This window comes from Drosophila pseudoobscura, chromosome X, assembly GCF_009870125.1.
Source record: "Drosophila pseudoobscura strain MV-25-SWS-2005 chromosome X, UCI_Dpse_MV25, whole genome shotgun sequence".
NCBI classification, from domain to species: Eukaryota; Metazoa; Arthropoda; class Insecta; order Diptera; family Drosophilidae; genus Drosophila; species Drosophila pseudoobscura.
In genome coordinates, this window is record NC_046683.1 from 4,628,144 (window position 1) to 4,699,585 (window position 71,442).

Sequence of the window (71,442 nt, forward strand, 5' to 3'; positions counted from 1 at the left end):
GGGTTTAAACAAAACAGTAGCTAGGACATTCAGCACTGAGCATTTCATTTTATACGGCAGACGAATCACTTTCCTACAAGACTTTCTAAGTTGCTGGCTAATGTTCAGGGTAGTTTAACTTATTCTTTAATGCGTAAAACGGCGGTTTATTTTGAAAATAACAATCTTACCTTTGGTCGAAAATACCAGTTTTCGGATTAAATTCTAAAAATTATCGTAGTGGTCTAAAAATGTATACACCTTCCTCTAATATAGTCTCTACCGTATCTGATCTTTCTTCTATCCCGTCTAATTATTATTAATTAATAATTATTTATACCACAACATACGAAGACACCAATAATATTATGTAATAAATAAGAAATATACAAACTTCTCTATAACAAACTTCCATGCAACGAAGTTTGCCATATAAAGAGTTTATTTCCAAAACACTGTAATTCTATTTTCTGCAAAAACGAATAATTTATATATTACGAATTAGGAAGTTCGACTGTTTATATTAAAAATAGATTACCTGTGTATGGGAGGGAATTAAATATATTTCGGTGCATTTATTTCAAAATCCAACTGCAGCATGATCGATAACGATAAGATGTATATCGATAAGCTATATGCATTTTCTAATACTAATTCATAGAACAGCTGTTGCCCGGAAGAAAAAGCGAGATAGCAACACTGTTGGCCACATTTCATTTGCATAGACCAGCAACATGTGCCGCGCAGCAATGCAACAATGAAGAGCAACATTCCGCATACCCTTGAATGTTGAAGTATTTTTTTTGTCGCAGGCTCAAACATATGTAGAAAACGAATAAAACGTTATCTTGGACACAATCAGATTAAAGAGAGTCCTTAAAATGTGCCATTCACTTAGAAAATTTCGTCATCAATGGGCTAAAATTATGTGCTCAGTGCTCAGTTTAGGTAAAAGATTTCATGGTGTTTTTTTATAAGTAAAAATGTGGGATAGAATGGATCTAGCAGAATAATGATTAGTATTATTATAGTATATTATATTATATAGTATAACATTGCGCGGCTGAACTCGGCCCCCTTTTTGACTAAAGGGGGCTATTTTGAAAATGAGACGGTATATTTCTGAGGGTCAGATGGTCACACTGCTGCTCTCTCCTGCAACAAACAAATGAGTCGCAATTTATAATGGGCTATTAGGGTATGGGTTTTCTTACGCTGAATGTTGCTGGCAACATTCAATTTCTATGGGCCAGAGTCGTGTGCCGAGAAATCGAGCAGCACTGTGTGGGCTGGGGCGAGAGATCTAGATAGCTAGTGGTATTCCATATCAAAAACGAGGAATTCGTAAAATATAACTTTCAGTCGTCAGTATATTTCCAGTATATTTTAAAAAAAGAAGCTATATTTTGATATATTTCCGTGGATCGGACGGTGTATTTTAGCGATAAGTCCGCGGTCACACTGCCTGGTGCGCGACTTGAAGCCGACTGTGTGTGTGTGTGTGGTCGAGGTAGAGAGAAAAGTGGAAAAGCAGAGAAGCAAGGAAGCAAAGAATAGAGAATAGGCAGCGCGGAGATCGAGGAAGAAAAAGCCCAGTTTGAATCGGTGCGAAAACAGTTGCACGAAGTGGCAAGCCCCAAACCAAAAGTACGAAGAAACAATTTGCAGCATTGCCGTGGACGTGCGTGTGACTGGCAGCAACAGTAAATTCAAACGCAACCTCGTCGGCCCTCACATAACAGCCCCACACACTGCCTTTAGCCGCGTCGCTTCGCATTGCGCATTACGCTACGGCAGCGGTTACGTCGTGCGTGCTGTGCCTCTCATCTTTCTGTTCGACGGTGCGTGTGTGTGTGCGTAAGGTGTGGTGTATATAGAAAATCGATTGCAATTGAACCAACGCCGCAGTCGCCGTAGCAGCAGCCGCGTGTGCCGTTACGATTTTTTCCATTACCAACATTTCTGCGCCGTTCTGCGGTTTTTTTTTTTGTTAAATCAATCCACCGCCCGCCGTTTTCTGCAACATATCAAATAATTGTTTTAAATATTTTTTGCCTGTGCCACCCGCTTTTCGGTGATTGCGTGTGGGTGGGTGTGTGTGTGTGCGTGCGTGTCGTGCGTTGAAAGGAGATAGAGAAGAAGCAAGAGCGTTATCGCTCCATCTCTCTCTCCTAGTTCCGTTCCGGATCGAAAATGGATAAGCGAACAACAAAAACCACAACGAACACGGCCCCGGCCGATGCCCAGAATGAGGCAACAGCAGCGGCAACACAGCCAAATGCTGGGTGTGGCAGCACCACCAACACCACCACCACCACCAACAACAAAAACAACAACAGTGGCACCACCACAACTAACGGCACCAGCAGCAACAACTGTAACGGGAATAGGAGCCACAGCAACGGCGTCGCCTTGCAGCGTTTATCATCATCGACTACAACAACAACAACAAGTGTAAATGGCAACGCCACAAGCAACGGCAACGGAAGTGGAAGTGGCAGTGGCTCCTCCAACGCTGGCATGCTGATTAACCTCAATATCAGCACCACCACCGGCGGCAACTTTGCCGTCAGCGTGGAGCCGCACATCAACGTGGAGAGCCTCAAGAAGATCATCGCCAAAAAGCTGAAGGTGGCAAAGGATCGCATATGTCTGCTGCACCGTGAAAAGTGAGTATTGATCCGCCATTAATGAAACCAAACCTACGTTCAACATTTTCCAGCTTACTCCTAAACTGCTTTAACCCTTCTCATCCACTTTTTCCCACAAAACTGTTAGTTTTGCTTTCTCCCCTGCTCTGTCCCCCCCCGCATAGGCTATTTTGTTTGCCTCTGTTATAGTAACTGCCTTTGATTATCGTTTATTTGTGGGCTCTCTCTTTCGCTCCACGCTCTGGCCAAACCAGCCCCTGTCCATTTCGTTCTTTGTTTAGTTTTTCTCTCGTTCTCTCTCGTTATGGGTATGATTATTATTATTGATATAACCTCCAAAAAATCCACTAAAAAAAGAAACAAAAGAAAAACGTTTGAAGGGCCAAGTGCTATAACAGGGGCTTGGTGGGGGATTGTGCAGTGCAGTGCAAATTGATCTACCCACAAAGAGAGACGACATACACACACACACACATATATATACATGGGCAAAGCGATTTCATAATCAATTTGTTGCTTAGTCAAAACAACGCAAAAGAAAGAGACGGCGAGAAAGAGAGAGAAAAATCACAAAAAAAAGGGGGGAAAATGTCCGGCACATAATACGAAACCGGCAAAAAACAACAAAAAAAAAATTAATCAAACAAAAACAGAAAATGCAAAGCGAGTCGGTCGGTATGTGTGTGTGTGTCTGTGTGAAGAGAGAGAGAGAAAGAGCGAACGAATGAGTAGGAGCTGTAGCAGTGCCGCCAACTAGTTGCATGGAGGGGCCCGCAGCGGCAGCAGAAGAAGAACTGTTAATATGCCCGCTGTTAAGTGAAGCTGTTACTGTTGCGTTTCTCCCACTCATTCTGTCTGTACCCTCAAGAATTGTACATTCCTAATCAGCATAAACGGTGGAGTTTTCTCCTTTTCTATTGTTACTTCCCCAGCAACAATTACTTGCACAGTTGAATGGCTTGGCGGCCGGCCGCCCTTCCTCTCGCTCTACCTATTCCGCTTAACTGTTACTGTCTGTTCAGCCTGCTGTTATTGCCTATCCTCTGTTGGTGAGCTGTTAAAAGGCTCTGCTGATTATTTCCCTTTCCCTTGCTGTTCGTGTGGGTGTGTGTGTGTGTGTGTGTGCGTATGAGTATGAGTCCTCGCGCATTACAGTGGCTTCTCTTTCAGTCGCTTCGCAACAATAATGCATGCGGGTTTCTGTCCGTCTCCTCCGTCACACGAGACAGACGACTGTACTCAGACATTGTGCATCCGTCTCCCTCCCGCCCCTTTCTCCCTTCATTTGTGTTTTCTGCAAATAGATTTCTAATTGAGAGAGACAGAGAGAGAGCGAGAGATGTGTATCTTACTGCTCCCTCCATCTGCCCATTATCTTACCTTTGTCTGCCGCTTCTGCAAAAAAAAAGAAGAAAAAACTCAAAACTTGACTGATAAGAATTTGTGCCCACATCTGTCTTCTTCTCTACTGTGGTGTTTATCGGCTTCTTCTTGGTGCCTTCTTCTGCTGTCGGACTGATTCTTGAAATCCTTTTTTTGATTTGGTTTTCTGCTGCCTTTCTTTCTTCTTTCTCTGTCTGTCTGTCTGTCTGTTGGTGCATCTGTTTTATGCCACTTTACAGCAAAAAAAAAAAAAACAAAAAAAAAACAAGCAAAAGCAAAATGGGCAATGGCGTCACGGTTGCTTCTCCTTCTTCTCTCTCTTCATCTTCTTCCACTTGAAGTTCTCTTCGTTTTTCATGTTTTAATGCTGCCTGGCAGCGTCGGCTTGGGCAGCGCTGCTAACCGGCGCGGTGGTCACATGTGTATGTGTATGTATGTGTGTGTGCGTGGTGTGTTTTCTATACAGCCTATGCGAGTGTGTGTGTGTGGAGAAGATTTTTTTGTGCCTTTGTTCTTGGTTTCTCCCGTCCTCTTCATCGGCTTAATTTTGCCTCTGCTTCATAACGATGATGCTGTGGACGGACCCGACCGACAGGCTGCGCTTATCGGACACAGAGGCAAACGGACTTGGGCTTCTCTTTGTTTGAATGTCACACACACACACACATGCATCGTTAACCCGTAGATGAGAGGCAGCCATAGAGATGCCACCCCCGCATGGCCTAGGACTGATAACAACAGCAACCACCACCACCACCATCACCACCACTACCACCACCAGAGCGAAAGTAGCAAAGAAACAAGGCTTTCGGTGAAAGCTTATTCACACCACCAATGCCACTGCCACTGCCACCGCCACTGCCAGCAGCAGGCCGGAAAACCCTCATTTAACCACCAGCTAGAAGACGCGCAGCAACTTGGGGAAAGAACTAGCCAACAAATGAAGACAATGTGGCACTGCCACACATGAATGGGAATGAATGGGAATTTCTCTGTGAGAGGCATTTATTATAAAGTCACCACCGAACCCAAACACCACCAAACCCAAAGCAAAGCCCAACCCAACACGAAACTGAAACTGAAACAGAGACCAAAAACCAAAAACCGAAAACGAAAAACCAAACCCAAAATGAAAACCCAGCCTAAACCAACCCAGACATTCCTCATGAATATATTGCCCATGTGGGAAGCGAAGCAGGAAGACGGAGAGAGAGAGAGCAGAAAAGGAGAAAAGTAACAGAGAACAGAATGATAAAAGAAGAAATGATCTATACCATCAACAGCAACCCTTTAACACGTGCGCTGAAAGCAGACACCCAAAAAGAGATAAACAAAAAAAAACCTACAATATGGTATTCAATATTCTGCACCAAATCGATACCATTTAGTATATATCGTATAAAATACTAAATCCAGCATCTACCAGAAGGTAGTCTCTTTATTTATTTATGTTTTGTGGGTACATACATATACTGCACTGCACATTGCATAAAGTAGGAAATACCATATTAGAACAACAAAATTCTTATAGATTAGATTTGCTTGCTATCAGCCTCGCCCTCCCCCCCATCACTACTTCCACTTCTACCGAGTACTTTGTAGCACGGCGCACTCTCAAGGTGTGTGCTTGGCTGTTCCAGCTATGACATAAGCCAAAGGCGCCCCACATGTCACCTTAGGGTTCTTCAGATAGAGATATGTGTACGTTTTATTGTGTGTGGAACAAAGCAGCACAAAGCAGTGTCTACAGTCTACAGCGTCGTTCTGTTTTGGCTTGTGCCGCTGCTTTTATAATCAACAACAGTTTTAATTTTAGTCCGAGTGATTTTCTTCTGTTCACAGGCAATGACTAGAATCATTTGAAAGTTTCTTTGCATTTTGCAGGGTATCAAACGGGTATCCATCCACGCCATTGAAACGCCGCTTGACGGAGGAAGGGGTGGGATGAAGGCAGGCGATCAGCATTTTGGGGTCGGGTAGGGTCCCTCCTCCTCTTCCTCTTTCACTTCTGCCACTGCCCTCTGCGACGTCATCAGTTAGCGGCGCGTGTATTTATTTTTCTTCTCTTTCTCCCTCTCCCTCTCTCTCTCTCTCTCTGTGCGTGTGTGTGGTGAGTTTTGTCGAGTACTAGGCTTTTGTTGTTGTAGAAGCGTGGAATCTTCGCCTCGCCCTATTCAGAGGGCTTCCCCTCTAAAAATTTGCAGAATCCCACAGGTTCCCCCTGCCATTCCTTCCCGAACCGATCCCCAGTGCCCTCCCTCCCTCCCCCACCAAAAAATAGTTGCTGCGTAGTTTTTTTTTTTTGTTAGCTCGTTTTTTTTGCGTTGTTTGTCGTTGATTAGGCAGCAGCCGAGAAGCCGAGCGGCAGCGAGCAGTCACGACTAGTGCGAGATGTTGTTTGGGAAGCGTGCCCGAGACGAGACGAGACGATGCTTTGTTCTGCTGCTGCTGCTGTCTCCCTCTATCAATCTCTAGCCGGGCAGAGAGACGAAGAGAGAGAGAAGAGAGGTTGAGTGAAGATCAGGTTACACAAGACTTAAGCGGCTGCCTGGGCTCTCTCTCTCTCCCTCTCTGATTGCCTGTCCTTTTGGGCAAGAGAGAGAGAGAGCGAGGGGCATACCCTGCACTACATTTCTCGTTTCTCTCACCCTCCTCTCTCCCTTTTCCTCTTTGTATACGAAAACTCGTTTACTTTCTGGGAAAGTAACACCCAGAGTCTGTCTGTCCGTCGGAGCGCGGTGGTGGGCGGGGGGAGAGTCACTGAAGCCATCACCTGCTGCCCTTATCCCCCCCTACCCCTTCCCACCACACTCACTCGCTCTCTGCTGGCCAATTCCCAAGCCCCACAAGTGTGCCTCGGCACCCCGTCTCCTGTCTTCCGTCTCCATTCCACGCTTCTAAAGGGTCGTCCATCATTTGTTTATGGCTGCCCTCCAGGCTTTGGCTTTGTACGGCGCTAGATGGCGCCACGCCCAAAATGGTGATGGGGCTCTGCTCGATCGATGGCACTGCTTGATACCCTGTAAGCAGTGTAGACTGCTTGATCTGCTGCATGCGCTGCCCTCCTTTACATATGTGTGTATCTTTTTTCATCCATTGAATTATTAGAATACAAAATTCCACTTGGGATAGGATACAGGGATAGATGCTTGCCCCCCCCGCAACCATCGCATGTTGCAACAAAGTTGCCAGCAGTCGCTATACATTAAAAATAGAAAGCAGCAAGAGAGAGAGAGAGAGACAGAGGGGCAGAATATGGTTTGAACGGTGAATGGGAATGAAATTGGGAATGGGAATGGGGATGGTGGTAGTGGGAAGTGGGAGTGGGAGTGGGCGGCGCAGAGTGGGTAGTTTCTCTGCTTTCGGTGGGAACTGGGGGCTTTTTAAGGTGTTCCGGGGCCTATACATACATATCTCTGCGGCTATATCTGTGTGTGTGTGTGTTTGTGTGTGTGTATCTGAAAGATACAAAAATAAACAATGTCCAAATCGAAGCTAACGGCACGTTTGCATGTTTTTTTGCACAGGCACAGAATGTGTATCTTGTATTTGCCAGATACATACATCTTTAATTGTGCCAAATTGCATGCAACAGCCGCAGCCGCAGCAGCAGCCGCCTGAAAGGAAGCAGTGGCAGCCACAGATACGATGTACATTCTGCATCCTATTTATGGAACAGAGAGAAAGACACCTTCTTGTTGGTGGTAATGGCCGCTTCCTCGCTGGTGGTGCATTGACATCCATCCACCCTCCATGCCCCATGCCACAAACCAGGCACAAACCACCAAAAGTCGTCTACCGGGAAATGAACGCATCACAAATTGGTTTTCTTTATGCAAATTCATATCAAAATGTTGCTCATAAACTGTAAACCAACCACCCACCACCCACCAGCCACCAGCAGCCTTTGGGCGAAGGTCTTTTTCTTCTTCTTCAGAAAAGGATTGATAGACGATGCCTGCAGATCGTGGGCCAGCTTATGATATTCACACTTCATTGAAAATCGTAGAAATCGTGGCCGTTTCGCCCCCCTCCTCCCCCCCTATCCACATAAATATAGATCGATTCTTTGATTCTGGTTTTTTTCATTCATATTTACGGCTATATTTTCATTCCGTGGCACAGAGAGGGGAGGGGAGGGGAGGGTGGGAATAAAACAAGTTGGGGAATGCGCTCTTTGACTGGGGATAACCGACTTTGAGATGCTCTCATGGCAACAGTAGTAGATACATTTATATCTCTATATACATTTATAGCCTAGTCTTTCCTTTGTTTATTTTGCATTCCCATGCAAGAGAAGGAGAAGGGTATTCCAGGCGTCGCTGTCGCCGTCAGCGTCAGCATCATCGGGTATTTACTTTCAATGAAAACAAAAAAGAACAACAACAACAACAAAAAGCAACTACTTACGGCATCAATAACGTCATTAGAGGGAGAGAGAGAGAGGGAGTCACTCCACTGCTTCTCTGCTATGCCCCTCGCATGCAGCCTCGCATGTGTGCTCTCTTCTCTGCTGCTGTTCTGCTGCTCTCTCTCTCCGTCTCTCTGTCTCTCTCTACACATCTTGATCTGTTGCGGCCGGCCGGCAATTGTTGTTTGTGCAGTGTAGTGTGTCGCCGCCTGTGTCCCCCCCGCCTCCCTCTGTTGCTCTTGTGTGCGCAGCGCAGTGCAGTGTCCAGGGTATATGAATGTAAGGTGAGTCTTTTTCTGGTAATTGTAACGGTAAGAGAGCGGTAACGCAGTGCCGTAATAATGCCGCCCACCTTTAGAGTTTATATACCTTGGCTGTTCTAAAACACAAATCCCTCTCTCTCTCTCTCTTTCTCTCTATATTTGCATTTTCAATGTTTGCCCTTTCGCAAAATGCCTTCCGGTGGCCGCTGCCGCTGCTGCTGCTTCATCGTCGTCGTCGACGACCGCTAACTGGCAGCGCAGCAGCAGCGCAGCAGCAGCGCAGCAGCAGCATAGCAACCTTCTGAATCAATAGTTTTTTTTTCCGTTGTATTTCTATTTTTTCAAATTAGAATCATTTGTGGGCGGGTGGGGCTGCTGCTGCTGCTGCTGCCGCCGCTGTGGGCGTTTTGCCTTTTCTGCATTCTCTTCTTCTTTGAGTTTTGTTTTTGCTATTTTTAGTTGATTTTTTGCTCGCTTTTTGCTGTGATTTTTTGTTTGTATTGTTTGCGCAGACCCCCCTCCCCTCCGCTGCCGCCCTTTCGTTGATTTCTTTGTTTGATTTTGTCTTTGTTATGGATGCTGTTGGCTGTCGCTGCCGCTGCCGCTGTCGCTGTCTCTGCCTCTGGCTCTGGCTCTGCCTCAGTCGTTGTTCCTCTCTTTGCTTGAGCCTCCTCTGTCTGCATGCAAATGCCTTGCCACCGTTGCATGTTACCTTTTCCACCGACGCCTTTCGAACATCCCCCAAAAACATTCCATCGGTGGGGATAAATAGTAATAAAAAAAAAAGCGACGGTGGAAAAAGGGTATTGAGGTGGAGAGGCACAGCTTTGTTGCACAGCTTCCCTCAGCTGTTTCCATCGATTTTCCCAGCAGATCTCTCTCTCTCTCTTTCACACTCTCTCCCTTTTTCTTTAACCCTTTTGCTGCAGCGTGTGCTTTTTATGACCCCCTCCCCTCTGGCCTATACAAAGGCTTTAACAAAATGCTCTTGGGGTTTGAGGTTAGGTGGAAAAAAGCGACAACCAGAGAGAGAGAGAGAGAGCGAGGCGAAAGAGAGCGGCCAAGAGAGAGAGAGGCACCCGAGGAGCATATGGTCAATGGCAGTTCCTGGTTCTAGTCCCCGGGTTGGTTGGACATCATCCCCCCCACCCCCCGTCCCGCTCCAATCACTCCACCCCCCCGTTTATCTTCCCCTAAACATTTTCAATAGCTTTTTGGGCCGGAAATGAATGAAAGTCATCCGGTTCCAGCGTTGGGCCTTGGATGGGCGGACGAATGGCCTGCGGTTGCTGCAGCCCAACCCCCCTTCAGGGATGAGGCTGAGGGCGAGATGTCAGGGAAAAGCTTCCTCTTCCAAGTGAAAGCTGAATAGAATTGCTGCTGCTGCTGACACCCACCCGTTCTGGGTGGATGGTGCATGCATCAAGCAGGCTTCCTTTTATGGGTGTTCCCGGCAATCAGAGCCTGGGATTAGTTGACTTTAAAGTAGCCTCTGCCCCAGGGGGTGGCAAGCCATCGGGGGGATACATATACATAGGGATCAAAATGTTTTAGTATCTGCCATAAAAAGACCAAAGTATCTACACCACAATTACGATGTGGCCAAAGAGAGAGCGAAAGAAATGATGGTTGAAAAGGAAGTGAAATGAAAATGAAAAGAAATCTGCAAATTGTAGTCAAATGAAGGGGAATTTCCCCTAAGCGAAAGGACACATTCCTTAAGAACGACACGATTGCGGGACATCCCACAGGATCTAGTACTATTATCCTTGACTGCACTTGGGGGATCCCCCCCCACCCCTCTATACGAGTGTGTATGTGGAAAAGTATCATTTGCCCAGCTATCTTTAAGTCCGAAGCATCTACTGTTGTTTCGGCTATCACGTTTCGGTGTATCTGTGTATCTGTGTGTATCTTTGTATGTATCCCACAACAAATACGAGAAACACTTCCTCATATCTTTGGCAAATATTTCGTCAATGGTCGGCGAAAATTCTTCAGTTTCAAGATTTTGCTGTCGCGTCTGGTATTGTTGTTTAATCAACAATTTCTTGTAGCACGCGTTGACTTTTCTTTCCTCCGGCTATCTGCTTGCCTGTCCTCATCCTCCTCCTCCTCCTCCTCCACTCGATGAAAGATAACTCGAAATTGAAATTAAAATAGTCAACAATCTATAAACAATAGACAAACAAAGAAACAAAGAAATAACGAAATTCAAAACCAGATCTATTAAATTTGTCCCCTCTCTCAGATTTCCATGGGTATGGAGGAGGCGAGAAGGGGAGGGGGGATCCGGTTCGATTAATTAGAAAATGTTAAAGGTTTGCTGGCGTTCTTCTTCAGCTCTCTTTCATGAAAGGACTCGAAAATAAACCGAAAAAAGGGTCTCCTGGCTTCTTCCTTATTTAAGGTTCAATCAGAGTTTTCTCCGTGTGTGTGGGGGGGTGTGTGGGGGGTGGTACAGTTGCCCTTGAGCCTTGTTGGAAAGGCGGTTCTGCGTCTTTCGCTTTAAAGTGCGTAACTGTAGATGCTTCCTTTCCTTTTACTGCTTATCCTTGTTGAACTGCTTACTTCTACTGCTTTGGCTCCACCACTGCTCTGCTGGTGGAATTTTCTCAGTGCACAGCTTCAATTTCGTCTCTCTTTTGCGCTCTCTCCGTCGCCTTTATGTTGTTTCTTTTAAGGATAGGCCTACCCTTGTGCCACGGCATCAGAGGCACACAGAGAGCGAAAGAGCGAGAGAGATGGCTAGATACATAGCTGGCAAATCCAGATGTATATACATGTACATCTATATCCTTCTTCCTTTGCTGTATGTTGTACATATTTCTAGGCACTAAACCTGATAATTTACGCAGCGGCAGCGTCAGTGGCTGTGGCAGTGCCTGTGGCAGCCATGTGTCTGTGCCGCAGGGTGGTGGAATTTAACGACAACAAAAGGGGAGATTCACTTGGGTTTTCTTTACGGTTTGAAATTACATTCGGGCTACGGTTCTGTCTTCTGCCCGCAGAGAGGTGTAAAAAGAGTGAAAGGGGTGCAACTTAAACCTAACCTCAACTGTAGGACCTGCAGATACAGATACAAATACGAAATATAAGTGAATTCAATACAAAATACGTATTTTTGTTGTTGAATTTTCCTGATGGAAACTTGCTCTATGTATCCCCCAAAAATAGCAAAAGACAATGAACTGCTTTATGGGCGAAGTCTTTAATTTGTACAGTTTTAGAGGCCACACCTCTAGGGTTTACAGTTTGAGAAGCCCTCTGTGGCTTGGTCCCTGAAGCCAATTGAATTTTCTATTCCCTTTTCGTCTTGTATTTTCTCACCTCCCACTCCCACGCCCGAACGCTGTCTATGCCTTCAGCTGCTACTCCCTTCCCCCACCCCTTCTGTCTGTCTGGGCTGCCAGTACTCGGCCCGGGCCACGAGGCGGTGACGGCGGCGACGGCGACGGCGGCTCGTCGTTTGGCCTTCGTTTTGCGTCGCGTCGTCTGCCTATTGCGTAAAAGCAGCGACGCCGGCAGCAGACACAGACACAGACACCCCCTCGTGTGAGGCTTTAAGAGAGCTTTTTCCTGTAATATTTCGTGAAAAAAGAAATAAAGAAAAATCAAATTTAAAGCTTCAATTCCCCTCCTCTTTCTCTCTCTCTCTCTCTCTCTCTTTCTGTGGTGAGTTTCGTTTGCGGCTGCTGACAATATTGCAACATGTGGCTGGCTGGCTGGCTGTCTGGGCTGTTCGTTTGCCAAGAAAAATCTATGGAAAGAAGACCAAACACTTACACTCCGCTTACGTGATGGGCCGGCTTTTGCTTGGTTACGTTATGCGTGACGTTGCGGCATTTCCCCCCCCACTCCTGTATGTGTGTGTGTGTGTGTGTGTATACCATGTCCATGAGGTTGCGTGCAACATTTGCTGCCACGCCTCTTTCGTTGACCCAAATACGGTTTTCGGTGCCTTGCAGCAAAGGAGCAAGCGGCGGCAGCGGCAGCTAGCCCGCTAGCCCGAAATCTTATCAATTCATCAATCATGCATGCAGTCATTAAATGCGCTCTCTTTGCTTCGTTTCGCTTCGCTTCGGTTCGTTTCGTTGCTCGCTCTCGCGCTCCATGGCTACCGTTTTATGTTGGTGTTGCCGGTGGTTACCGCATCGGATAGCAAACTCTCTCTCTCTCTCTCTCTCTCTCTCTGCTTAAAGCCAGGCACGGCACTGATGCAATGGCCCAAAGCCCATTTTTATAGCTTTGAAGATATAAAATACACCTCTGGATTGTGTGTGTGTGTGTTTTTTGTTTGACCAACACATACTCTCTCTCTCTCTCTCTCTCTCTCTCTCTGGAGCATAATTACAGTTAAGTAATGTTCTGCTCTCTGCAGTCGTACAGTCACCTCTCTCTTTCTGTCTTTTGCAACAGAAGCGAAGCTGCGACAACAGCCCCTGGCTCTTTCTCTCTCTCTCTCTCTTTCTCTCTGGTGTATGCCCACCTGTCGCCAGGGCATTCTCTGCCACTGCCTCGTGTTTTTTTTTGTTCTTCTTTTGTACTCGATTCCAGCTTCGTTTTTTCTGTTATGGCTTGATGGGTGGGCACACGGGGTCGCCTTGAGCTGCGTTGCTAGCCAAAACAAATGCAGGACTCGTTCTCTGTCTCTGCATCGACATTGATTATACGATATACCTATAGCGGTTCGGCGGCCCTAAAAGAACTCTTAAACCCCCATATGTTTTGTGGAACTTTTTGTTCCTAAAGTGCCTCCAATATCCCGTTGAGTTTTTGAGGAAATCTCGGAAATATGATCGATCCAAAATAGAATATAATTTTCTCAACTCGATTTCGTTGTGCACAAATTCGATTCCGAGCGACTCCAGGTTCTCCTCTCCCCTCTCCTCTCCTCTCTCTCCGCCATTGCCCTGGCGACGTTGCCAAAGTTACGATCCGATTCGATTCATGCCAGACAAAAGCTAAGCATTGCGTCACCCACAGAGACGCAGACGCAATTGTTTATTAAACAATTCATGCACACGCCCACCCCCTGCCCCCTACCCCCTGACTGGCTGAAGAACGCCTCTTAACCGTCTCTTACATTTATTTATTTATTAAGTTCAACAGAATTCAACAAATAGCCCAAGCCAAGTCAAGCCAGCTGTGTTGTTTATTTGCTGCTGGCATTGCCATTGCCTCCTATCTACTACCTCCTCTCTCCCACCTCCTCTCTCCCACCTCCTCTCTCCCACCTCCTCTCTCCTACCCTCCTGCTGCGGCCACTTCTGTTGGGCGCTGTTCAACACCTGATGCTGCTGCAGGTGAAAAGTGTGGACACTCCGTGCCGCTCCATAGCTGTGGCATAAACAGTATTCGGCTTGAAGATATTCTACACATTGTATCTTCAAATGTGAATTGAAAAAACCAGCAAAAATAACAGATCGGTTCAACGGGTGGGGGAACCCGAAAACAGTAACAGCAGCAGGCACCTCTACCTCTCCCTGTCCCTCTCTCTCTGTCTCTCTCCCTTCCCCCGCTCCGACTGTGGGGGCAAACCTGTAAAGTGCTTGAACCTTTAATTTTTTTGCTTGTGCGCTTATAAATTGTCGTTTAGGTTTTACTCTCTCCTACTCCTCTCCTCTCCTCTTCTCTTCTTTCCTCTTCCTCTCCCTGCTTTGCTCGTATTTTATTCTGCGGATCAGAGTGCAATTTGACAATTTGTCGTATTTCTCCAGTGCTGTGTGTGGGGATTATATTGCAAAAACAACGACAAAAAAGCTGTTGCTAAAGTTCTAAAGAGCAGTGAGTAGTCACCCCCCTTCCCCACCGCCTCTGGACTCTCATTCATTCCAAGGTTTTGCAACCCTGTGTTTGCTCCTGTGTTTGCGCATACCTTAGATAGTGGCAGAGTTTGGGCAACACTGTCTCAGGCATGGGGCAACACTGGACAAGTAGTGCAAGCTGCAGCTGATTATGAGGTCTGGCAACATTTGAGGCGGTAAAGTGAATCCACGAGGCATGCATCAAGGGATGAATGGATGGAGAATGAACCAAAGGCTGAACAATGAATCAAAGGCTTAAGAATGAAGGTGAAAGGAACATTGATGATGCCATATCTTTGCATGTCCTGAAGAGCCGATTCTACCCTTCTCTCGATTCGATTCTGACTAAAATTCTCTGTTCCCACTTTGTTATTTATCAAAACAGAGAGATATGTATCTCAGAGATACATCTGTATCGATATGTCTCTCGATAATTGAAATACAACGTTTTTTTGTTGTTGTTGAAGTGGCAAAAAACGCATCGATATTGATGTCTTCTTAATTGTCTGCCTCGCTTGCCCCTGAATTATCCTCTCTCTGAAGGGGTACTCGAATATATTCCCCAACAGTCTGTAATCGTATCGGATGGATCCGAAAGGGTAGCAATTGGTGCTGCTTGACCCCTGCCGATCTTTCGGATTTGTTCAGATTTGAAATGAAATGTCACTTGAAATTTCATTGCGCATGCGCGAGAGTGTTGACAGCAGCAAATCAACGCCTGCCTGTCTGCCAGTCCCTCTGTCTCCTTTCCTGTTCTCCCTCTCTCTTTCTCTCCACGTTTTTGTTGTGTGTGACTGTACCTTGAAGTGTTTGGGATTTCTGTTGCACGCCTCTTGCTTTTATTCTAGTTATATATTTCCTTTCTCTCTAATGTAACCAATTATCATTTGCCTTCTTCTTGCAGAGAACTACAGGATGGGACACTCAAAGATCACAACTTAATGGATGGTTCCAAGATCATTTTAATACCAAATGTCGAAACTGGTTTACTGGTAAGTTCTGAGCATTGAGTTTATCGCAAGAACATCATGCGAATCGCGATTAATTTACCACAAAAATAATAGCAAGGGAAAACAGGAGGAAAAAAGTACAGGATTCGTAGGCATCAAACCAGGAACCTATAACCTGTAGAATAGTAAGCACACTTTGCACACTTCTAGCAGTTATCGGTAATATATCGAACAGTTATCGATGTTGGCTGGAAGAATGAAGCTAGGGAGACTTTAAACCCGAATTTGGTCATCCCTTTTGGGACTTTGTGACTAATTCCATTCTCCTATAGCATGTAGCCATATAAAAGCCACTTTGCGCACTCTCAAGCAGTTATCGATAATATATCGAACAGTTATCGATCATATATCAAACAGTTATCGATGTGTTGGCTTGCAGATTGAAGCTAGGGAGACTTTAAACCCAAATTTAGTCTCTCGTTTTTGGGACTTTGTGACTAATTCTATTCCGAACTCGAATTCGAACTCGGACTCGACTTTGACTTGGAATTCGATTGCGAATTGACATTTGCATTTGCATTCCGCTCGATTTGCTGCTGTTGATCGTTTTCATGTGTTCGTCATTTGTTCGTTCGTTTGCCAAAAGCTGTTTGACATTAATTAATTTGAATTTCTTTGCATATTTATTTTATTACACACCAAAAAAAAAAAACACACACACACACAGACACAAAGGCAGACACAGACAGAGACAGACAGACATTTTGTTGCGATGATTTGGACTCTTACTAAACGGGTTTTTAGCCTACTTTCGGATGGAGCACACACCACAGGAGGCAGTGGGGCTGTGGCAGTGGGGCAGTGCACCAGGCCTTTAATTTGTGAATCGAAATAAAACTATGCCTTTTTTTTCGGGGGTTCGAAGCGATCGTCTCTGTCTCTCTGTCTGTCTCTTTCTACCCCTTGAAGGTTTCTTTGTGTGTCGCTTCTTTGTGCGTTGTTTTAATGAGAAAGTTTTTGGCTGAAATTGAAAATTTATGCGACAACCGACGCCATCTAAAGGTCAAGTTTGCATTTGTATGCGCGTCATGGCCCTAGCTTTGTCTCGCTCTCTACCGCTGTCCCTCTCCCGCTGTCCCTCTCCATCACCATCTCTGTTGCTGTAAGCAGTCTGGGATGAGGTAAGCAGTGCGGCTAAGCAGTGTGTGTGTGCATGGCAACAAGAGTGGAAATACGGATTATGCAAAGATAGACAGAGATATTGAGGGGAGCGAGTACTCTCTCTCTCTCTCTCTCTCTCTCTCTCTCTCCCCCTCTCTCTTCTTTGCACTTCTTTTTCCTCCACTTGTGGCCCACTTTTGCGCGTCGTGTGCGCGGTGGTTGCGGCACACACAACCGTTTGATGTACCGTTTACCGTTTCGAGCTATGAGCTATGAGCTCCATAGATCTCTTGGCTCTCTTCTGGGTCCATTCTTTTTCCGTTTTATTATCCAAGCCATGTCAATCGCCTTCAATCTTGATTGAGAGACTACTCTCTATCTCTCCCTCTCTCTTTCTACCTCATGCGTTGTTTTTTCTTCGCAGTCTAAGCTTTAGTTTCGGTTTCTTTTCCTCCACCTCCTCTTTGCGTATAAATTCCCTCAATGTTCATGTGAAACGTGTGAAATTGATTCCCTTCAATGAAGGAAAAAGTTGCACGAACATCAAGAAAATCACCAGAAAGATAGCCCATCTTTGAGCTCCGCAAAAGTCACAGCCCAAACGGCCTGATTAAGAAAGTCTGAAAGGAAACACGGAACATTTCCCATGATGGAATGTGTGTAATGAAACGAAGAATGTTTCAAGTTGGTTTTGGGGAAACTTGGACTCTTTTCTGTTCTCTTGGAAGGCCCATAAGAGAACGTGTGGAACGAAACGGCCCACATCCAAACCCAATTGGGTTATGGAATATGGAATGGCACAATGGTTTGCTGGAATGAAACAAAGAGCCGATAAAAAAAAGTAGATGTTGGAATATGGAAAGCTGTGGTGAAATGAAACGTGAAACCACTGATTCCTCAATCTTGCAATATTTGGAATGAAGTGGCATCGTAATCCTGCGAATCCCAAGGATACATTTCACTTGAGGGCTCCTCAAAGTCATTGAAAATGTGACCAAATTCGGTGAAATATTGAATATTTATTTCATTTCATATTGCATTCAAAGCACACTTGTCAACGTGTGGGTGTGTCCGTCTCCGTGTCTCACACGTACATAAAATTTCATGCAATTTTCGTGATGCGAACAAAGAAATATTTTGGCGTGCACGAAAAATCCATAAAAAAAAACCAACACAAAATAAAATCCAAAGCACAAAAACAGCACAAACCGAAGGTAAATTTACATACGTTCCCATAAATGTGCACAAAAAAAGAGAAACAAATTATCAGTATTGCCTGCAGAAGAGTGTATCCCCGGTTCACAGTCGTACAAATGTTCCCCTAAGCGATTGGATCATCGAGCGCTAGCAGAAATGGGAGGCACGCGGCTCGAAATTCACCGAAATTCAAATTCGAGCTCCTCTTCCGCTGAGGTGAAGGGACGGGACGGAACGGGACGGACACTTCTTTGTCTCTTGCTGGAAAGTCAATAAAAAAAGCTGATTAAAATTTATTTACAAAACAAAATGAAATTGCAATATATTCGTGCAAAAGAAAAAAAAAACAACCAAAATCCACAGACAAAAAAAAAACCGAAAAGAAATGTTTAAATAGCCAATTAACAATTTGCGTCTCTCTTAGGTTGTTCTTTCTGCTGATTCTTGCTCTTTTGTTTTGTTTTTATTTTATTTATATATATATTTTTTTGTATTTGTTGAAATTCGGGGCTTGTGGGGGGCAGGGGGGGAACTGCAGCACCCGCCTTCCCTTCCGACAGGTGGCGCAGTTTTGTAAAAGAAAGGTATGACCATGCTCGTGTCAGCTGTTGGAAAAGGTGTGACCTGATCCATTGATCCCCGTTTTTGGGAAAAGAGGTGGCCCTGCTCCCTGGACTGTGCTCTGCTCGCCGTGTGAGTCAGTGCCATTGCCGCCTCCTAATTAACGCCACAAACAAGCAAAAAATAAGTCGAAAAACACTTGCAATTCGGTGGCAGGCTGCCCGTCAGCCCCCGCCTCTGCGAAATGTGTGTTAACATGTGACAGGTGGATCTCCCCCCCTCCCTCTCTCGCTCTCTCAGGATGAGTAACCCAAAAGGTGACCGCCAAAGGCATACTCCTCTGCTCTGCACAGCATCGTATGTCGTACTCCTTTCCATTTCGTCTAAGAAAAAGAAAAGTATAAATAAACAAGAACATGCCCCCTAAATATAGTAGTACGGGCCAACCCCGATATATAATGTATATATGTATCTGTCACGGCATTTGCATATTGCTCCAATTTTATCTTGACACATTCCGTCCGCCCCTCCGTACAGATACAGATGCACAGATACATCTGTATCTACAGCGAAAAAAGAGAAATGAGTGAGAGAGGGGGAATTATTTCAGCTGCTATTAACAGTAATAATATTTTGTAAAGTTTATTATCGCCACGAAATGCAGTGCTGCTTGGGCGTGGGGAGAGGGAAGGGGAGGGGGGGGGGGCACTGCAGACTTGGCAACACCAAATATACTGTATAGAGTCTATATAGTCATCATTCCGCCAGGCTGATGAGTGGGTGTTGTGGGTGGGAGGAGGCTGATGACGAAACTTTCGATTTTGCTTAGTTTTCTATAAATACCGATATTATGAATACGAATAGGAATAGGATAAGGGAGGAACAGGGAACGCTGGAAGAGGAACGCGTATTTTAAACCAATGAATCATTTTGGAATGGAACGGGGAACAGCAAGAATAAGAACAGAATTTCCCATCAACGAAAGGGCGTCGAAGGAATCTGTGATTCCATGAATTAGGGACAGAAGCCAAACAGCTGGAAATGGCACTTGCTTGTGGACCAGTGGCATGGAACAGAGCTGCAAAGACCACGTTCTTTGTTTCTAAATTGTTTGATTAGGCAGGGGTTCGAAGGAATCTTTGATTCCATGAATTAGGGACGTATTTTCTTCACAGAAGTGAAACAGCTGGAAATGGCACTTGATTTTGGACCAGTGGCATGGAACAGAGCTGCAAAGACCACGTTCTTTGTTTCTAAACTGTGCGATTATATCGAAATTGGCCGACACTTTCACCCATTGCTGTCAGGGTGGGGGTTGGGGGTTGGGGGCTGGGGGCTGGGGGATGTGGGATGGATCCCCCTGTTCTTTATTTTTGGCACCACCAACAACCGAATGACTGTCGCAGCGTGTGGGTGGCAGCTAAAGAAATGGAAAGGAGAACGTCGGAGGCCACAATCTGTCGAGTGGTTACCCCGTTCCCCGTTCGCTTCCCTTCCGTTCCGTTCCGTTTCGATTCGTTTTTATTATTTATGCCATTTAAATGATGCGCTGGCGTTTACCTGTCAAATTAATTAACTCTTCTTTCGGGTCTGGCCTTTTGGACACTAGATGGGAGGGGGGAGGAGGGGCCGAGACGAGTGGGATGCTGCATAGATTTATGAAAATGATTTTTAATGGCATTAATCGCGCCGAAAAGCAAAAGACAAAAGGCGCAGACAAAGGGCGCTCGCTGGATGCTGGTGAAGCTGGCAGTGGCTGTGAAAGACAAAGCAACAAAGATGAAACGACATGGAATTGGAACAGTGGTGGTGGTGCGATGCTATGGCTCATTAAAAGTGCCAAAAAAGCCAAAGAAACATTGAAAATCTCTACAGATGCGTGGATATATGTATGCCATGGAGACCAGAGACCAGACCCCAGAACAGACCAAAATTTATGTGTCCTTTGTATGTTTTGTTCTTTTTGGGCACCAGCACGATCTGGGGGGGAGGCGGCAGATGAAGGATGTGGACAGGTTATTAACCAGTTCTATTAGCCTCTTTGTCTTTGCCCTCTTCTCGGACGAGTCTTTGGCTAGCAACTCCTTGAAACACTCATATCATTTCCCCTCACAGATGCAACATAATCTGCATGTGCCCCGCATGATGTCCACTATCCACTATCCACTATGCGTCAACAAGTTGTGCATGGAATGAAACGGAAATACACAAGAAAAAATATAAATAAAAAATGGCTTTTGCTCACTTAATTTCCGTGTATCCATCCGGTTTATCGTCTGCCAGTTGCTTCATCTGCAATCAGCCCATGATCAGTGGCTGGGGGGGGGATCTGCGACAGATTTGCAGAGAGAGACACGTCTTGAGGGAGTCGGGGAGATGACTGTACCCCGATGACCCATTCCATTCCATTCCAGATACCAGAATTCTCCGATTGATAACATTCCAATCATTCTCTGTCGCTCTCTTCTGTCTGTATCTTTTCTCTGTTTGATCAAAAGTAGATACAAGTATCTGTATCTGTAGCTGTGCTGTAGCTGTAGCTGTATATTCATGTATATTTATCATTTCTGTGGAATCGATTCGCAATCCCAAAGCTATTGCTGTTTTTTCTATTTATATTTATATTTCTATTGCTTTTGATTTTGTTGGGGAGCACAGGGTCCGCGTTGCCACTTACAAATGGCTATTATTAGTTGGCTTTAATTGCTTTTGGGGGCATGAGTAATAAATGCCCAAGGAATTCACTTGTCGCTGTTGTTGTTGGAATACGTCTTGTGGCGCCTTGTGATTCGATTCGATTCGATTCGAAGTGCACAGAAAACTTCCCATCATCAAGTTGATAAGAAAAAGGGGGCTGACAAGAGAGAGGGAGAGGGAGAGAGAGGATCAAAGCTCACTAGATGGACAGGAACAGGGGCAGGGACCCCCGGCGGGTACTCCCATGACACATGCCTTTCACAAACAACAACAACAAAAAAGTACCGGCACAACTATGCATATATTTGTCTTTAGATAAACTTATTTTTAAGCCGAAAAACCAATTCACAACGAGCTCCAGTTGCCCTCAAACTGTGTGCTGACTGACGCACTGCTTGTCCAGATAATGAACGCAAACACAGGGCCCACTGGGACTGGCGCCGGTCTTTGTCTTTGTCTTTGTCCCCGTGCCAGTGCCTGGAACTAGTGCAATAAAGACACAACAACAACAACAACAAAAAAAGGGGTGCAACTAATACGCCCCACCCCCCCTGCCGCGATCGCCCTGCTAAACAGTTGTGTACCGTTACTCTTATCAAACACAGGCCGCCGGCCAGCGACCAATTTAATTTGTTACAAATTTTTAAGTGCGCTGAAAAAAAAAACTTCCATTGAAATGGCAGGCCACAAAAAGCTACGCAATAAAAATAATTTCATGGTCAGCAAACACGAACGTGGAACGCACACACACACACATACATGCACACACACGCGAACAGATAGCAAGAGAGAGAGAAACTAACGCAGAAAACACAAAAACAAGAAAGAAAAGATTGCTTAGTCCAAAAAAAAAAGCAGTTTATGTATCTAAGTGCATACATACATATGTGTAGGAACAAAGTTGCTTGTGTGTGTGTGTGTTTAGCGCTTTGTTGCCCGCTGATGCTCGATCGAAGATGCACGAGGAAGGAGGCACAGGCCTGGGAAAGGAAACGGAAGCTCTAGCAAGACTCTTTGCATGTCCCCCCAATTGTTCGAAGAGCCATCAAGCAGTGCAAGACGGACATAGGGCTACTGAAAACATGGTCAAGCAGGAGAGGAGTGCAGCTATTACTTCACGAAGCAGTACATATGGGCAAGATGTAAGCAGCGCTGTAACTTCAACAGTGCGTGTTCACTGCTTGTTTTCTAAACAGTAATAAGCGCTGAAGGAGGGGCAGATGGTGGAATGGATGAGAAATGTATGCACGGCAAGCAGTACAGTGCATCTGAAACTAGTGGAGAGAGCCGCCAAGCAGTAGTTACACTTCTTTTTTTGTTGTTGTTTTTTTCGCAACATAAAGAAGAGGGAGGCACAGAAATATATATATGCATGCTACATAAAGCAGTACAGTTATGGTGCTGTACTGTAAAACGCACCAACGCAAGCAGTGCACAGAACACAGCCTCACGCAAGTAGTACAGCACGTGACTGCTGGCATATACATAAGAAGATAGGAGGGAGTCTCTTTTCTCTCTCTCTCCTGAAGATGACGGAAATCTTTAGTGACGACAGAGCTGATGATGATGATAGCTATCTGATTTTTGGCACACGGCTAATGGAGACACCCCCCCCCCCCCCCCACTCCTCCACCTCCAGGCCCCCTTTAAAAACCGGTTTGAACACAAAGTTACAACCAAAGCAACAAAGTCAAAACCAAAAGAGAGAAAACGTCCACTCAATTTGCAAAAAGTTAATAAATTACAGCATTGCCGCCTGCGTTGGCTTTGTTTTTGCTTTGAAATTTGAAATTTTCGATTTCGCTGCTGTCCACGACGCAGACGCAGGCGTTGACGCCGACACTGGAGCTGGGGAGGTGACGTAAGTTGCGTGCGACGACGTCAGTTGACCTTGGTACAGTTAGCCAGCGGCTGGCAGCAGCCATGGATACAGTCACAGTCACAGTCGCAGTCACGCAGCAGCAACGTCACCAAATAGGCCTGAACCGCATCGAGGCCTTTTTAGCCTTTGAGATGCCCTTTCCCCGAGAGAGAGGAGAGGCTTAAGGCAAGCAAATGAAACGAAACGATGTAATCGCAGGGAGATCCTCCTTCTTTCTGTGAGAGTATCCAAAGCCTCGATCTCCCCGAAGACTAGCTTTTCGCTTCGCTTTGTTTGTCGTCCGTCCGTCCGGTTGCTAGGCCGAACATTTTTGGGGGAAACTTTTTTTGGTTTTTTTTTTTTTGGTAGGGTTGCATAAGGTCTGCTGCGGCGTCAAATGCGGCGAAGGGAAAGTGGAGATGTAGCCATGTATAGGTGTAGCGTCAATGTCGTGTTTTCCCATCAGTTGAGTTTCTTTATTTGAATATTATTGGGTCACTGTGTCACAGAGACAGAGCACCAGAGCCCCAGAGCCCGAGAGTCAATAAAAATTGACCCCCAAGCGGGGCTCTGACTCTCACTGGCACTCTGTCTTGAGTACAGTGCATCTGTCAGATACATATGTATATCTGTATGTATGGAAAGAAAATGATTAATTAACCGCAGACCACCAGCGTCCGACCCCTGAGTCGCCCTTGAATACGCGATTTGTGGAGGGAGTGAAAGCTCTCCTGCCTCCAGATCGAAGCCTGTCTCAGGGAAATGGTTCAAAAGATCGGGATGGAGTGATCAGCGGTCGGGATCTCCAGTCTCTGGAATGTCCGTACCGCGCGGCTGTTGTTTTATTTGAGTAGAGACTGAGACTAGAGAGAGAAGAGCCAACAAAGGCAGTGCATTGAATCACGTAGCGACAAAAGCAAAAGCAAATATTATACTGGCTTTGGTTCTGTTTCTGGAATGTTGTGGTGGGTGTGGAGGGAAAGGGGGAGGGGCAGGGGAGTATACACTATATGCTATACTCCCCCCGCGTATCGAACTCTCGTTATGTAACGGCGGAAAGTGGCGGAAAGTGCGGTTAAGCAAGCAGTCCAAGCAAGGAGTACGTACAGGAGAAGCAGTGCACCAGAAGCAGTTCAAGGCAGGGTAGTGCAGGGCAGACTGTTAAGCGGTCCAAGCAGTAAATTCCCGAATATATTCACACATCTAATATCCTTTCCTTCGCTTTCCTTTTTGCAGGCCCAGCGACCGGAGAACACGGTGATGCAGGCCCTTGAATCGCTCAACGACTCGCAGGTCAACGACTTCCTCAGCGGCAAGACTCCGCTCAATCTGAGCATGCGCCTGGGCGACCACATGATGCTCATCCAGCTCCAGCTGAGCACCGTCAATCCGAGTGCCGCCACTGTGGTGTCCGCCTCGGGCGGCGGCGGGTCCGCCTCTGCGGGTGGAAGCTCCTCCTCCTCCAGCAGCTCCAGTTCCAACGCGACTTCTGCAGCCGCCGCCTCGACAGCCGGCGGCGGCTCCACCTCCTCCGCCGCCGCCGCCGGATCTTCAGCCGTGCTGGTGGGGGGCGGTGGCTCATCCAACAGTAGTTCATCATCGCACACACGTGCTCGGCCGTCCGGCCAGCGCCTTGGCAAGATCGGGCATGGCCACGTGCACAGCCATCAGCATCCGAGCCTGCATCACGGCTCCTGGCACGGCCACGCGCACGGCCATGGGCACGGGCACGGTCACGGGCACGGGCATGGGCATCACCATCATCACCACCACCACCATCACCATCACCACCATCACAACGCCTCGGCGGTGGCCGCCGGCACCGGCGGGGGCATGTCCTCGCTTCGCAAGATGTACGTTGAGCTTCCCAGCTCCAGTCCCAGCACCAACACGAGCTCCAGCTCCAGCTCCAGCACGGGAGGGGGAGGATCGAGTGCTTCCAGGGGCAAGCAGGAGGGCCAGGGACATTGCCAGGGCCAGGGACATGGCCAGGGCCTCATCAATGCACCCGATTTGACCAAACTGCTGATCAAGGGCGGCATCCAAAACATTGTCAAGAGCTTTGCCCTCAAGGAGACCACGCGCGCCTCAGCCAACGGATCGGCTGGGTCCTCCGGATCGTCAGCTGGGCCCGCCACCGGGAAGAGCCTGCTGGAGCAGTCGCCCATCAAATCGCTCTCGAATCTCGTCTCGAGCCCCATCAAGATGACGGGCATCAAGAACATTCCCTCGGGCTCGGGTTCGGGCTCGAGCTGCAGCTGCAGCTCCACCGCAAACCCTGCCACTGCACCTGCTTCCACCTCCAGTTCCGCCTCCGCTTCGTCAGGAGCATCGGGTGGCGGGGTCTGCAGCAGCAACGGCTGCCAACAGGATCCGATAGCCGCCAAGCTGACGTCGTGCCTCTGCACGCGCCTGGCCACACCGCCAGCTGGACAGACGACGGACTCCACTGCCTCCACTGCTGCACCTGCATCTGTTTCTGCCTCTGCCTCTGCCACCGCCCCAATGGCACCCAGGTCTAACAAATGCCCCGACAGCTGCATTGGCTTCGCTGCATCCCGCTCCTCGGCCACGACCAGCGGCAGCATCAGCGGCGGCGGCAGCCTCGGGGTCACCTTCTCCGGTAACTCGATGATGCACAAGACGGGCAACAACCGCATTGCGCGCTCCAAGCACCGCCACTTCCACAGCCACAGCAGCCAGAATCAGTTCTACCAGCAGCCGTGCGTGAATGCCGCCGCCTTCTCCGCCTCGGGATCGGGATCGGGGTCGGGATCGCGTCGGAAGCAGGAGCAGGCTGGAGCAGCAGGACCCACAGCAGCTCCAGTGGCAACAACCACGCCCCAGGCCACCGTCTCGGGCTCCGCCTCCTCAGAGCTGGATGAGGCATCGCTGGGTGTGTCCGACACCCGGACACTGGCCGAGGCATCGCGCAATCTCACCCAGACGCTGCGCAAGCTCTCCAAGGAGGTGTTCACCAACAAGATCGATCTGTCCGGGGCCAGTGTGAGCAGCCCCAGCAGCGGCGGTGGCGGCGGCGGCTCCTCCTCCTCGGGGTCCGGCGGCAGTGGTGGCAGCCACGTGGCCGGCGGCTCTTCGGGGGGTGCAGGCGATGAGACGCCCAGAAAGGGCGGATCCGGGGCCGTCATTGAGTCCATGAAGAACCATGGGAAAGGCATCTACTCTGGCACCTTCTCGGGCACCCTAAATCCCGCCCTGCAGGACCGCTACGGTCGCCCCAAGCGCGACATTTCGACGGTGATTCACATTCTCAACGATCTGCTGAGTGCCACGCCCCAGTACAGTCGCGCGGCGCGCATCAGCTTCGAGACACCCAGCGGCACGGGTGGTGGCTCCGCCTCCAGTGGGTCCGGATCCTCGTCTGCATCCACCTCCTCCTCTGCTGCAGCAGCAGGAGCTGCAGTCAGTGGACTGCATCATGGATCCCGCGGTAAAATTGTAAGTGATCCGAAGCTCCCACCTCCTGAGAGCCCAAAAACTAATCCCCTAATCGTCCTCCCCCCTCCGCAGTACTCATCGAAGCACCACAACTGCGTGAAGTGCAGTCGCGCCCACCAATACACAGCCGTGTCGACAGCCCTGACTGGCGGCTACTCCGCATCGAAGGCATCCGCCGCCGCAGCAGCAGCCGCCGCCGCAGCACTATCCTCCGCCTCCACATCGTCCAAGTCCGCGCACAGCTGCTGCCTCCTGGAGGGCAGCAATGCCAACGGCAGTTCAACAGCAACATCGGCCTCCATCCACAGCAATGGGAACGGGAATGGAAATGGGAATGGCTGCAGCTGTCGTTATCGCCTTGTGGCCGGCGGGGAGGAGCGCGAACGCGAGAAGGAGCACACGTGCCAGAAGTGCACCCAGGAGCTGGACAATCTCAAGACCAAGTCGAAAATGGACCAGCTGCGCCTGGTCATGCAGCAGCACAAGCAGAAGCGCGAGGCGCGCAAACTGAAGAGCGGACCCTACGCGGTCAATGTCAGCCATGTGGCTGCGGGGGCCAGTGCGGGCGCTGAGGCTGCCTCTGTGGGCGCGGGCGCCCAGTACAGTGCAGTGAGTGCCCTGGTGGCCACTGCTGCCCAGGGAACAGCCGGAGGAGGAGCCGCAGCGGTAGGAGGAGCGGCGGCAGCAGCAGCAGCAGCTGCAAATACCACAACATCCACCACAACAACCACCGCCACAGCCACAGCAGCATCGGGGGCCAGCAGCGAGGTGCCGCCCAATCACATTGTGGAGGAGGTGGACACGGCTGCCTAAGCAACCCCTCAACGAACCCCTCAACCCCCCAACCTTGTCCTATTTGTTTAGCATTTACTAGTTTATGCTTGAAGCTTGTTCCACAAGCAACAGAACACAATCCACATCAACACGAAGAAAGAAAGAAGAAACAGAAAGAGGAACCGAAAGAAGAAAGAAAAAGAGTTACGGAATAGAAGCTTAAGCTTGTAATCATCTAATTATATATAGTGTATAACCAGGCGATCCCTATATTTGTGGATGCTATGACATGAACTCCACCATCCACCATCCACGATCCACTCGTTGCTCTGCCACCCAGCGACGGCGGAGAGGAGAGGAGAGAGTGAAAGGGGAGTGGAGCTGTTAAATTAATTGTAAGAATTATAATTGAGAACACACAAAAATCAGAACCAGAAACAGAAACAGAAACACAACCACAAGATGAGAATAATATAATGTTGTAAAAGGCACTCGGCCCCAGGGCGGAGGAGTGCACAAAATCATATTTGTAAATGGAATTTAGTTAAATTTGTTTGTTCTATCTGAGGGAAAACAGAAGCTTTTCAGAAAGAAAACAAAAAAGGGCACCACTCTACTCCAGAGAAGAGAGAGAGTGGCGAGTGGAGAGGGGGAGAATCCAAAAAACGGAACACACACTGCATAAAATAATTATTAAAGTAACCGAAAGGAAGATGGAGAGAAATTCAGCAAACCATTTGATAAATTATAGGATATATCCCTCCCCCCTCCCTCCCCCACACTTAATGCAAGAACAACAAAAAAAAAACCATAAATTAGAATTTACTTTAAGGACACACACACACAACCACACACACACACATATATATGTACATGGCTTTGGCAGCTTTATATTCAATATTATGTTAAAACTTAATTACGAGAGAACGAGAGAGTATCGATCGCTTTAACCTGATTTGCCTTAATAGAAAATCGTTTTTTTTTTCCCCCGCCTTTCTATATCTATATATATAGATATTTAGATTTCTTTTTCGTTTGAAAGAGTATTGTTTTTGTTTGTTTCTGACGGACAAATTGTGTTTTGCGAAACATGGACGGCGAAGGATAATGAATAGGGTTGACCACCCACCCATCCACAGCACCAACACCCCCACCACCACACACACGGCACCCAATTACTGTCTATTACTATTGAATTAGTTAGTAAGAAGTACCTATGTTTTTCTATTCTATTAATTTTACTTTTGTGAACACACCACCCTAATGCTATATCAATAATCAGTAATCTTTAATCTGTAATCTTTAATCTTTAATCTATTGTCGTTTATTGTTTATCGTTTATCGATCGAAAGTGAATTGTATCGTAGTTTAGTTTGCAACAAGTCGCAGGATAATGCAGCCGATTTATCAGTTAATCACTTTGGACTATAGATACTATATACATATTATTGGATACGTACACTAATTATTATTATGATTATTTTTTTTTTATTGTTCGTTGTTCAACACTTACACTCGTACTCGTAACCCGATTTCAAGCCGATATTCACAAGCAGAAGGAGAATGCAATTAGTTTTTAGGCAAGTTTAACTTTTGATTTGTCGACTGGAGTATCGATTCGAATCCCCAAACCCCCACCACCACAGCAGGAACAGCAACAACAACAACAACAACAACAACAACTACTTTTGATTTCAATAAATGTTTAGTAAATGGTTAAGTTAACTAATTAGTTATTTGTTTTATTGATTTGCTTATCGATTATTATTGTGGCATTTTTATTTCAGTTTTCTTCAGTTCTTCAGAGGGGCGCTGCCTTTTGGCGGAACTGTACCGTTATAACGTGCAATACACACACACAGACACACACACAAACGTTTTAGTAGTTAATTATGTATGTGCCAATTGCAAATAGAAAACAAAAAAACAAAAAACGAAAGAAAGTAAAACATATATGTATGAAAACCCCTAGTGAGAATTGTAAATTATATGTCAAGCCCCCTCCTAGCCCACCCCCTCTCCAACACACACACACACACACACACACACACACGAAAGAAAGGAGACGAAATGCAGGAGCAGGAGGAGCATCGACCAAATTGAAACTTTTTATCATTGAAAACAAAAACAAAAAAAACATGTATGGTGGTAGTTATGTAAGTCTTAAATTATGTGCAATTTATACAAAAATCTGTTTTCACCCTTGTTTACAATGTATTCACTGTTTTCACTGTTTACTTTCTCCCCCTTGCCCCCCCACCCACCACCAACTATCTACATATATACCCCCATACGCATAGATATAGTATGTATCTATCGCTCTATAAAAACTAATTAGCAGCTTAGCCTTAGGATATACATAATATATGTATGTAGCATATAAGTTCTGTGTACGATAACAAATCTAGAATATAGGAATTAGGAATGAAACGATGGCATGGAATGGAAATGGAATGGAGATGGAGATGGAAACGGCGGAACTGTGAGCAAAAGATGAGAACCATTCGAATCATGGAAATGAGGGAAATGGCATGGCATGGCATTGTACGGGCAACAAACTTTGGTTCAGATAGGATTTGGATTTGGATTTGGATTCGGATTTGGATTGATTCGCTGACTCGGTTGGATTATTTCTCAGCATATCTGCGTGAATTTCTAACAAAGTACAAAGACACACAAGAACTATGCGATTTTTTTGATATATACATATAACAAATAGTGCAAATATTTATACAACCACCCATTGCCCTACCCACATCCACCTCCCCACTACTCCCCATTTCCTTGACAAAACATATGCGCAACATTTGCTGAAACCAAAAAGAAAAAAACACGAGAAAAATCTTTGAAAACTATGAACAAATTGTAAACTAAATTAAATTTTTGTCGCATTTATTTTGACTAGTTGAAATTTATGAACCCAGCCCAAAAATTAAAAGAAAGAAAAGCGCACATCGAAGGCAGAGGCATATACATACATGATATATTTTTGAACCGAGACTTTGCGTCTTTTTTGTTGACATCTTTTAAGTCTAAGAGCAGCCGAACTATCGAACAAATCGATTAATTAATTAATGGAATTAATGGAATTAGCAAAATTATTTGATGCCCTTGAGCGGAGGAGCGCAGTTGAAAACATCTGAGAAACAACTGCTAAATCACAAATGAAGTTTCTCCCACTCACGTTCCCCAATAAAACATAAAATATTGACAAAAATATATAAGAACTCCGAAAGAGTATCAGTTTCAGAAGATCTCTATATGGATGGTATATGGTAATCCCCTAGGCGTTAAGTGGTATAGAAAAATTTTAATTCCAGCATCACACATCACATCGGATATGCATAGACGACACATTGAGATGATCGATATGTATGTAGATCCCATGTGTGCGTCTGTATGTATATCCCATAAGGCACTTTATTAGCAGAAATTTGCAATTTGCTGGCAAAGTTCTATCGATAGGCATGATACGAGAGTGTATTGTATCTGTTGTCGCTGTCGATCGTAATATATTATATATGTACATGTATTTTTTTTGCCTATATCGACCCATACATATGTACACACTTACAATATGTAGAGGAAACCCTATGTCTAAGATTACATACAATATAATAAAGAGATCTTTCGTTTGCCATCACTTTTGATTGTTGTGTGCAGATTGAACAGATTGACAGCAAATAAACATAGATATACAGACATATATGTTAGATATAGAGATACACACACACACACAGTTTGCCATAGCCGAAATCGGAGAGATCGGAGAGAGAACAGGAGCAGAAGCAGGAGCAGGAGCAGACCATACCGTTGCATGTATAAAACGATACAAAAGTAAGCAAGTGAAACAATGCAAGTATTCATCAATAAACATAATTTCCAAACACAAAAGAAAGTCGAGTGGAGTGGAGTGTACTAATTTTTGGCTGGGAGTGCCGGCAACCAATGGATGGAATGGGATATCGATATCAATATTGCCAGTAAAGTGGAATCACTCCATTCAATTGAAATATACGATTGATATTTAATCAGTTTTGGTTTGCATGAAACCACTTAAATTGAACAATTTTGAACGAGGTAAAAATTAAGTTGTATGCCTGTATCTGTATCTGATGGAACACGACTGAAATTCCGCGGAAAATTATTGAATTTAATTGAAATAGATTGTAAGCAAGTTGAAGCTGATTGGACTAGGCTGATGTCGATGGAACCAGGTTGAACTATATTGAATTCAGTTGAAATTGATTGAATCAGGTTGAATTTAGCTGAAATGCAGTAAAGACGTAGCCAACAAAAACGAATAATATGAAGACAGATTTAAGTATTAATTATTTGCAGGCCTGATCGGCGAAGGACCTACATTCCTAGGAAATAAACCAACCCCAAAAAGATACTTCATTAATTTCCAATCAGCCTGAAAGTATGCCATACGATTTAAATTAATCTGACTTAATTGCTTGCAGCATAACCCAGCCATTTCTCATACGATCTGAAAGTGTCACATCTCCTCGGCATCGGGAGACTGGATCGACTCGATCATTGATGCTGATCAAGGATTTATATACTTTATGGGGTCGAAAACAACTCCTGGGTGTTACGTATATATAGTATGTGTATAATACGCATTCAGCCCAAAAGTAGGCCATAAATGGAAGCTGAAATTGCAAAATTTGCAACATTCTTTCGCAACATTTTCTTCGAAACATATATAAACCCCTAATTTGCAACATTCTTTCGCAGCATTTTCCTCGAAATTTGCATCATTATTTTTAAAATAATATGTTTAATTTATTTTTAAGATTATTGCACTACTGGGACCAATAAGGAGCTAATTTTACAGGGGAAAAATCATAAAAATTGTTCAAATTCAATTTGGTGCCAAATGATAGTAAATTCCTTCCAAGAAGGAAGCGTTTCGAAGCTGCTACTATTCGAATTTGTTCAGTTGAAATAAGTTGAAGGCGATCGAACTAGGTTGACGATGGCTGACATAAACTGAAGTCGGTTGAAACTTGTTGAAATAAATTGAAATTTGCTGCAATAGATTGAAGATAAGATACATCCACATACAATATCCCGCTACTATGTTGGGTTCACCCTGGTTGATTATCTTGGTGCTATATTAGACTCCAAGTTAAAGATTTCTGAACAAATTTCTACCATGGTAAATAGGGCCATGGGCGTGCTTGCGTTTATAGAGATGTGTTCTAAGGACTTTGATGACCCCTGTAGGGAGAATATGTATTCCTATGTATTTATATACTCTGTACCGTAAACAACATAAAAAGAGCTTTTTATCCCGGAGAAGAAGCTCTTGATATGATTTCGGAACTTGAGTAAGGACGACATTCGAACTTTAACGGAGTCTTACAGAAATTGGAACTAGTGGAGATACATAGATTCGATGAAATGGAGAGGCATCGAAACGGATCCTATGAGGATCCTCTAAAGAAGGAGATCTTAACATTTGTAGGGAACCCCTCTCAGGATTTGGAAAACAAGGCCCACCAAAGGCTTAGCTTAGCTAATCTTACTGATCGGTTCAAAAGATAATAATAATAATAAAAAGACCGACGTTTGGACCGACAGACATGACTTGTCGTCCTGATCAATAATCAATAATTGATATATACTTGATATACTTCTGTATATCCATATGTAAACTATATACTCGTATTTTGTGGGTTCGCAGATGGGACTCCACTCTCCATATCTATACTCTTGGATATCTGGGGATACAGTGGGGTATGGAGGGTGGAACTGGATGGAACTGCTGCTGTTGCCTCTGGCGATCCGGGGAAAGAGTCTACTAGTCTTGTAAACGAAACTTTTGGGTTGAGGCTAGAAGACCAAATCACTGGAGTGGGCTTTCAAATTCGAAAGTTTATAAGGATTTACAAATTGATCCTTGAACTCAAGAAGATTCAAGCAATTCAAAGAATTATGTGGCGTAAATAAGAGAACTTTTACATAATTTAGGGATAGCTTTACCTTCAATGGATCTTTAAAGTTACATGATTTTCCGTGTCAGGTGGAATATATTTTCCAATATTTCATTGTGCTAGCTCTGCATTTTGATGGCAAAATATGAAAATTCAATGAGTAGATAATGCAATAAAGTATAAGTACATTTGGGATGGAAAAGGTTGGAAAATGTTTCTTTGGCGAAACCCTACCGAACCCAAACCAATCTAACTCTTTCCAGTATTCAGTGTATTGATCACAAATCGATGGTTTCTTATGAGACACGGGGTATACTCGTTCATCGATTATGGAAGGCTGTGCCATTAATAATAAAAATTATGGGGCGTTTACAAGAGGTTGTCATGACAGTCGTCTGACATTTATGCAACTTTACGAGAAGGAGGACAACGGACTGGCAACACATCAGATTTCCACCCCGCAAGGACGCCACCCAGCCCGGGCCGAATGACAAGTCTATCAATTTTTCACACACTCCTGGCGACACCACTAGAAGGGCTGCCAAAGGGCCAACCCAAGACGGACCGAGTGTCGAGGGATGTCTGGGCATTTTCCGAGCGATTAGAAGGCCCCCCTCCACCATTCCCCGCGTCAGTCAAGGGGTAGAGCTCATCAAAGCCCATCAACGGCCGGGGGCATGCAAAATGTTGGCTTCATTGCACAATTTACCTTTCTCTTTGCGATCTTTGTTCGCTGCATATCGAATGCAATAATTTTTGACAATTTGCGAAATTTAAACGTCATGAATTGCAGTGTCTTAAATTACAACATCGATAACCCTTCGCTGGCATCGGGAATCTGGTATCCGGGACCTTCGTCCTTGGTCCCTAACTGAGAAGTTTGCATCTGCCATCCGCAGTATCCGAGCAAAGTTTTGTCAACATCTCCAGACAGGATCCTACGAACCCGTACGGATCTCTTGGGCGATCCATTTCAAGTTCGGGCCGAAGAGAGCCCGAGCTGTTTACTTACTTGAAGTTGTCTCGGTATCCCGCCTCCACCTCTTCGCACTGGGTTCGGGCCAGTTTTGATTTTGTGACTTGTCATCCGCTGACAGCTCAATCAAGACAATGTCCTATGACAGCGCTACAATAACCGCTCCGAAAACTGTCGCTTCATGCTTGGCCAGCCGCAACAAGGAACAACATCCACATCCACATCCCCATCCCCAGCCACAACGAGAATGTCCCGAGATTTACATGACAAGTCAAGAGATGGGATGGTCTGTGTCCTGTCTGGCTCGGGTCTCTCGTATTTTCCTTTTTTTTTAAGGAGGAATCCTCCGGAATGCGGAAGGCGCTGATCGAACCTGGTAGTCGGACCCGGACAGATGTCAATCAAATGAAATTAACACATCATCATTGGAAAAAGGTACGAGTAGTCTTCTTTTTTGGGCTGGGAATAGAGCAAGCCCGCCTGGGGCGGGGGCCGGCCAGACCCCCGATCCCTGGTTCCACGGTTCCACGGTTCCACGGCTCAGGCGGTGGTGGTTAAGTCGCATTAGGCGCTAATGTTTTTCTTTTCGATTTTTGCGATTTTTGCTTTCGCGATTATTGCGGTTGATTGCATTTAACAGAGCTCCGATTTTAATACCCTTCGCATAGGGTATAATGCATTTTCCCGCCACGAGAATGCAGTGCTTTTGAGCAGTATCCATGAAAGATTCGATAGTATTCTAATAGCAAATATGTACTTGTTGTTCAAGTTGAGATTTGCCATAGATCCGGGTTAGGGATCTGTTGAATGTAAGGATTCATAGAACGCAGTCGAAGTTTTCAATGGATCCGTCAGGGTATCTGAAGCTTCGACCCATCGAAGCTAGCCCAACCTTAGAGTGTATTTTTTTGCATGAATTGAAAAACCCTTACAGATGCACACACACACACACATTGGCATGGAAATGCCCGAGGTAGCGATAGGCCTAATGGGATTAAGTAATATCATTAATCAGCCGACTGAAATCGGAATCGGTACTGGAAAGCCGAAGCATATGACATGTGCCACCTTCCACCTTCCACTCAACTCAACCCACACACAAATGCCGCGAGAGAGAGAGGGAGGAAAACAATGGATATGGATATAAGGGGCAGCACAACCCCCATACCCATACCCATACCCATTCCCTTTCCAATCGACACGCGCTGTGTCTGTGTCTGTAATTATGTAATTACCGATATGGAATACCGATACCGATAGACACTGACCATCGCATATCGCACTAATTGCATTAAATTGTCCAACACGACAACGATCGCTGGCCAGATGACGCTGTCCGGCTCCTCACCGTATCATCTCATCCGATCCGATCCCGATGTCCTTCTTTTTTGTTTTTATTGATACGCACGTAGTGGCTGTCCCTGCCTCCCCTCCCTCCAGCTCCAGCTCCAGCCCGTATGCAAGTTGTTTGAACTATTTTGATCGGTTTACATTTAATTGGTCATGCAGCGTTTTGTCCGAGCCCGAGCGCTCTATAATTTCTTAATTTCGAGCTCGGGCTCGGGCTTGGGCTCGTTGGTTGGCCGGCGCTATCATCAGGGGGGGTGGATTGAGTCCTGTCCGAGATGTTACATGGCTATCATGGCACTTTCAACCAGGTGCAGATAAAAAACTACACTGCACTGATGTTTTTTAGTCCATTTGGGTAGTTTGGATGGCATGAGGCGTACAGCACCCATCGCTGATGCAGGACGACCAAATTGATTCCCAAGAGCTTCAGCTTCTCTCTTAGACGGACAATCAATTAATAGTTTAGCGATAGTTTTGCAAAGATCTACATATTTGGTTCCTCAGTGAAACTCCCACTTATCTACTTACTTTCCCCGAAAACCCTGCAGAGCATTCAGTGGAAGTCCGCTTCCGTTCTCCAAATGTTCTCCCACCAGCGCTGACCCTTTAAAAGTATATTAAATACAAATTATACAATAATAAAAGTGGGAGACAGCGGCACGAACCGCCTCAGGGGAGAGAGAGAGAGAGGACTACGCAGGGAGTGTCCTTGTAAGCTAATTAGCCATGCAATATGTTTGGGTTGTGCCCGGTTCCCTCATCGATATGGAAATTTCCTGCCACCTTGATTGACAACTGATCTTCGTTTCTTGTTCGCGCTGATCCTCCCGATCCATCTGATCCCTTTGTTTTCGCCCAAACACTCATAAGTGATGTTCATGCGCTGGGACAGACAGGCCAGGAAAAAAACCGACTGCATAAAAAAAGGAAACATTTCCCACGTAGCCGAGGAGCGAGGAGCAAAAAAACTCCGCACCCTCAGAGATCGGAGAAAGGAGAAAGCAATGTTGTTGCAACCATAGCTAACAAGCCTGTAATTACTCGACAAAGATTGTTGCCATGTAACACCTTAATGGACTTAACGTCGGGGCCCTCGGGCTCAGGGCCCTGTCTTCGTCTCCGTCTCAGAGTCCTGGGTCCTGGGTCCGACTGAGTGACGGAGTGACGTTACCCCCCCCCTGACAGTGAAATTTGCATAAAAAATTCAGAAAATACAGAACCCAAAAAAAATGGAAATATGGAAATGAAAAATGAAAATCCGTGACCGTGGCCAAAGAGACAGAGCGAATCCTTTTTCGGGCTGGTATTTTGACATGACATCGTGGAAATATTTATTTGTCATCGCCTTGACAAAAGGATTAAAAGCAATCATATTTTACGGACATGGAAATCCATGTTGCACATCCTGGAATTAGCATAGGTCCGATCGGGCAGGGCGGCCAGGAGACGGGGGGAAGGAGACAGAGGGCCGGCAAATATTTTGACACCCAGTCCCGGACAAAGACAGTTCAATTATAAGCACACGAAGCAGATCAGTAAAGAAAGGGTTAAGGGGTTGAGAGTTTGGGATCGGGATAGGGTTAGGGATAGGCAGTTGACCAGCCGTCAGGACATACACGGACCGAATACAATACAAATCTGAACTAAGTCGGTTTAGGCCCAGACAACTGTGGCAAGATCAGCGCACATTCACACTCTTTCCTGGCAAGGGTCCGTCTTCCCTTGGAACAGCTGCGCTGGTACCCCAGTTACTCAGTTACTGAGTTCCTTATCGCTGTCCCACATCGGGTGTCCTCACTAAATGCAGCAATTAACTTAAAGACTACCTCAAGACATCCTCTCCATCGGAGAGTCTCGGCGAGAGACGCTGAGCGAGGGAGTCAGCCAAGCGGATAGTCCAAGTCAGCCTCTAATCGTAAGTAGTTGCACTTCCGACAATTACAGGACGGGACAGGACGAGCAGAAGAGCTAGGGCCAAGTTCTTTCTGTCTTTCGGTCTTTCTGTATTTCTGTGGGGGAGTGTGCAAGGGAATGCGGTAATGATTGCGGTTAAGTTCTGCTCCTCGACTGCTTTCTCAGGGTCATAGCTGGCTGGACATCCGCGATGTCGTCGTCCCCTAATTGGTTTTCCCAATAGGGGACTTTTCTCCGCTGAGCACCAGAAGAAAGCCAGAATCGGGCTCCTCCAGCAGCCGCACTTCGGAGTCCATAGTGTCCTCTCTATGCGCAAAAGGATAATAGGCGAAACGTCCGATCGTCCTTAATCTCAGTAGCCGCGACGGCCAGCTGCCTACAACCACCGCACTGAACCGAACCGAAGCACATTGCACCGCCAAAGACCTTGGGATTTGCTCTAATTTAGTGAGCCGGACAGGGGAATACGTTTTGGGCAATTTTTGCGGAAAGGAAATGAAATTGGCTCATCTTGTGACCGGTGAGTGGACAGATCCTTTGTTGCAGTCCGGCTGCTGGAAGGTTCCGTTCGGCTCGGTTCGGCTCGGCTCGGCACTTTCACGCTTCTTAGACTGGCATCCTCACAGCGTGTGGAACGTGCGGCCATTCTAGAGCCGAGCCTGCAACTGAGACTGAGACAAAGACTTCGAGGCCAATAAATCTGCTCAACGATCGGCTACGCATCGGCAGCGCATCAGCTCTGACAGGACCCTATTGTTCCCCTTCAAGAGCTCGTGAGCCGAACAAAAGCTGGACCAAGCGGAGCTCTAGACGAATGCAGATCACTTCGAGAGCTCATCTCGATTGCCGAATCGGGCCATAAAACCAGAGGCGCCAATTGTGGTATGCAAAGGAGGCGCCGCCCGACCAAAGGAACCGATCACAGCGGTTACCTTTCGCACAGAACTGTACGCAACTCTTTACTTTCAAGAATACAATATTTTGTATCGTATTATTAAATAATTATATGGAAATTGATTTCAAGCCAAGGTCAATGGATTGATCTCGATGATCAAAGCGTCTCTCAAAATCTCCAGATAACGTTCCAGAACGGAATACTTCTTTATGATTATAAAACTTTTAAAAGTTGTATATAAGTTTCATAAATCGAGCTTTTGACAGACTCGTATATCTATACTGACTGAGTGCCTGGTATAAAAGTAGATCCGCGGACCTTGCCGCTTTTTGCTCTCTTTACTTAGAATCTAGTCGCATGCTCCTTCGTTTTGATGAAGTTCAAACCACTAAATTGTTGTTAAAGATTCCATGAAAACAAAGACTGGAAATATTCATGAATACTTGTAATTCCGAGCTCTGTGGACTTGATTCCACTTCGAGTGGTCAAGGCCTCCCCATTCCCTGAGGTGTGGATGAAGATGTCTCAGAGTGGCTCTGCCATTTTCGGACTCGACTTTGGTTCGTTGTCCCTCAGCTATACGGTATCCGCCCCACATATAGTAATGCTCGGCACTTTTTTAAGTGGGTCGTTGAGGCCATTCAGGACCTTGGCCACACCCAGCAATTAGAAGGGGCCCAGCCTAGTCGGTCCTCGAGCCGCTACGATCTGTTGCGATCTTTTTTTAAGTGTGCAAAACTGTCGCACATAAATTTTAATTAACTTTATTTTTAATTGTTGCAAATTTATGAGGGGAGGGGAGGCCAGGAGCAGGGGCAGGGGCAAGGAAATCTTCTACTGCTTCCACTGCTTCTGCTTGCTGCTTCTTCCGGCGCGCCGTGTCTTTTGTGGGCAGCGAGGCAAATGACAAACGAACAAACCCAGAAATGCAATCATCTTGGGTAGGGTAGGGCAGCGGTACACACTCGACTAGGATCGCGATCGGTCCGAGGGATCGGGCCCGAGGATCCTTTTTTCCTGCCTGTCCCTGTGGGACTCTCAATTTTTGCTCTAAATTATTTGGCATAATTTCAGCCCGTTCCTTGCGCCCCTTCCCCATCCCCTAAGGCTATGCAATTTCTTTAATTTTTGTTCTTCTCATTTTGCCCACTTCCCCCTCCCCCTCCCCATCCCGCTCCCCCTGGAAAGGCATGCGGCACGTCACTCAGGCCGCATCCTTTCCTCTCCTTTCCTTTTCTCCGCTGCTCGCATTGTCGTAATTTACTTCTGCTTGTTGGATGCTGCTGCCGCTGCCGCTGCCTCTGCCGCTGACGTCGCTCTAGCAGCAGACATCTCCCGTTGTGTGTGTGCTCTTCATTATGGCATGCATTGTCTTGTCTTGCGCGCTCGCTCTCGCTCGCTCTCTTCTCTGCCCTGCCTGTTGTCTTGCTCGCTCATCTCTTGGCTTGCTCTCCTTTTGCGCTCTTTCTTTTTTCAGGGTCACATCAAGTCTGAGCGCGCTCGCACTTCCACTTCCACTCGGGCCCGACCCGACCCCTCCTCCTCCTCCTCCAGCTCCGTCGGCTGCTCCTGTGGGCTACAATGGGCAATTTCAGCACAGAATTGCGTTCGTTTGAAAATTGTCTCGTATTTGACAGTTGACAGTTGGTCGACTTTTGAGTTGGAAAGTTATGAGCGTAAACATACACGGCAGTGGCCGGGCCGGGCCGGGTCGGGTCCGTTATTGCCATTATCCTTTATGTACCTATGCTGCACGGTTCTGCCAACTCATGGCCTCTCGTCCCCCTGGGAAAGGCTGCCGTAGGCGTTACAGTGTTAAGGGATACGCTCGGATGAGATCATTTCTGGCGAAAAAATAGATCACAAAAAACTTATGAAATCAATTAATCATTTTTCGTGGGTTCCGTTCCGTTCGGTATGATAATACAATTTTTATATTTCTCTATAGTCCCCACAAATCCGTTAATGAAGTCCTGACATTTCATTCTTCCATTTGCAATCTGCCGCAGGCGCTAGAGTGTATCCCTTGGGATACCATAGGATTAAATCATTTCTGGCCTATAATAGTGCAAAAATAAGTTCTGCAATCAATAAATCATTCTTTTTTTGTGTGGTTCCGTTGCTTATGATAATACGAGTACCATTTTCCCCATAATCTTCACAAATCGGTTAATGAAGTCCTAAACATTTCACTTTCCCATTTTGCATTTTCCATTTCCCCTTTTTTGCCTTTTCCATTGCTCTCGCCCCTCCAGCCATTCCTCAATTCCTCCATTCCTTATGCAAAACGCAAACAAAGCCGCGCGACACACATTTGATACACTTTGGGCCTTTTTGAATCAGATTTTTTGTTTTGTTGGCGGCGGCGGCGCAGCAAATCAAATGTCAATAAATTTCGCACACAATGCAAAGCAGAAACGCATTAATCTCCTGCAACAACACACTGCCGCAGGATCAGAGGAGAGGTAAAGGGCTGCAATCGCAATCGCATGCGAATAAATATGCAAAGGTAAGCGAGCGAGCGAGAGGAGAGTGTGTGCCGTGCCGTGGCGTGGCGTGGATTTGAGAGAGCAAGCCAGGCAGCTAACCAAAGTGAGAGAATCGCCAGGTTTATGCCCCATTGAGCATTGAGCATTGCCATTGCCATTGCAAATGCGAATGCAAATGCGAATCGCTCGTGAAAGGCAAAGAGTGAAAGTCAAGTGGCACTTCGTGGACGCGCTCAGAGAAGAGGGCGAGTAAACACGAGAGAAAGACTAGCTTCGGGGCCGAAGCTCTTGATACCCTAACAGATCGATAACAGGTCATGGTGGGTGATGCAGTCGGATGAGAAGACGAGGATACTTCCTGCTCGGTATTGCAAGTCCATAACACCCTTTGCAAGGGTATCAAAATGCATCCGCAGTGCTCTCTGCTCTCCTGCGGGCAATTTGCATAGCGATCGTGATCGGCCAGGCCAGGCCGGGCCGGGTCGGGTCCTCGGCTGGCCCTCAACAGGCACTCGTTTTCTTGTCCCCGTTAATTAAGCGTAAAATCGTCGTACACTAAAAAGCGACAACAAAAATGCGACGAAAATTCAAATTAAATTTGAGTGGTTTTTTGTGCATTTCTTTATAGATGTATGTGCTCGAAAGCCGCAGAAAATGCGAGGATTATGGTAATTTTGCCAGGGAAACGGATCGGATCGAATCGGATCGGAGACAGTTCGGGACCACGTTCGGCCACGCCTCTTTGGGAAAGGATGCTCGTTAAATCAAATTAATCAACACGTTAGGCCCTGTGGCGGAGACGATGGAGAGGGGGATCCCCAGAATCGATCGGCTTCGATCTCTTTTGGTCGGAAACTCTCTCAAAAACGCATTTAATCCTTTTGTGCGGCTATGTAAACAGCGATAACTCAACGGCACAAAAAAACCCGCGCCAAAGGGGACAGACAGGATATTCATTACCGGCGGCACCGAGACGAGAACGGAGAAAAGAGGCAGAAAGTAAACCAAAATGGGATTTCGCAGGGGAGCGAAGAAAAGAGTTGAAAAGTTGAGAAATTTGCAGCGGTTTCTGCTCGGGGATATATGTATGTACATAGGTACGGAACGGATGGAACGGGGCAATCAATTAACTAACCCTCACAGCCGTTGTGCCGTTGTGTTGCAGGCACAAAGACGATCGAAAGATAGTCGGAGCAGAGCAAACAATGAGAGCAAAGGATAAGAAAAGCAAACAACTTTCACCGCAAAAAAAGAGGCGAATGAAACGTGCGAAATATACGATCCTCGCTAGAAGCAATCTTTCAGCAATATTTCTCCATCTCCGTTTCCATCTCCGGGGAAGATCGCAAATAAAGATATCAGAGAAATGAGGGAAAGATGAAATCGAAGAAAAATGCCCGAAGAAAGTGGTTTTGGTCCTAGATCTAGATCCTTCGCTGGATAACCTAGTTTTGGTCACGGATACTTTGAGTGATCGCTGAACCGATCGATGGCTGAACGAGATCGTTGCCTGTCCACTCTGACGATCCCTCACATGACTGTGCTCAGCTCATCACTTGAAGATCACTTCCATCTCACTTGAATATCCCTTGAAGATCACTTAGCGATCACTTCACTGGCGGTTCGGTGGCGCTTAAGAACCCGCAGGTCGGAAGCGTAGCTCAAGTAGGCCCAACAGCTGGTCAAGAGCCACAGTCACAGTGACACATGTGGGCAGTTATCGCTGATCTGTCATCAATAATTTAGATCTGTTTATTATTTCCATATTCATATTTTTCGACTCTCTTTGCGACGATCTCTCACGACACTCTTAGCATTTAGATCCATAAGGTCTATAAGACCGAAAGACAATCAGTTGATTGGAAAACTATATGATATACGAGTAGTTCTAGATTTGAATGCAAGTTTTCAGATGGTCTTTATTATCCCCTTTGCAGGGAGTACCAGTAGAGATTTCTGATCGCAAAGCTGTCATTCTCATGCGACATTCCTTTAGGAAACTGTTGTTTTGTGATAAGCAAAGGGCGACAGCAGAATCATCACTAAAAGTAAAACAGATCTATCTGAATCTCCTTGAAACCTGAAGATATTTGCTATATATTGTATAGCAGGATCAAACGGGGCAATAACGGGCTTTGGGCTTCGGGACCTCTGACTTCGCTTTCCTGGAGCTTGAGCAGTTCTCCAATCTGACCCCACTAGTGAGGGAATGTTTCAGTGCAGGTCCTTGGTTCTCATCGTTTGCAACGTTCGAGCGTTTTCTAACGTTTTTCAACGTTTCCTCCCGGAAGTGGCGAACATTTTCAATTATGAGAAACGTGAGTACGAGTATACTCGCACAACTGTCATTTGTGGCCGCTAAAGAGCCGCAATTAATAGCTGATGTGAGACAAGTGGCAAGGAGGACGGTAGGCAGGAGCTGCCCCAGTCGCAGGAAGTTGTCCGATCTACGCTCTGTTCGGGCCCGTCCGGGCCTGGCTAATTAACCTGGCTGCTCCTGGGCAAGTGGCGAAAGGGCCTGTTGCTGAAGCTCTCGCGACCCTCTCGGTGACATTCAAATGGGAAGGAAGGGCAGGGGAAGGAAACGATAACTTCCTTGAGCGCGGGGGAATAAAAGCAAATTTAATAACTGAGCGATGTCTGGCCTGATAGGGATCTGGACGTCATTTCGTGACGCGGGACTGCTGAACCGCACCAGGAATGGGCCAGGAAGGTGGGAAAGGAGCTGGTTGAGGTGTCGTACCAGGGACTAGCAAGAGGTATCGCTGCCAGTACCAGAACTCCCAAAATTTGTGGAGAAAGCAATGCCAAAGGAGGTGAACCAGCACAGGGATAGAGAGCGAGAGAGAGAGAGAGAGAGAGGGAGAGCCAGGGCACTCTCAGAGTCCTTGGCCCTGCAGGGTGCGCTTGCGCAACAACCCCTAAGGATGCGAGGGGTATAAAACGCAGCCCTCGCCCCGTACCGCTTCAGTTTGTCAGCGAGAGCCGTCGAGAGCAGTCGACAGAGATCTAGGATCGCAGCAGTATCTTGTATTTTCCCGAGCCCACGAGCCCACCAACCGACGAACCCAACCATGCTCAAATGGACCGCCTCGGCCCAGCGCCTGAACGAGCTGCCCGCAGCGGAGGAGATCCAGCATCCCAGCCAGACCCGGAGACTGCAGCGCCGGCAGCGGCGCGAGCGCAGGGCCACGATAGCCAACAAGGAGAACGTGTTGGGGCTGGACTACGGCTACACCTCCACCCCAGTGCCGGCGGTGGTGCGGCTGAGGAACAGTCCCCTGGTCCTGGCCCCGCTCAGCGACATACGCAACGTGACGCCAGAGCCGCGCTCCGCCTCGCCCCATCTGCGACAGCAGCCGCAATACCAGCGCGTGCAGAGCGTCCACTATGCCAGCACGCTGCCCCGCTATGCGGAGGAGTACTCCCCCAATGCCGCGAGCCTGCTGCCCAGCGGCCAGCACCTGGCCATGCGGGGACTGGCGCCCCTGGATCCCTTCCTGGAGCAACCCCGCTACATTTCGGCTGCAGGGAACAACCAGCAGCAGCAGCAGCAGCAGAAGCTGAAGAAGCGCAAACTGGAGGCGGACTTTGTGGCCACCATGGAGGTGCCGCCGGCTACGGTCCAGCCTGCTCCACAGCGCCCGGTCACACCGCAGCCGCCCTCCTCCGCCCAGCTGGGTGACCAGACCCTGGACAAGCTGATCGACGCCATCCTGGACTCCGCCTGCAAGGCCGATGCCAGCGCCAAGAAAAAGCCGCGCCGCTCCACCTTCAATCTGCGGCGCCGCACCCTGGTCAAACAGCAGCTGGAGTCGGACGGCGTCGTGATGCTGTCGCCCTCCTACGCCGCTGGCGACGATCCGGCCAGCGACCTGAGCTTCGGCACCCTACCGCTGCCGCTCGGCCTGCCCCTGACCCTGGTCCCCACCCCGGAGCCAGCCTCGCCAGTGACGAAGCTGCCACGACACGTGCTCCTCCAGATGCCCACGCCCACGCCCACACCCACGCCTGCTCCAGCACCCGTTCCTGTTCCTCCCACTGTGGGGGCGGACACCACCTTCTGCCTGGAGACGCCGGTGAGGAGGCTGAAGCGCGGCAGGGAGGCCCAGCCGGCGTCGCTGGTGGCCAAGGAGTCGCCGCTGAAGCGCTACAAGGTCGACGAGCGCAACTACTTCGAGGTGGGCCTGGCCCTGCCCTCATCCATATATGTCTAAAGAGAGATAATGAGGAGAAAGCCGACGCTGACAAACGGGGGAAAAACGCTTAACCATGACGCTTAACTAGTTTCTAAGCCTAAACTAAGTCCCACTCCTATCCCTGTACATATTTCCCAATTACGATTTACGAGTATTCTCATCCTAAGTAATTTATTTCCATTATTTTTTTTTGCACGCTGCCGTTATGTAGTTTTTGTATTCCAACCATTTTTTTCATTATTTAATTTTAAAGAAATATTTATTATCATCTTATCATACATCTAAGCACTTTTTTTTTCTAAATAAATTGCAATTTTACAAAAAATATTGGTCTATGATTCTAAAGTAGATTTTATTTTAGGGAGTATATGTTTTCCCACCAAAAACTAGTGGGTAAAGCTGTCTTCGCTTAAGAACCCACTTCCTAGACAATATTTTGAGACCCAGACTCATCCTCTGGGGTTCGTACAGAAGTCGTCTAGTAAATTCGATTCGTCGAGCTCTGTTATGGGGTGTTCCGCAATGGCTAAATGGAAATCTAGGATCTCTGGTGTCTTTCTACTTCGCTCAAGAATCCCCTTCTTAGAAAATATTTTGAGATCCAGACCCAACCTCTGGGGTTCGTAAAGAAGTCGTCTAGTAAATTCGATAACTACTCGGAGAGAGGCCTGATATCCTTATCATTGCAGCTCTGTTTTTGGGTGTTCTATACGCAATGGTCTGGCTAAATGGAAATCCAGGATCTATGGTGTCTTTGCCAAAGTTTGCCACAAAAAAGGATGTGCTAGAGTCGCATATTTACGCAGTTGCCTGACCAACCGATTGGCTTTGCTTGTGCTGGGAGACCCAAACAAACAACAGCGAGGATGAACAATGAGGAGCGTGTCCCTAGATCAATGATCAAAGAGCAGGTACATTCGGCATTCGGCATTCGGCCAGCAGGGATAATGCGGATCAGCGCGGTCTTGGCTCAACGCCCCCGTAGACAAGCAGCGGCACCAGCTGTCCAAAATTCCCCTTGTTTCCAGCCTCATAGTAGCTCAAGACACGGGACACAGGACACAGGACACGAGACACAACAGAGAGAGAGAGAGAGAGAGAGAGAGAGAGACACACACATGACACTTGTTAACACTTTGACGCCCTCGCACACGTTTTTGGCACTGTAACTCGATTTGAGTGCCAGTCCGATCTGGGGTTAGGTAGAGCCCTTAGCCAGGAGCCCAGGAGCCCAGGAGCCCGCTTAATCTGCCGCTGGTGATGGTGCTGGTGCTGGTGTAACAACCTGTGCCATGACCTGTCATCGGCTCTTGCATTCTTGTGGGTTTGCCCCTAATTTGTAGACCATTTAGACTGCGATACCAGCGACGGCCACGACAGATAATTGAATTACATTTTATTGTTCATATTCTCCGTTTCCCATTTTCCATTTTCCATTTCCCGGTAACCTGTACCGTTTCCCGTCTCCCGTCTCCCAATCCCCTGCCTGCTGCTGGTGGTGCTGGCACTTGCTCTACGATCCCATACGATCCTATCCGATCCGATCCGATCCGATCCGATCCGCTCCGTTGCCAGCTGTGCTCACCCGCATCGTTAAACCAATTTTCTAATATCGCTGGCGGGTCACACCCCTTTCGGGCAACCCTTCTGCGATGTTGGCCCAGAGATGAGACGAATTTACATTTCTTGGCCGTGACAACAGTCATGTTTCCGTCTTCGCCTCCGCCTCCGTTTCCTCTCCAATTCCTTCCTGCCTTTGTTGTCTCGGGCCGTGCGTGTCACTTGGTTAATCGATAAAAATTTAATTAATTGCTTGTAAAAGTGATAAAAAAAAACAAATGCTCACAGAGCGCGATGGGGGGCTGGGGAAGGAAGCAGGGGGAAGGAGCGAGAGCTGGGAAACCACTTGAAGGGAGGCACAAGAAGAGCAAGGATCGCTTAGTTAGTTGATGATTCCAGTTGATGGTTTTAGTAATTATTATTCTTGAATGTTTTTCCCAAAAGTGAATTCCAGATGCAAAATACTGCAATCCACTCAATCGATGGCCCATTCTGTCTGAATCTCTGTGTTTGCGGTCCGCCCATCTGCCACTCCCTCGGCCGGAGCCGGAGCGTCTCAGAGTCCCAGCTCACCCTCCTCCTCGCTGGCTCGGCGTACTCTATCCAACTCCTTCATTATGCAGTTAGTTAATCAACAGCTGGCCGCAGAGAGGAAGTGGCTGAAAGGGATTCGCGAGCCCTGGCTCGGGGGCAGGACCAGATTTCGCCAGATGCCAAAACGCATTTGCCAAACGATCTCGTTTCTCGTTTTCATTTTCATCTTAGGTTTTTTGTTGGTTTTTTTTTTCTTCTTCTGATTGACAAACAAGACGCTGGCAGAGCCTGGCCGTGCCTCCGGCGAAATGAATGGTTTGAGGAAGGAACCTTTTGCGCCTCCAACCCGCCACGACTCGAGAAGGAGAATCTGCCACAAATGGCACTGGCCGCGGGGCAAGGCCAAGCCAGAGCAAGCTGCAAAATCTCCATCACCATCTACATATATCCGAGGCTGCTCTCCAACTCCAACTGCAACTCCAACTGACTCTGCTTACCCCTTACCTTGGCGGACAAAGCTGATGATGCACGTAAGCCGGCTTAGGAGTACGTATCCCGGGCGTCCCGGGTATCCTCCGTGCCTGGTCCGGGACTGTCAGTGAGTGTGTTCCAATAATTGCCAAATATTATGCAAACAATGGGCATCCAAATCGAATGGAAATCCCCTTTTGGGCGAGGCGCCGCGTGTGGCAGCATCGGCCTCGAACCTCGCATACCATTAATATTTAAATCTCCCCGCGAACATTCCTCTCCGCACGGGGGTAGGCCCTTGCCTCGGCATAATTATAATTCATTTTCCAGCGTGGTAGCTCAGATCTCAAATCTGTTAATGATAAACAAATTTTCCACTGCAATCTGTGCACGTTGAAAGGGTTGTTGCAACATTTTGTTGCAACGCTGCGCTGCGTGTCGCTGCTACAGCCGCCGGCGGTTCTGTTGCAAAAAAAAAAACGAAACCAAAGAAAGCCAAATGAAATGAATTTTTGCAAGTCTGTTAATTAGCTTAGCAATGGAATCGGGATCGGCATCGGGATGGTGATGGGAGATGGGATATGATGAAGTGGGCACTCGAGATGGATCGGTGGCGGCCTCGGTGTGAAAGTCAAAAGTGCACCTCTGATGGTGAACGTGCCGAGGGTGGTTCCGTTTCCGATCACCATCAGATGGTGATGATGATGGTGAGTGGGCAGATGACTCGGCCATTTCACAGGGGACGACAGGGCGACAGTTGGTCCGCAGCAGGCCACGTGTACAGGCACGTGCCGCCTGCCGCCTGCCGCCTGCCGACTATGCCGCAGGTCACACGAGGAAGTCATGCAAATTTTTTGCCAGAATGGCAGGGGTGATGCCAGAGTGCAGCCTGCACTATAACTATAACTAATGATGCAACTATTCTTTTGGGCGGAGAGTGGAAGGAAGCTTTCGGAGTCGTGTTCAACCCGCTGTTACAAGGCATCCCGTCCGTCTGGATGGCGTTGCATGTTGCATGGTCCGATCCAAAGGGGGTGACTGGCTGGCTGCGCATGCGATGAAGGCCATGAAAAACTAGAACAGAAGGCTGCCCTGCCAAAAGGCTACCGAAGCTCCTGATACCCCTTATGTGGGCATAACTGACATCTGATTTTGATCAAATTTGATTCATATTTTAGGAAATACTCGTGCTTACACGGCATTGCAGCCATACCCTCTCCTGTCCTCCCTTCAAGGGTATCAAAATGTGTGGAATAATTCGAGAATGAAACGCTTCCGGGCGATTACACGCGTGCCAGTGCCAGTGCCACCCCACCCCACCCCTTCCTTTAATATTTGGGTGAAAATTTACATTTTTTGTTTGTGTGTTCCAGTGCCGGTTCTGGCTTATGAAAAACAAATATGAACGAGAGTCGATTCGAATCGGGTCGAGTGCAGCAGGCGGCAACCGCGGAAAAGTGGAAAAATTCTACAGCGTAAAAAGGGGGAAAATGAAAAAGGCAACCAGCAAGGCATTAGGAAAGTAGCTCTCTTTTTCCACTCTCCTCTCCTCCCCACTCCTCCCCTCTCCTCTTCTCTGCTCTCCTCTCCTGGTGCCTTTTGTTGTTGTTGCGCAGTGAAGTGGACAAGCGGGGAGCGATGTTCGAAGCTTAAACGTTTTGTAAATCGCTGACATTTGCCTGTCACTTTGTCAGTTTGACAGCCGGCGTTGCGTCGCGTCGCGTCGCATATCCAGGGGATGCTTCCACGGGGGCGGGGAGGAGCTCACGAGAAGGGGGAGGCGTGGCAGGCGACATTTTTTAACGGTCCCAGGGCACCAGAGAACGTGTCCTGTCCCATGTCCCACGTCCATCCGTTCGCTGATTGACATAATTCGCACTTGACTTGCTGCGCCGGCGCGCCCGAGCCGCTTACAGAACAAAGAACAGGAGAGCCCAGCATAAAGGATACACAGGGGCACATGGAACAGTATAGAGCAGAGCTACGAGCAGAGAAAAGCCATGTACGAGTAAACCGCACCATACTTCTATACTATACTCTTTATTCTTGAACTTAAACGACAGCGAACCCTATATAGACATGTCCCTATTGAACCATCCTTGTGTCCATTTATGCAGTCCTCCGTTGAAGCTTTGCCAGCTCTTTTACACGAAGTTTCAAAACCTTTATCGAGTCGGTATATTATTTACAACAGTCCAAGAATGTTTATTCACAGCTCAGCAAAATTCGATCACTATTACATATAGATATATAGAGCTTCCAAAAGAGTGATCGATTTCCCATTGATATCATCTTCTTTTGGTTGATCTTGTATCAATTGTAAAGCTATATCAACAGCTATATAGCTTCATCATATAGCTTCCAAAAGAGTGATGGATTTCCCATAGAGAGCCTCTTCTTTTGGTTGATCTCGTATCAATTGTAAAGCAATATCAATAGCTATATAACTACATTTTATAGCTTCTAAAGGAGTGATGGATTTCCAAAGGATAGACACTTCTTGTACTTGATTTCTTATCAATTGTAAAGCCATATCAAAATAGGCGTAGTAACAGTGTCCCTTTAAAAATGGCTATGTACTCCCATGGAATCTACTATAAAATATCGGAATAATATTTGCTAAAAAGAAATATGTTGCAGTCGAGTAAATATTATCAAAATTTGTTCAGTGTAGCGGTCATAACGGGCCTAAATGATACGAATCTGTCCTGAAACGGGATCGCCATCGCCATCGGCATCGGCATCGCTGCTGAGCTGCGCTAATCGTCTGATGAAGCCAAAGCACATTTATTTATTTATTCATTTTTTTCCCGGCACGGTATCACAGTTGCATTGTGGCACTGTGGCACAGTGGGTGGCGTGGGCATTTTTGCTGGAATAATTTGTACAAATTTAAGATTATCATTGATATATTCGTTATTTATAAAAAGGATATTTTGTATATATTACTTTTATATTTATTATATATTTTATAGTTTATGTAGAGATAGATATTCCATGGCTAGGAAAATACAAGAAACTTATATGAGGTATTTCAAACAGTTTCTAAGGCTTATAGAGTGTATATTTTCACAAAAACTTCGAGAACCGCTAAGTAAAATTACCCTACGGCCTACAAAATGTGGCTAAAACCTGGCTCCCTCCTTCTGAGGGAAATTTTTGAATCGATTCGCTCAGAAATGCATTCCGCGGCAATCATCAAATATTTACAGGCGTGGCCCACTGTGCCACAATGTCGTCGGATCTAGCGACTGATAGATGCCGTTGCGCCTGCGCCGGCGCCGCCGCCGGTGCCGTGCCGGGGGTGAAAGCAACTTTCAACGTTAAGCTGCAACGGGCAGGAGGGCAAGGGTGGGAGAAGGTGCTGGGGAAGGGGTGGCAATGGCCCCGGGGGTAATGCAGATTTCTATCTGATGGGCAAACAAAAACCGCAGTGGGTGCCGGTGCCACCACCCCGGAAAGCCATGACTCGGGACTCGGAAACCGGGCACCACTTCCACTTCCACATCCACTTCCACTTGGCTCGCGTTCTCGTTCTCGTGCTCGTATTTGTATGCGAGTCGTGCAACGTCATTGGCAAAACAAAAGCCGATGTCGTTTATGTTAATTTATGTGCTATTAAAAGCGGCGCGGGGCACTTAACTCGTCATTGCCCCGGGCCTAATTCCCGGACCCGGACTTGCCACGGCGTAGCGCTTATGATTGGACGCACGTGACGCGACTGGACGCTGAAGGATCTGCCCCAGCCGTAGCCACAGCCAAAACCCACTCTAAATGAAGTTCATTACTTAACTTTCAGCCTTAAGGCCATTATTCGCGCTATCGAGTGCCTACGTTCGATATATATGGAGTGGAAAGTATCGAAAGGAGTAGGGTAATGGATAAGGTGAGGTCAGTAGTCAGAGCTTTTGGTTCCACTTCGGTATACAGAGTTCAGTCAACTATTGATCGAAGGGGATTACAATTATACAAAAAAGGCCTAGAGTGCTTTAAACCATAGCAAATGTTTAGATTTTAAAGATCTATCGAACACCTAACACGTTTCATATTCGAATACGATTAAGATTATGTTTGGGTATAAGATAGGTTTAGGTATACGATAACGATTCTTGAATTTATATCTTTGGAGGTTGATATGGCCGGAGCCGGAGCCGACACCTACCGAGGAGCGCTGCCGCATGACGCGTCGCGCGTATTACCCAACTAATACAAGCATTCGACCATGGTATTGCTCTAGCTCTAGTAGGGGGCTTGTCTATTGTTTAGGTACTCGAACGAGCTTAGTTACCGATTAAGTCTTGGCCGACTAAATCCGCGACCTTCAGGCACCCTTCTGTGGACTTCTTTGTGGATTGTCGATTGTCGCTTGTCGAGTGGCGAATGGCCCTAAAACTAAAGCCCATTGTAGTCGCCCCATTCGATGGCCATTCGATTGGCCAGGCTGTCAACTGCGGCGCCGCTAATGAGGAGTCGCGATTGATTTAGCCGCCGTGACAAATTAAACGGCGCTCGGCTAATGAGGAAACCCTAAAAGTCGCTAAAAAAAACTGATGGAAATGCGAAGGAAAACTGTTGAAACTGTTGAAAAGCCGCACGCACACAAAAGGGCGCAACAAAAACGATTTTTCTTACATTGGAAATTAAAAAAAACAAACGACACGCACAAAAAATGTGTCGAAAATGCACAAAAAAAATAGAATAGATTTTGTGTTGTTGTTCTTTCTGCCGCTTTTGTTGTTGCCGATGTTGGGTGTGTGAATCAACCACAGTAAACCCCTTGCTAAACTTGCCTTTGTGGAGGGTTTGTTTTTTCCTTTCTTCGCAAGACAAACAAAGCATTTTTCCCATTTTTCCCAGTTTTTTTGGGTGCATTTTTTTTTGGCGAAAAGTGGCAAATGAAGCGTTGATAAAATGCTCAAGTCACGTCATTTAGAAAGTCCACAGGGAAGTAAAAGTAAAGAAGCGAAATTCGATCATAGATCATCTCATCCCGTACCATCTTTGGGATGCCAGAGAAAGCAGCTGTGCGCTCTGATCTTTTGCTAATTGCTGTCAAAAAAGTTCTTAAGCGACGGGTAATGAATGTGCGGGGAGCTATTTATAAGAATTTAATAAGAGAGAGTTCCCATACAAAAAAGTATGGGAAGATCCTCTCATACGAGTACTGGCTCGAAAGAACTTACTGGATTATCTTTATTATCGCAAAATCGTGCTAATATGTGTGATCTTTCTAGAACTGAGCTGAGATATCACCTAAGGGAGACCTACAGTATGATATTTTTCAAATTAGTATAAGAATACTCGTAATAAAACATTGTCTCTACTGCCTTAACCTGTATAGAGATCTCCACTGTATCCATATCGAATCAGAGCGATGGAAAGTGAACAAATTTCCTTGGATTGCTTAACAATCGATTAATTGGCTATTATTCGGTGTTTGGTGTTGGTCCACTACAGATAGCGGTGTGGCCCTGATCTGCCGACCTAGATAGAGCGAACCCATAGATCATCTCGGGGACGGCAGCTGCTGGTGATCGCTGGGTTCGGGGCTTGAGCAGGGCTCGGGCTCTGTACCAAACTAATTGCATTGAGTGGACAGTCAACGCCCAGTTTCGGGGCCCAACTTTCGGTTTACCGGCTATCGGTGCTAATCTAAAACGTTTCTCCGTCCCTGTCCGCGTTCTCATAGTTCCCGGGTACTGGGCCGTTCGACAACATTCAAAGCAAACGCTGGGCTGACCACGTGCCCACTCTGAAGTGGAGGTGGAGGTGGTCCGTATGGCCGGAGAGGCATGCTGGTACAGTGACCGCAACAATGGTCGCGTTTAATTACAGTTATTGTCGCACCCTTCGCCTCTCATTTGCATTTGCATTTACCGGCCAGCCAACCTTGGGCACGTGGTGTACCGCGTCCTCGAGTGCGGGCGAGGGTGAGAGCCATGGAGAGGGTGAGGGTGCGCACTCGTAGCGTAATGCATATGTCACCTTGTGCCAGGCCTGGCCTAGTGGGTCGAGCAACTAGGCCGAGTAATTAGCATAATAGTTGAGGCTGAGGCTAAGTCCAAGGAGCAGGGAGCAGGGAGCTGGGAGCAGGGAGCAAGGAGCAAGGAGGCGGCTTCAGTTACAGCGGAGACAATTGCGCATTCTTTGGAAAGTGTGCGGGTCCGCGACCGCGACCGTTTCATTTAATTTCTCTGAGCAGCCAGCAATGAAATTTATGTAAATTAAATTAAAACTAAAGGAAAACTTCTTCAACAAGCGGAACCAAGAAGCAGACGCGACATATGGCCACCTACCAGCAACGAGCAACGAGCAACGAGCGACCAGCGACAATTGTGCGGATGAGTTAGAGCCACATAAATTTGAAGCAGCTCCGACTGTCAGCGCCCACAGTGTGCCACTGTTGCCACAGAACTGAACCCTTCCTCTATCCAACTGGGCGACACTTAAGATAAAGATCGGATCGGTGCGGCGACCAACTGACACGCCCTCAGGCCAAGGCCAAGCCTTTGACAGCCTCAAGTAATCGCCGGCATATGGAATTAGGTGCCATACTTGTAACATCACTGATCTTTGATTCTACCACCTCTACCATACTCGTACGGATCCCGGATAGAAATCATTCCAGAGTCAGTGTCTCTGATTGGTCTATCTTTCTGCAATGATAGTGATAATCTAAGAGCCTTCTCCAGACGAAGTACCAATCCCGAATCTCTGACAATTACAGATTGCAGACATTAGAACGATGGTTGATGATGGAAGCTTATTCCTAAGAAAACTTCTTTAAAATATCTGAAATAATCGTCAAGATTTCTTCTTCTTCTGTTGAAAATCCCAGAAAACACACGCTGATTGTTTCTGTTCTGGAATGCCTCTCCATTCATTGAGTTTCAACACACACCTAATTCGAGTTTGCTACCATTCTGCTACCATGCTATCTTTTTCGATCGTAAACTCCCAGCAGCGTCGACGTCCGCCACCTGAAACCCTTTTTCCATGTCCAACAGAGCCAGAGCTGCAACTGAGCTGAAGATCGCGATGATCATTGCCTCTGATCTCTGATCATTGGCTATTTAGGACCGACTGTGGAGGACCGACTGTGGACTGTGGATGAGGCCATAACTGTGCTATCATCTGATCATATCGATTGGGATATCGACATTTATGGCGCATAAATTTCCCCTAACTTTCTGCTTTCCCGTATCCCGTCTCTCGCTGGGGCTCTGGCCAGGCCAATTAAGTGCAACGAATCGGGCCAGGATTCGTCACAGGCTGACATGGATTGCGAAAATTTAAATACGGAACGTCTCATCTCCCATGCATCGGTTGGGGAGGGAGAGAAAGTGACGTGGGACAGGGAACACAGGAATACAGCCCATACAGGACACAGGAGACAGGCAAAAGAGGACTGTGGTACAGGGGTACAGGGGTGGCTGATCTGATCCGATATGATCGCTGGCTTACTGCCCCTGAGTGTCATCAAAACAATGTTTGCCAGCTAGTTTATGAGCTGCGCCTCATTTCTCATCTCATCTCATCTCATCTGTTTTCAATTTTGCATTTTGCATGTTACCTTTCCCATTTCCTATTCCGCATTTTTCTCAGTTTTTCCGTTTTCGTTTTCGTTTACCTTTTTTCAATTTCACATTAATTTCTTTTCAATGCGCCGCCGCTTCCATTCCCATCCCCAACGGCATGTCAATCCTCATGCCATTTCCTTTCCAATCACTGGGAGAATTATGCAGAAATATTGACCGCAGCGAAATGTCCACAAAAAAGTGGGAAAATGCCATAAAAAGTGAGACAACAATGTTTGCCCAACGCAACCCCCAGGAGGGGTGTGGCTGCGATGGGGTCATAAAAAAAATAGAAGAAAAACCAACAAACCTATTTCCTTGGTCAAGCGCAACGACAGGGGGTCGAAGTTGATGGCATCCTCGGGGTTTTTGCTCAAGAATGAGATTACCGAGCTTGGGTCGGGCTGATCTTCGGCTGATCTCCAGCTGAATTGGCTCTTCTCGATCAGCGGGGCGCCTCCATTCAGTGTGCTAATGAATGGGATGTGATTAGAGTGCAGTCCTTGCAGTGCCAGATCATGTGATCTCAGCTCTAGACTGAGATGCAATAGGATCCAAGCAGTAAAATAGGTCCTACGCGTATGAGATCCTTCTAGAATCACTCTAAGCTGTGGCTCTTTGTCATGAAGGTTAATGAAAGATCACTTCAGTCAAAGATCGTTAGCATATGCCAAACACAATTACCATTCTGGCCCTGATCTAGTGATCAACCCACACTTTCGTTCCAGGGTTAATGAATGATCATCACAAACGATCGATCAGCGGATGCAGATGGAAGTGTCCGATCGATGGATCGATCTGCCACCTACGAGCATCGCTTAATGACTCATTTAAGCACCTTCGGTCAGCCGCAGGACACGGCCTGGACCCGTTCCTGCTGCCCGGTAATCATTCAAATGAAGTGTTTTCACTGATCTCTGCCCGTTGCTTCCTGTCTCTACCGGGGGCGAGCTGTCAACGAGCACTAATTAGAATGTCAGGCGGCTGAGTAGCCTGGACAGCTACTCGTACTACCCACAATCCGGGTAAAGCAATCAGGAACGGAACCCACACCACAACAGACCAGACCAGACCAGACCAGACCAAACCAAACCACACCACCGCATGAGAGGAGAGGGAGACGCGTTCCCTGCTTGACGGATTGATGGGAATGATTAATGATGTGGCCAGTGTGGCATTGCGTGACAAGTTTGTTAGTAAATTGAACTGAACACAGTTCATGGATGCGGTTCGTGCTGCCCTTGCAGCTTGCGGCTGGGCTGACACCTTTCCCTGACACGATTCCGATTCCAATGCCGAATCGGCATCGAGGCTCATCATTAATCTTGCGCCATCGTCAACTGTACGTATACGGTTGTACTCTGATCCGATGTGGCTGTGGCCGGAATTAACTCTGGTAGCAATAGTCGAAGTTCCTAAGATTCGGTGCGGATTTGACGATGATTTCCCACGGCGATCGGCGACTCTTAAATCGTTTTTAATGAAGTTGTCATAAACTGGACGAGATCGCCACAGAGTCGTCATAATGCAGGAGGAACGTGGAAGGAGGCCGGACCCAAAGATCAGCGGTGCGTGAATTTCCAGGACACGATCACCGACCGTCACTGACCACAAGAACAAACAGATTTTAATGGGAAATCAAAGGGAAATTTATTGGAGAGAGCTGATCATTGTTCTCGGACTCGAATCGACCCGACCCTCACGACGTTTGCATATCGCGAGCGATATCCCTCTCCCTCTACGATACGAGTATCCCTCGATTCCCAATCTACCTCAAAGATTAATGAGATTTCCTACTGAGTTCTGCAACTTCCTATGGGATGTATATGTATATTTTTTTATGTTTCTATTCCGTTTCTTTATCTTTTTTTGTGTGTTTTTTTTTGGGTGGATTCTTTGGTACGTTTTCTTGTCTGTGTGGATTTTTTATGGCTCGTTTAGTGATCGGTAAACAGGGCGCTGTCTCGTAATTTACATGAAATTACTTCATTTGTCGGGGCCTGGCCGTGGGCATGGGCATACCTCGAGGGTCCCCTTGATTTGGGTGTCTTGTGGCCGCCGTGTCAGGTCGAGCAAACAAATCGTGAGAATGCAAATCAGTCAGGGTCTGATCGTCTTCCATCAAAGTCAGTTCGAGATCGGAGCCTCAACTAATCAGCGATCGTTCGAAATGGGGCAGTTCAGTGTGGTCCTTCCCTGCGATTAGGGAGTCCAGAGTAGAGAGTAGAGAGTAGAGAGTAGTGGAAGCAGCTGCTGACCAATGGACACGCTCGCAATTAGCCATGAAATTTTCCATCTTGCAAGGACCTCCGCTGTCTTTGTCCTTTGGCGCTGGACAGTGAAAAATCCATGTGCAAAAATATGATTCATTCTTGGATTTGCGATTATACTCCTAACCAGGCTATGAGTTATGAATGGTCCGTGGACTTGGGCTGGGGTCCAGGCAAATGATCCTTGACGCTAACTTAGTTGAAAGAAATCGATTTGATAGGCTGCTGCATGACTCTATTTATGATCAATGATCACTGATCACTGATTACTGATCACTGATACAACAGAAAACCGTTCGTAGCTGAAAGCTCTCAGAGGGATAAAAGAGGAGATCATCTCATACTAGAATGATCTTATAACGGCTGATGATCTTCCCGCTCTGATTTCTGCTCCGGCTGCATTTTCCGCTTCCAGGAGCAGTGGAGCTGGGCAGAAGCCGGGCAGATCGGTGCAGATCAGTGCCTTGGGTCTCGTAAATCATTATGGCAAATGTCATTCGGGGACTTGACATGCTGCATAACAAGTTCCGCTCTTTTCCCTTCATTCGTTTGGTTTTTTTCTTCGTCTTTTTTGGTTAAAAAGTGAGTTGCATTATTTCGAATCTCATTTTTTGTTTGGCGGCTCGGTTTTTTTGTATTTTTTAGCTGGCTGTCAAATTACTTGAGGGCGCCGCAATGTCTGAGAATTATTTGTGGGTACGACGAGCCCACGGCCAGAGCCACGAGGAGGCAGATAGCGCAGTTGCAACGCACTCGTGAAGCAGACACAAGACACGACAGGAGGACGAAGGACGGAGGTCGTCTTAGGACCTTCGGGCACTGCATTGCAGACAACTCTTTTTTTTACCCTTTTTTTTACCTCTTCTGGTGCTGTATTTTCGGGTGGATAAACCTTTTTTTCAAACTCTTTCTGCCCGAAACCTTTCTCTTTCTGAGCGCTGTGAGAAATGCAAATTCGGCGGTGAGGAGGTTGGAAAAAAAAACGTTAAATTTGTTAGCCACTGGAAACTGGAAAGAGGAAAAAAGCTGCACTAATTTGATTTCTTCAAAATGCAGTCTTGAGAAGGGTCTGCCGGAGCCGCTCACCCTCACCCTCGCCCAGTCCCTGCTGCCTGTCTGGGTCTCAGTCTCAGTCTCGGTCTCGGTCTGGCTCTAGCTCTGGGTAGGAGGAGGGTGATGCCTCCTGGGCTCCGATCTCCGATCTGATGACATTGAGGACCGTTTCCATAGCCATTTTTTGGTCATTTATCAAATTTCAAGCAAAAGCAGATCAGCCTCAGCTCCGTCTCCATCTCCATCTCTTTCTGTTTTCTGATTTCTGTGTGTCTATGAAGTGAATATCACAACAAAACAGGGACATCGGAATCGGAGTCTCTCGTTCTGGAGTCCTTTTTTGTGTCCGTGTCTTGTCCCCGGGCTGTCAATCAAACGCCATCAATGCCTTATCCACATTTGTACTTGCCTCATGTTGCATTCCCTCTCTCCCTCTCCCTTTCCCTCTCTCACTGCATTTGCAATTTCCACTTTTTCCCACATTTGCATGCAAATTTCCAGAAAATCCCTTAATCGGCAATATTTATTGCTTACACGCCGAAATCAAGTTTCCGAATTCCGAAATTAGGCAAATCCGGGCCACCCATATGCATATCCCCGTATGCGTTCAAGTCAAGGGTTTATGCCTAATGCATTCGCAATTAGTTTGCCAAAACCCATCCGCCATCCGCCAAACCCTTGCCCCGACTCCGACTCCGACTCTGAATTTATAATCGATTTAGATCAGTTTTGCAAAACTGCCAAACACCCAAAGTGGCCTCCGCCTGGGCCCCGGCCTGGGCCTGGACCTGGACCAAATCCACCCCGAAGACAGAGACAGGGCATCCTCCTGTAACCCTTCCATCAAAAATCGATCCCCGATGCTGATGCCGGCGTTGTTGCTGTTAATTTTGATTTTAATGAAGCGCGAATTACAAAAACATGGAAATCGTATCAATTACAGAGACAAAGATCTCTGCCTCAGTATCTGCCATGAAAAGCGCAAACATGGACTTGGATTTTGATTTGAATGGGTTGAATGTTCCGAAAGATGATCCTCAACGGGTCAGCCATTTGAGATACAAATATGGATGTGCATATGGCTTATTGGGGAAGTTTATCTGATATCTTAAAGGATATCTCGACCGAGCTTTCAATTCAAAGAGGGAGATCATCTTGAAGACACATAGATATAACTTATTAGGGTTAAGGGATAAGATGCCTTTCTCAAAACAGTATCTATAGAACTGGCTAATAGTTCATAATAATATCTAAAGAATAGTTTCTTATAGAACATATTTCTTTGGCCATATAGAGAGGGTATCGAAACGACTAGAACTAGGACTAGGACTCTCCTGCCGCTGCCGCTGTCGCTGTCCGCCAGATGAACAGTAAGGTACGGTACGGAAAGTCATTTGCAATCGAAGTGGCACAATGACATAACAAATCTATCGATCTACGAGTATGTGTGCAGGATCACAGCTGCCTGGGACTGACTGACTGACTCTTGACGGACTCAAGGAGCTGCGTGATCGAGCAACCGTTTGTGAAGTACCCAAGCGGCAGGGAAACCGACTTCCACGAACCAAGCCCCTTACCACCACCACCTTCGTACACCCACAAGCCTTAAGGAATACGCAATCGGAGCTAGGGGTAGGGGTATGGCTATCGGAATGGGAATCGCATTGCCATTCGTATTACCATTGAATGGGTCAATGGGTCAAAAGTTGATGTGAGAGCTCGTAAAATCTGAAGATCGACAGGAGACGTCACATAAACAGTGCGCGCATAAAGACGGAACCCGAGCCGAGCCGGGCCGAGCCGAGCGGCTGCTAATGTAAGGCACGAGACCTCATCTGGGCCATGGCCAAGAAGGCTGCTGCTCGCAGCCGGCATCTGGACAAATATTTACCGAAGCTTCGCCTACGCACAATGCGATCCCTTTGCGATCCCAATCCGGTCCCGAGACCAAGTACAAATCAAAGTGAAAGTAATGACCAGCGCGGAGGGAGACAGTGATAGTGGCGAGAGTGAGAGGGCTATAAAGATTCCCGCTGGACAGAGACATTAGGCTACTGTTTTTGTAGTCCCGACTTCTGCTGTTGGCTTCTGCTCCATCTCCCTCTCCCCCTCCCTCTCTACTCTCTTCTGCTCAACGACAATTGTTCCAGATATTTTTTGGACAACACACGAGACAAATCTGGGCTAAGACACCTTGCGACGTCGCCGTGTGGGTTTCCTTTCTTTTTTACAGTTCCCCGACAGCTGGCCCTGGTCCATTGTCCACCGTTGGCAGAGGCAAAGCCAGGCCGGGGGGACAAAGGAGGCATTTGACAGACCGTTTGGCAGGGATTTACCTGCTTAGAAGAGAAATGTAGCTCAGGAGAAAGAGAAAGCCGGAATGAAACGCAAGAGAGGAGGTCCGGCTCAACAGGCAGCCGCTCTCTTACTTTCACTCGCTGGCGCCGCCTGTCGGCGAGTGGCTGAAGCTACTCTCAGATGAGTCGGAGTCAAAGTTTAGTCTTTGGATTTACCCTGTTTGTGGGATATTTTATTGGTCTGACGATCAACTATATTTAACATATGTTTCCAGAACTTTTGAGTACTGGTTAATACCAAAACTTTTTTGTAGATCTGCAGAGTTCCACATGCTCTCCTCCCCTGCCTCATTCCTTTGCCGGCCAGCTGAGATTCCGTTACAATCCGATGCAAAGAGACAAGAGAGCGCTCATGCTCACGCTTGCTCTCTTTCTCTCTCTCGCGGTAGTGCGCTTGAGCAGTGGTGGCTTTTCCGAACGGCGCGCGTGCTCAGTAGATACATTTGCTAGCAACATTCAAGCAGCGGTGGGCAACATTTGAATGCCTTTGGAATAGGGAATTATATGATCGAATTGGCGAGATGTCTGTAACACACAAAACTCTGGCGGCCATAAGTTATATAAAATATGCATATGTATATTTGCAATGAATAGATAATGGATGGGAAATGAGGCAATCGGATGGGTGCAACCAAATAAGGTAAAAACAGGTAATTCTGAGTACATATTTTGGATATAATGCCATTTATTGAGAAGCATCCAGAAGAACTGCATCATATAGGGTATAAAAACGTCCATGATCAGCTGGCACTGAAACCAGTTTGCCGGCAACATGAGTACGTACTACCAGCAACATGAATGAAGAAACTGGGCAACATGCCGGGCCGTCGGGTGGGTACAATGGGAAAACGGAAGCACTGCGGAATTTGCGGCATCAATACTCTTTCGGCCACGGATAAGGAAACAACATAAATAGTGTCGAATTTTTTTCTGAATTCAGAAAAGTAGTGATAATATATCCCGAAAAAATATCCAACAAAATCAACTCAAAATTTATCATAAAAATATAAAAATATCCCCAGCAGCAGTTCTTGATTTCCGTTTCCTCGTTTTGGAAAGCTTAAGACGGGGTTTTTTTGTTTCTGTTCAAAACTTTGTGCAAATTTCAAATCTTACAAAATCCATTTATTTGGGCAACTTGTGTTCCTTTGGGTATCCTTCGAGAAGCGACGATAGAGAGCGCGGATAGAGAGCTGTGGTGCAGGACACAAGGCGACCTAGTCGCAAAACAGATCAAGTTTCCAGGTGAGTAATCGTATACGTACTTTGAAGATTATGCAGTAAACCTGATCAAACGGTCATTCGAACCGTTTGAAAATAAAACCCAGCAAACGATGGATCGATCGATCCATCAATTGATCGCTTGATAAGCTCGGTATCCCTTCAATCCCTGCTCGGTTTCCCGTGGCACACCTGGCACACACACGCGCACACACGCACACACGGACACACAGACAAAGGGGCACGCACACATAATAACGATCGCACCCATGAGACAGTCGTCGTGTTTGTCTTTGCTCTAGCTCTAATTTTAATTTAGCCAGAAAAAAAGGCTGGCGATGGAAAATGGGAAACAGAGGAGAAAAAAACCCTAAGACCCTAACCCCTCAAGACACAGACACAGACACAGAGAGACCCAGATCCAGATCAGGGCGGAAGGAGACCCACAAGAAAAGGGGTGGTGCGTCGTCTAATACATTTAATTTGTTGCTGTTTTTTCCTCCCCTACTGCTGCTGCTACCCCGAGCTAATCCTCCAGGCACAAGTCACACGGAAGAGAAAGGACGGAGATGAGGGGGAAAGGCAGGAGTAAGATCGACCGATTTTTGGGTAGGAAGAATAATATTTTTTTTGCTCGCCTTTGCAACGACTGCAGCTCTTGTTCTCGAGCAATTCTGCTCGGCTTTTCATCTCTGGGGTGACGTTTATGGATTACATGAAAACCCATTTCTCTAGACCTGTGTCTGAATGTGTGCCCGTGTGCGTGTGTGTGTGCCTGTGTGCGTGTATCTGGAGGACAAAGACAAGGATCTGGGACGGATCTTTTGAGTCCCCCTTTGGCTTTGCCGATTGCCGCTTTTTGCAAAATGGCATCATTATGCTGGGGCGTAATTGTTGCACAGCCAAACAGATACACGCACACAGATACACAGCTAGAGGGATGGGATCCGCCGAGCAGGATCCTTGCGCGCACATCGCGACTCGCTCAATTTTATGGTTGGCAACCGCAGCGCTTAAAAAATCTGTTTGCAAATTAGCATAAGTTTAATTTCAATTTAAATGCAAACCTGAAATCGCAAAAGCGCGCACGAGAACGAGGCTGAGCGAGTCCTCAAGGATAAAGGAAGACGAGGGACCTCGCCTCGGAGTACGTGAAAAACTCGTTTGCCGCAAAAACAATTTGCAAAATTTCCTGCTTTGTGTGCCCGCCGCTGTCGGCGGCCCTTTGCCCTGCGTTTTCTTCCATTTTTGCATCAAAATTGTCTGGAAGTTTCCAAAAACAAAAACCCAAGAAAGAACGAAAGAAACCAGAATCTGTCGTTGTTGTCCTGATCCGATCCCCTATTTGCTGCCAGCTGCCCATAAATCCAAGAAACCATGCCACAGACCTCAACAATTTTCTGCCACAAGAATCTAGAAATTATCATCGGAAGATACTACCAGAAGGAGTATCATTCTCCCAAGCCTAAGCTAACCCTTCTCTCCTCTTCTGCCGCAGTAGGGAGGGACGACATGCCAACCATGACACGAATGCATCGGCACTCCAGCTCCAGCGCCAGTGCCGTGGTGGAGGAGACGCGCGGCCGCCGGCGCGAAGGCGTTGGGGGCGAGGCCAACAAGGAGAACTACGGCGTGCACTTCATGAGCAGCCCCTTCGGCAACGCCAGCCTGATCGCCCTGCAGGACTTGAGCAACGTCCACGTCCACGGCAAGAGTCCGCAGCGGCGCAGCTTCAGCGAGGGGAGCGGGCCGCGTCAGGCCACCCCGCAGCTGGCGGCCCTCCGCTGCCTGCCCCGAGCTCCAGGCGTCGCACTGGGGGCTGCGGCCAATGGAAACGGAAGTGGTGCTGTGGGAGGACCTGTGCTGGAAGACTCGCAATTGTCGTCCTCGCGGATGGGAGACACCACCCTGGATCGCATGCTGGACGCCATCATCGAGTCGGCGCGCAAGGAGGTGCGCTGCAAGCACACTACAGCAGCCGCAGCCGCAGCTGCCACCACAGCTGCCACAGTGGCCCTGGACTGCGGCGAGTGGAGCGAGACCAGTGTCCACGAGATGGAGGTGCGCACCCCCACCCACCTGAAGCGGCAGCGGGTGGTGCGGCGCAAGAACCCCCACAAGACAGCCACCACCACAGCCACCAGAGAGGGGCAGAGTCGAAGCCGGAGCCAGAGCAGGAGGCAGAGCACGACGCAAGCCCCAATGGAGCACGTGCCCAGCACGAAGCGCTGCCTCAGCTTCTCCAGCTCCACGTCCAGCGACCTGGACGATGACGAGCAGCTGGCCAAGCGCAGCTCGATGGTCTCCACCCCATCGTCGAGCCACTCCAGTGCTGCTGGTACTGGCCTTGGCTCTGCTACTGGTACCACCGGTACTCAGGCAGGCGACGACAGTGACAGCCAGCGGGGAAGCATAGATCTGAGCATCGTCTACGATGCCAAGCAGCGGAAGCTAAATGTACACGGTGAGTCCCAAGGCGTCCGTCCCCATGTCCCCCTGTAGCCATGCCACCTTATGATTGACCTCTGGTATTCATCGCCCATTCTTTGTGCCTTTTCAGTCATCCGCTGTCGTGATTTGCGTCGTTCTCATGGGACCGGAACCGGCATTTATGCCTACGTCAAGGTGGCGCTGGCCCCCGCCCAGCAGTCCGCCCAGTCAGTCCAGCCAGCCATGAGCTCTGGCTTCCAGCGCACCGCTGTCCACCGGCACTCGACGCGGCCGTACTTCGATCAGCGCTTCAGCTTCCCCATCCATCCGGAGGAGGAGGAGCTGGAGTTCGGCCATGCCAATCGGCAGCTACAGCTGGCCGTGTGGCATCGGGATCGCCATTTAAAGTGAGTACGAGTAAGGTCACAAAACAGTTTGTCTGCCAATTGCCTACCCCATACACAATCCTAAATGATTCGCCCCAGCCCCAGCTCCGAGACTCCAGGACTCCAGGACTGAGTCAATTCCATCTTGAGCCATGTCATTCACCCCCAATTGAAGAGCAAAGAGCGAAGAGCGAACAGTGAAGAGTGTAGAGTGGGGCTGGAGTGGATGGAAGAGGACTTGGAGCAGGCAAAAGACTAAGGTCTGGCGTCTGGTTAATTGTAACGTTTTTCTCTGGCCTCGTGGAACTTATAGCGCCTGCTGCATTTCCTGCACATAAACAACCCCAGCCCCATTTCCATTTCCATTTCCATTTCCATTACCATTACCACCCGCTATCCCCACAGAGGGAGGCCTTCCACCTTCCACCATCCACCATCCGGCTTCCACCTTCCACATCCAGGTCATGCGCATTGCGAGCGCTGTGCCTTTCCAGCGCCGTTTCAACTGAATTTTCTGGGCTGACCTGCGCCGCGGCCCGCCAGTTCTCCAGTTCTCAGTTGGAGTGCCAAGCTCGCGCGACGCTGAACAGAAGCACCGTGCAAACAGGGAGAACAGCACAGAGCACTGAGTACCGAGCACCGAGCACCGAGCACCGAGCACCGAGAATCGGAGTAACGGCAACGGCAACGGCCTGGCAACGCTCGACCTCCGAGCAATCGCAGCGAATGTGCTAAAAAGTGTGTGACATCGACATAATCCTCTGGCACCCAATAGTTCTCTGGCTTTATTTGATTATTTTTGTTCGAGTTGAAAGAAGGTGCCACATCCGGTGTGTGCAAGTGTCGTCAGTGCCGTCAGTGCCGTCAGTGTCCAGTGGCAGGCCCAGCCCCCAGAGGCAGGCAACACGAAATTATATAACTGTATGAGTGAGGGCCGCTTGGAAAGTGTAGCATAATTTTGGGCATGCTGCTAGTCTAATGCGAACAGGAAGTGCCCCTCTCGCGGCGAGTGCTAGTGTGCGTGCTGTGCGTGTGCGTGTGAGTGTGCGTGAGTGCGACTCGAAACGTGCATGTGCGTGCACGAGCGTGTGCTTTTCCTCTATGAGCCACGGCGGCTCCACGGAGCAAAGTTAATTGAAATTCAAGGACAAGGACAAGGAACTCTCGTGCGCGGAGCGCCACTTGACCAGCACAGCTTCTAGGGCTCCAGAGCCTGATAGTGGGTGCCATTTGATGGCAGATCGATTTGGTTAGCGGTTATGCAATGGTCACCCCGTTACACACGCACGCCAGCACACGGTGGCCGGACACCGGACACCGGACACCGAGCACCGGAGTCCAGGCCGCAAGCCGCAAGCCTTTCGCTGACGGACAACTAATTGAGCTAAATGGACACCCGGGAATGTCAGCCAGCTGCCATTCCCATTCCCACAACCACTCTTTCTCTTTCTCTTTGTCGCTCTGTCTCTCTTACTCTCTTACTTTGTGTCTCTCTGTGTGTGGCAGAGTCGCTTCTATTTGTTATGCATGCATAATGTAGCACGCACTGAAAGAAACACACACATCCACGCTAGAGAGAGGAGGGTACGGGAGTACGGGGTACGGCAGTAGGGGTAAATGTGTAAATTGTGAAAATAGTTGGGCCAAAGGACTCGTTTTCGAGCGCTTTAAGTCAATTTACAAAACGACTGGCGGCTGAATTATTCATTGCCTGCTTTTCGGCGCTGCCTTGCACCTTCCTTCCTGTCTCTGTCTCTGCCACTGCCACTGCCCATGCCTCTGGCTATGCTATGGCTCTGCCTTTGCCCTCTGCCACTATTCGCATTACATTTTTAATGTCATGCCCCCATTTCGGCCACTCTTGAGTGGGCGGTCCTTGCCTTGCAGACAATCGCGATTGCAATCGCAACAGCAACAACAACAGCAAAGAGCCCCCAAACAACAGAAAAACTTCACCCTACATTCTAGTCGTACTCGTACTCGCACTCGTACTTTGTGCCGTGCTGCCAGCACCACCAACCACCAGCCACGAACCACGAAAATCAATAAAAGTGACCCAAATACGCGCGCCAACTTCAGCTAAAGTGGCCAGTGGCAGATGAGGCGAGAGCCAACGCTACAGTAGGAGCTAGGGCTAGAGCTGGTTCTGGAGGACGAGCCGCAGCAAAAGTAGATAGACCCTCAAGGCATTGTCCAGCCCCCAGCCCGCTCTCTAGGCCACACAACCACCCATCAAAATTGGCCGGGCAAAGCGCATTTCCGGGCCGTGCACAGTGTACGGTGTACGGTGTATGCCGCACCGACATGTGGCAGAGAATGTGACGCCAGCTTAGGGCCGCTAATTGATTTATGTCACGTACGATGGCCGCTGTCTCACCCAAGATAGTGGAGGCGACTGGTGGGGTTAGAAGGCGAAGCACAAACGGAAGCGGAAGCAAGACCCCACCATCAACGGCTTATAAATAAACCAGCCATTGAAATGTCAGTGCAACGTGACGCACAGTGTCCAAAATTGGTATTATCCAATCAAGGCGTTACGGTCCGTAATTACCCTTTACCCTTGCGACATTTGGGCTGGTCGATCCATTCTCACAGTCAAATGAAATGGTGGGAATTTCCTCACAATCGAAATGAGGATCTTTTATCCGTCTCCAGTTAATCCTTTATTCACGAAAACGCTGTCAAGTCGTGGAAAAGTCCACTTGAGATCTGTTCTTTTCCTGATATGTCCTTCTAAGGGATGATACTAGATTATGTAGCTTATTTGTTGACATTTTCGGCTCTTAAAGTAGTTTAATCTCTACGAAAGGACTGCTCCTTTTCAGTGAATAGTCTACAATAAGTTGTTCATTCTTAGGCAGCTTCTCCAGCTCTTCCACCCAAGGATTCTGTGTATTTCGATCAGTTTCCCAAACGGTTTTCCACTTGATTAATCCCCCTCCCCGCCCACAATTCCTGCCTATGCCCTGCGCCTACTAAACATCTCCCCTCTCTCTCTATCGATCCTCCCACAGACGCAGCGAGTTCCTGGGCAGCAGCACCTTCCCACTGAGCGAGCTTCTGGCGGAGAGCCACAGCGTGACCGGGTCCTACAAGTTGCAGTCGCAGTCTCAGTCGCAGGCATGCCTTAGTAGCTGTCGCAGCAGCAGCAGCCGGAGCAGCAGGAGTAGCAGCAGCCAGAGCACTACCACAGCCACCTCCAGGAGCAGCAACCAGGAAGAGCAGGAGCAGGAGCCGGAGCAGGAGCAGCAGTCACTGGCAGAGGGATCCGATATGGCCACAACCACAGCCACAGCTACCCCCCAGAAGTCGTCAGCAGCGACTGCGGCGGCGGCGGCGGCAGCAGCGGCCATGAACCTGGACGAGGTCATCAGCATCAGCATCGACAGCATGGCCGGCACGACGACAGTGGGCGGCAGGGACGAGTGCCTAATGCAGCCGCAGCAGCCGATGAAGCTGAGCAAGAAGGCCCTCCACCAGCGGGACGCCGACGAGAACCTCTTTCTGCGCTTCCTCGAGCTGGATCCGCCCGCCGACGGCAATGCGAACAGCACCACCAGCGCCGCGGGCAATACGGGGGGCTCGGCGAGTGGGGCAGCACCGGGCGGAGGGGGGGCAATCGCCAGTGTCATCTGCAATGTGAACGCCAATGTGAGCAATGCCAACCACCTGAACGGAGCCAGCGGCGGCGGCAGGCGCCAGTCGACCATGGCCAGTGGAGGGAGTGGAGGAAGTGCCGGCAGTGGCCAGCGCCAGCTGGGACGCACCCCGTTCACGATGACCCGGCGTCTGACGCGGACGGAGGAGCGGGGATTCGGCTTCTCCATCGTGTGGACGCACCCGCCGCGCGTCGAGAAGGTGGAGGCGGGCATGTCGGCGGACCGGTGCGGCATTCTGCCTGGCGACTATGTGATCTTCGTCGACAAGCACAATGTGGTCACGATGCCCGAGGCTGATGTTCTGAATTTGATACGATCGCAGGGCTCGACCTTGACGTTGGAGATATTCAGAAGGTCAGGCGCGGGCGCCACCATGGCCATAGACACAGCCACCACCACGGCAACAGTCGCCGCCACATCCCTGTCCACATCCACGGGCACGGAAATAGGGACTGGAACGGGAACGGCCACAGGAATTGGTAGCATGGCAGCAGGTCTTTCCCTGGCCCTGGGCACCTCCAATGCCAATGCCATCACACAGCAACAGCAGCAGCAGCAGCAGATGCAATCCCGGCAGCAGCTGGTCCTGGGCCTGGAGCGCGAGGAGCCGACGAACATGATGAGCCTTCAGCGGACGGGCAGCTCGAGACCAGCCCAGCCACAGGCGCAGCCGCAGCTGAGCAACAACTTTTCGCGTCCGGCCACCGCCTGCTCCGGCACCACCTCCTCCATTGAGGCCGCCAAGCGGCGGCTCCACCTGCCCCAGGTCACCTTCAGCAAGGAGGTAGGCAAGGGCGTTTTGGTCTAACCCGAGTCCCCCAACCCCACCAACCCGCCCCCCAATCCCGGGATATTTTTTTGAATGCGTGTCTTTTCTTTTTGCTATTTGTATGTACATACTTGCAGACCGATTATTGTTTAGTTTTAGAGCTTAAGCAATCGCCATGCGGGCTATCATTACTTACTATTACTATTATTAATCGCCTTTTTTTTGCCCCTACCCAACCCCCACTAGGCCCACCCCCAAAACAAAACGCTTGACAATAAACATTTTTTTTCAACATTTTATTTGATTGTTTTTTTATATTATTTTACTTATTTCTATTAGATGGAAGATCGTTATAGTACTTATATCATGGACTTATATCATATTATATTGTGTGCTTTTTTTTTTTGGATTTCCATTCATCTTTTGTCCCATTTATCCAGCTTCCTTACATTTCCATTGATAGAAGACACTAGGGATACATGTATTCCAGGTATTTCCATATTGAATATATCGTTTTCCTACATTGGGAATGGACTGGTATTGATAGAAGACTCCAATAGATACTAGGGGGTACATGTAACCCAATCCTTGCCACTGCTAATCGTGCTCTATATAAAGAAGTTCTCTCCCAACTAAGTGAAGGAGAAATAACTCTCGTGTACCTAGCCTTTGATTCTCTTCGATTATAATCGAACATTCAAATGAATGTATGCTCTGGATGTTCTTTTCCAAAATCTAACCATTCAAAGTCCGTATAGTCGATAGTATATATCTTTCAGATCAATCCGAACCACTGTTTCGAACTAAATAAGAATACAAAAGCAAAGTATAGTGGCTCTAAAGAGAGGTCAAAAGGGGGTACCCTGTCAAACCTCATGAATCGTTCTTATACCCTGGGCACCCTGTTCGGTTTCTTGCTCTCCGATAATTCTAATCCTTAACTTCTGATCTCTCTACCCTGGTTTAGTCCATTGTGCCCATAACGGACAACCGGCGTCGCTTCCTCCTGCAGCTGATTAGCCGGGAACAGAACTTCACGGCGGCCCTGCACTTCGGGGTGGAGCGGTTTGTGCAGCCGCTGCTGGAGCGGAAGGACCTGATTTCGCCGAACGACCACCGGACGCTGTTCCAGAACATCGACGAGCTGCTCCGCATCGCCGAGGACATACTGGAGCAGCTGTGCAGCGGCGACCAGCACCAGCAGCAGGAGCCGGAGCCGCAGATGAACTTCGCCTCGCGGGTGTACCTATCCAAGACGACGGCCATATGCGCGGCCTACAAGAAGTACTGCAACGGCATCAAGCGGGCCGACTGCGTGCTGGTGAACAAGTCCCGGCAGACGGGGTCCGAGTTCATAGCGTTCATCACGGAGCCGGCGGTGCCGCGCAAGCGGCCGGACCTCACCATGTTCATCCACCGTCCGCTGCAGCACTTCCGCGAGATCCTCAAGCTGATGCAGCTGCTGGCCAGCAACTGCCACGTGGACACCGAGGAGCACAAGAACTTCAGCAGCGTGATTGGGGAGCTGCAGGCGGCCTACCGCGAGATCACGGTCAGCAGCGGCCTCATGGAGCCCCTTGGCGAGGGCCGGCCCCTGCTCACGCTCCAGGACCTAGAGTCGCGCATGGTCTTCACCAAGTGCAAGCCCTTCACGCTGGCCGTGCAGGGCCGCCAGTGGATCTTCGGCGGTGATCTGTCCCGCGTCGAGGGCCGCTCCATCAAGCCATACTGGACGCTACTCTTCAGCGACATCATCGTCTTCGCCAAGGTCAGCCGCGATCGGGTGCTCTTCATCACCGAGGAGCCCGTGCCCTTGGCCAATGTGGTCGACTCCTGTTTCCACATGCGCAAGAAGAGTGAGTACCCCTCTCGACCCCCATGCCCCCTGATGCCCTTTTCGACTTATTCGACTCCCCTCCGCAGCCACCGAGTTCCGTTTGACTGTCGATCCCAATGGCCGGCTGGCCGAGAGCCCCACGGGCTACTGCGCCCCCGATCTCAGCCGGACACCGAGGCGGGGCGCCCGCCGTAAGAGTCTCATCCTGCGCGCTCCCTCCCTGGAGCTGAAGGCCGTGTGGCAGAACCTGCTGCAGCGCCAAATGTAGGTCGTCCGCGATGTCTCTCAAGGGGGCAACCATCCTAATCAACTTATACCCGTTCTTCCATGCAGATTCCTGGTGAACGCAGCCCTGGGCTCGACGCCCCTGTCCAGCCCCCTGGACTCGCCGGATGT

General features: G+C 47.9%; 3 protein-coding genes across 6 annotated transcripts in view; all 3 read left to right on the plus strand.

Annotated features, from left to right (window-relative positions):
* Positions 1–1,183: 1,183 nt before the first annotated feature.
* Positions 1,184–28,879, plus strand: stx (ubiquitin-like domain-containing protein stuxnet). The gene is made up of 4 exons (XM_033381945.1): positions 1,184–2,648; positions 15,399–15,486; positions 24,158–26,380; positions 26,453–28,879. The coding sequence occupies exons 1-4, from the start codon at positions 2,173–2,175 to the stop codon at positions 27,191–27,193; spliced, it is 3,528 nt and encodes a 1,175-aa protein (XP_033237836.1). The 5' UTR covers positions 1,184–2,172; the 3' UTR covers positions 27,194–28,879.
* Positions 28,880–43,685: 14,806 nt separating this feature from the next.
* Positions 43,686–45,000, plus strand: LOC4815844 (uncharacterized). The gene has a single exon (XM_001355507.2). It carries the CDS (start codon positions 43,798–43,800, stop codon positions 44,938–44,940), a length of 1,143 nt encoding a protein of 380 aa, XP_001355543.2. The 5' UTR covers positions 43,686–43,797; the 3' UTR covers positions 44,941–45,000.
* A 16,573-nt stretch (positions 45,001–61,573) lies between these two features.
* PsGEF (Protostome-specific GEF) overlaps positions 61,574–71,442 on the plus strand; it is a 23,711-nt gene continuing 13,842 nt past the window's right edge. Inside the window, exons 1-7 of one of the 4 annotated variants that reach the window (XM_033382588.1) lie at positions 61,574–61,989; positions 63,464–64,429; positions 64,526–64,802; positions 67,796–69,224; positions 70,177–71,065; positions 71,133–71,310; positions 71,380–71,442. The exon at positions 71,380–71,442 is cut by the window's right edge and continues 109 nt beyond it. In XM_033382588.1, the coding sequence (XP_033238479.1) occupies positions 63,478–64,429; positions 64,526–64,802; positions 67,796–69,224; positions 70,177–71,065; positions 71,133–71,310; positions 71,380–71,442 (3,788 nt within the window). In that variant the 5' untranslated portion in view covers positions 61,574–61,989; positions 63,464–63,477. The remainder of the gene's footprint in view (positions 61,990–63,463; positions 64,430–64,525; positions 64,803–67,795; positions 69,225–70,176; positions 71,066–71,132; positions 71,311–71,379) is intronic. The other 3 variants (XM_033382587.1, XM_033382586.1, XM_033382585.1) reach the window with 3 other exon arrangements.

Excerpts from the sequence above, each read along its gene's own strand:
- LOC4815844 (XM_001355507.2), top strand. The coding sequence starts at position 43,798 with ATGCTCAAATGGACCGCCTCGGCCCAGCGCCTGAACGAGCTGCCCGCA.
- stx (XM_033381945.1), top strand. The coding sequence starts at position 2,173 with ATGGATAAGCGAACAACAAAAACCACAACGAACACGGCCCCGGCCGAT. Across the intron at positions 2,649-15,398 it reads TGTCTGCTGCACCGTGAAAA|AGAACTACAGGATGGGACAC; the intron begins GTGAGTATTGAT and ends TTCTTCTTGCAG. Across the intron at positions 15,487-24,157 it reads ATGTCGAAACTGGTTTACTG|GCCCAGCGACCGGAGAACAC; the intron begins GTAAGTTCTGAG and ends TCCTTTTTGCAG.